At 37.0% G+C, this 72,089-nt stretch overlaps 1 protein-coding gene across 1 annotated transcript; it reads left to right on the plus strand.

Annotated features, from left to right (window-relative positions):
- The first annotated feature begins 7,372 nt into the window (after nucleotides 1-7,372).
- Nucleotides 7,373-42,472, plus strand: LOC149203848 (uncharacterized). Its single transcript, XM_089402005.1, has 3 exons — nucleotides 7,373-8,040; nucleotides 8,522-8,594; nucleotides 39,812-42,472. The coding sequence occupies exons 1-3, from the start codon at nucleotides 7,373-7,375 to the stop codon at nucleotides 42,470-42,472; spliced, it is 3,402 nt and encodes a 1,133-aa protein (XP_089258131.1).
- The last annotated feature ends 29,617 nt before the right edge of the window (nucleotides 42,473-72,089 follow it).

The following is a 72,089-nucleotide window of genomic DNA, read 5'->3' on the forward strand; positions in this document are numbered from 1 at the left end:
TGTTTGATGTGGTAAGAAAGCATGGCAATAAGTTTCAAGGACTAAAGTGGTTACCTCCCAAGAGGGGAATTCAGCTTGAGATATCGCTGGAACAGGATGTTCCACTTCCAAACATTGGCATGTATCACATGTAGATTATGGAGGGCATGGAAATCAAGAAGAAAGCTCAAGAATTACTAAAAAAGAAAATCATACACCCATCTACTTCACCATGTGGTTCACCCATTGTTTTGGTGCCAAAGAAGGATGGGACATGGTGCATGTGTGTGGATTTTCATGCACTGAATAAAATAATGGTAAAGAATTGTTATCCACTCCCAAGAATTGATGATTTGCTTGATCAATTGAGGTATGCCAATTATTTCACTAAGTTGGACTTACAAAGTGGCTATTATCAAGTTAGAATACTTGAAGAGGACATTTGGAAAACCACATTTAAAACTAGACAAGGAATGTTTGGGTGGCTTGTTATGCCTTTCGGTCTTACAAATGCTCCAGCTACTTTCATGAGAGTTATGAATGATGTATTGAGACCATTTCTAAATGATTTTTTCATTGTTTACTTAGATGATATTCTCATATTCAGCAAATCCAAAGATGAACATGTCATGCATGTGAACAAAGTACTTGATGTCTTGAGAAAAGAATAGTTGTTTTTAAAGATGTCAAAGTGTGAATTTGGCAAGAATTCTTTAGTGTATTTGGGACACATTGTTGGAGGAGGTGAGATGAATATAGACCACTCTAAGGTTGAGGTCATTGTGAATTGGCCCAAGCCTAATACAGTTATAGAGGTAAGAAGATTTGTAGGGGCAACACAATATTGGAGGAAATTTATTGCTAATTTTTCTTCTATTGTAGCTCCACTACATGCATTGACTAGTGTCAAGAAAGCCTTCCATTGGGGAGATGTACAAAAAAAAAAACATTTGATGCTTTAAGACAAAAGATCAGTTCAACACTTGTATTGGCTCTTTTGGATCTTAGACAACCATTTGAGATTCAAATGAATGCTAGTGATTATGCCATGGGAGCAGTTCTTATGCACCATGGTAACCCCATTTCATTTCATTCTAAAATTTTTAATGGTGTTGTGACTAACTATCCCACTTATAAAAAAATAACATTACTCATTGGTACAAAGTGTTAAGAAATGAAAACACTACTTTATGGGGAAGGAGACCATTATCCATACCGACCATCCACCATTGTAGTACTTACAGTGACAGTCAAAGTTATAGCAATCACGATACTTCAGATGGATGGGTTTTCTACAACAGTTTAATTTTGTTATCAAGTAAAAAAGGGGAATCTGCAATAGGGTAGCTAATATGATTTCTAGGACTATTGTAAATTCATCGATTATACTCAAGCACAATTCTATTTTACACGAAAGTTACCTTGAGCAATATGCATATGGTAATGAATTTCAAGATCTGTATGCAAGCTTGAGGCAAGGAAACGAAGTTGAAGAGTTATATTACCATGTACATAATAGTTTTTTGTATCACTTGGGTAAGTTAGGTATTCCAGAGGGAGAAAGAAACAATATCATAAGGGAGGCGCACACATCATTGATTGCTAGACATTTTCATGTAGGAAAGACAATAGCGAGTCTCCAAAGGTATTGTTATTGGCCATGCATGTTTGAAATTGTATCTTGTTTCATTAGAGGATTTTCTTTGTGTGAAATAAGTAAGCCTAGCAATAGTAAACTAGGATTGTATACTCCACTTTTGGTACCTTCATGTCCATGGGAGAGTATCTCAATGGATTTTGTAGGAGATCTTCCATTGTCAGGGAAAGGTCATCATTACTTGTATGTAGTTGTAGACAAGTTCAACAAGATGTGTATTCTAACACCATGTAAAAAGAAAATTACAGTTGAACAAACAACTCATATTTTCTTTCAAAATATTTGGGTTCATTTTGGTCTTCCTACTTCCATTCTAATTGATCGAGATTCTCGATTTGTTGGGAATTTTTGGTCAAATGTGTGGGACATGATGGACACTAAGTTGAAGAAGAGTACAACCTTTCATCCACAAACAGATGGAAAAACCAAGGTGGTTAACAAGAAAATCATTCATCTTCTAAGAGGATATTATAGCAAACATCCCAGGTTGTGGGATGAATAGTGGCATTACATATGACATGCATACAACAGGGCAAAGCATTTTTCCAAAAACACATCACCATTTGAGGCATGTTTTGGGTACTTGCCGAGATCACCATTGGAATTCATCTTTGAGAAATATTTCGCCATCAATGTTCATAGCGACATCGATAAGGAAAAGATGCTCATTGAGAAAATTCAGTTGATACATCACATAGTGCAAGAACAACTTGAAAAGAGTGAAAGAAGCTACAAGGAAAGGCATGAAAAACACCATGTTGATCATAAATTTCAAGTTGGAGACAAATTTTGGTTATAGATTAGCAAAGAGAGACTTCAAGGGGAAGGTAAAAAGTTGAAGCCAATCCATTATGGTCCTTTTAAAATTCTGGAAACTATTGGTAATAATGCATTTAAACTAGATTTGCCTCCTTATATGCAAATATGCTCTGTTGTTATAGTTGAGAATTTGAGATTATTTGAGCCTCCTTTGATTGATGATCAAGGAGAGCATGTTTAGCTTCCATCAATAGATTATTTCTCGCCAGAATATCTTGATGAACTTGATCATAATCTCATACTTGACAGAAGAGCTATAACTTCAAAGAGAGGGAATTTCGAATACGTTTGAGTGGGACTCAAGCGACAAAATCCTTCTAAGCCAAATGGATATAGATTGAGAGGGTGAGGGAGTTATACCCTCACCTGCTGAAGAATTGGTAGTATATTTTCAGTTCCAGAAGGCTTCTAGTGGGGAGGAATGATCAAGTGATTAGTATTTAGCTCAAAAATCAAAGTTCTTAGAATTACTCAAAACCTAAACGACCACATCCACCTCGATGATACGACCCCAACGCAACTTGTTTCACTCAAAATGGAGTTCGTATTAGGAAGATACTGTGTTTTGTCTACTTTTCCAAACAGAAGAATCTTTAAAAAAAAGTACAGTAACTACACAATAAATAGTTCGTACTGCTGACATGGTAGGTGACTAGACAAGCCAAAGTGTTGGTCAATAGCTAATGGGATCTCACCAAGTGGTGCATTGAGGTTGTTCTGTAGTGCATTGAGTTGGCCTGATTTCACTGGTTGGAGAAAAGCCCAATGAGGAGGAGACATGTGGCAAGCCCGAAGGCCGCCACGTGTCCCTCCCCAAAGGTCGGGCATCATTGGCATGTAGTGGTAAAATTTATGGCAGGTCGGTGGAGTCGAACTGCGACCTTGCCCACATAGATCCAATGTCGTACTGTTCTACCACACCAATGGTTCTTAACATTCAATGGTCATAAATTCTATTTAAGTATAAATGGTTTGCAGTTGGTGGAGGAGAGGGCTAGCCCTACAGGACAACCCCCTCCCATGTGACCACTACTACATAATCGTCGAGTAACGGTTAACCAAAAATGTGAAAAATTAAGCGCTAATCACGACTAACATTAATTAAACATGAGCTTATCTAGTGATTAACCTACGGTTGAGTTGCCGGAAAATTTGGTGGTCCGACAAATTTGAAAATTCCTCCATTTTTGGCAGGATTATCTGGAGTTCTCCAGTTTTAGCAGAGTTTTCATAAGGGAAACTGGGTTTTCCATAACCTTTGCGATTTTCGACCAAATTAGGCTTAGAAAAAGTCATTCCTAGATGATTTTTATGTTTTGAGAACATTGAAGAAAGTTTCAACAAAAGTAGAGCATTGTAAACAACACGTTTTTCCATTTTGAGCTAATACAGATGCCCAAGCCATGGAAGCTCGACCAAGGAGATGTAACCAAAGAGGGATGAACTCCTTCATCAAAACACAGTGTTAAGTGTTCATTTTGATGGTTTTTTGTAATTTTGTTTGTTGTTGTTCATCAATTTACTTACACGCTATTTTTCTCATGAATTTGATATAAAACTTAACAAAAATCTACGTGTTCATTGATAAGCACCATAAAGGAAACCTATGCACATGAAGAAAATACTAAGCAGTTGTTTTAAATTTTGAAGTGGAAATTAGCACAGAAAAACTAACGTTCAAAAATAGATCATTATTGGTCTCCATGGCTTCTAAACAAGCTTGGATCCTTTGTATCTCCTCTTGGAGTTCTACATTAGCTACGAGCCTTCCTCCATGACCTTGTTCCCTTCTTTCTCGCATTGCCCTCTCTCTTTTCAATATAAAACACCGCCAACACAAAATGTATCTCTATCACAACCATAAGTCTGTCACAAACCCTCTCTAATAACAAAATTTTATCATAATGAGGTAGCCGTAAGACAAATTGTGTTCCATACACTAAAGAAATACACTATTGGAGGTTGTTACACAATAATTTGTCACCATTGGTCACCGTCCCTATCGCCCCGTTCCCGTACATTGGAGGACGCATTCCGGGACCTGTGAGCAGTGACATAACCCAAAAACACTTGCATTATGTTCCCCTGAGTATGTACTTCATGTTCCCTAAAGACACCTTCTGTAAATTATCCCTGAAAAGTGCTCTTTTTCCATTGGCGCAGGTCCACAGTGTCCTACCTGTGCCAATCACTGAGATCTTCAAAAGGGGGTGCGACCATTGGCGCTCTATCACAGAACAACACCCGCGCCAACCCAGTTTGGTAATGATTTTTGACAAACGCACGCCCATATGTTTTTCCCTTCAGATAAAAAAGTCTTTTGAGGGTAAAATCCATCGGATAGAGGTCGAGAGTCATCATCTATCCTTGACATCTATCCTTTCAGAGATAATGCCAATCCACAATGGGTGTCCTGGTTCATTAAATCTTCCTCCCTTCTCCATCTATAAATGTCCGTCCTCATGCATTAGACAAGCTAGTTTTGGAGTAATGCTAGTTGTGATTATGCTTGTCGTGAGTGATAGTGAAGCATAGAGAGGTTATGCTGCTGGAGAGGAGGTATATTGCAAGACACACATAGCTGCTCGCCCAGCCAGAGGAGAGGTTCAACGTCAGAACCTTGGTTGTAACTTTTCCCGTCTATTATTCATTAATGAACGACTGCTGTTATGGTTCCAATCTCATTGTCTACTATAATGATGTTTGATTTATTTCCTTTCTGACTGAAATATAGTTGTACCTTGGTGGATTTTATGCTTGTATCTGTTTCTTCCTTTGCATGTGCAGGTGTCCGTTCGCGAGGATCGCAAGGATTGTGACCTGCTGGAGCAAGGGGGCGGGAATCTGAACTCTGCTTCGACATTAGCGTTGGACTCCAGGTTGGTCTTCTTAATTCACCTTTAATGTACAACTAGGAACTTGCGTAGCAACGTGAATTGATTGTTGCTAGTTCTGTTTTAGGCTAGTGGGATCACCTCTTTCCGCAGAGGGGATTTACCTATCTAATAATTTGGCGACTCCACTGGGGAGAAGCTATTTGGAGTTTGTATTGCATGTTAATTTTCTCTTGTTTGCTTGAGTAAATGAGCTTTCTGGGTCAGTTTTGAGATTGTTATTTACTGTTTGATCCATCTGAACACTGTCGGCCCGACCTGGGGTCATGTTATTTATTTTTTAGGCCGCCAAGCTTTGTTGCCGCGTTTTTTACTCTGACAGTCGCGCCAGTTGGCGCATGTTGCCCAACAGTAACCTGCGCCAATATTTTGGTAGTGCAAGTTGCAGGCTGACAGCCGCGCCAGCTCTGTGAATTTTGCCTGTGTGCTTGTTGGAAGCTCTTTCGACTCGGATTTTTGTCTTTTTATATCTTTTGCAGCTTCTGGGAGTGTGTTGAAACTCTGTTTGACTGGTTGTGCCTTTATCCTTCAGTTGTTTACTTATTTCTATCGACTTTGTATTCCAGCACTAGAACATCTAGTGACTTTGCATGTCGAGCCTTCTGTGGGAAGTGCTGGTTCTTTGATTTTCCAGTCAACCTTTTGGTTGTTTTTCGCACATATCTAGTGGTTGTTAAAGCTTGATATTCTGTGCTTCGAGCAGTTCACTTCTAGCTTGATTGGATTTTATTTGACTTCATTTGAACTTAGATCACATGGTTCATTAAAAGTCTTTGTGTTTCTCCTTGCTTGGATAGTTCATCTTGGTGTTTCAGAATTGGTTCTATTTCATTGAGTGAACTTGGTTTGTTTATACTTGTGAATATCTCTTAAGATTTGTTTAAATGCATCATGCCATCTTAAAAGAAAGAAAAACAAAAGATCTTTTGCATCATATTAGTTAGCATTTATTGTTATTTGTTGCTTTTAAAAAGAAAAAGAAAAAATTTTCATTTCTTGTTATTAGCTGCATTAGGATCTTTGTTGTTTGCTGAGTGATCATTTCGTTTGTGTAAAGATCTCAACCCTCCTGTAGATAGAATTCATTGAATGAAATGACATAATTTTGGCATGTAGTTTGCATTTAGGAAGTTTTGAGAGATCACATACGGTAGGACCAAAAAACTGAAACATAATTGAAGATAAACTTTAAAATAAACTGAATGAACATAATAATGCATTGGAACCTAACGCAAACATTCTAGAGGTCTAGGTTAGAGACGTGTTCCGGCGTCTTTAAACCTGGTAGCTTACCGTCGAGTGGTTGGGTGATTCCTCCACGGTGAAACAATAGGTGCCAATACGGATTGTGCTCCCACGTACCGTCGCGTATACATTGGGAGACCCCTATAGGATTAAAACCTTTTATCCATAGGAAGCCGAGTCTGCCGCCTTACAAGCCGTAATGCACTGAACACAGCATTCGGGAAGATTGACTGCCGTACGGGAAGTCCTTGGTTTTCATCTGATTGCCAAGGTGTATAAGCAGTTTTACGGATTGTTTGGTAAACCTCTTGCCTAGTTCTCCAGAGCAGTCACTTTTGATCCTTTTTGGACTCTCTAAAAGAAAAGGTGCCAGTGAGCTTCTTGTCACTTCGTGCTCATTAAATATTCGAAGGAGACTAGAGTCATCTTTTTGTCCTTTTCTCGACTCTTAAAATATGAAAAGGTCAAGTTCAGTGTCTTAAAATTTTTTTTCCACGATAACATACTACCCGGTTAGATTTTGTTTGCGTTAGTCTGAGTAGGGTCTTGTCTCGTTAGATTGCCTAGGGTTTTGTAAAGTCCCATCCTGGCAGAATTACCAATTTCGTCTTCCGAGATACCGGTTGTGAGTGAAACTCTTTCTATTGTTCCAAGTATACAACCGCTCAATTCTTGTGCTCCGGGCGACGAGACTTATCAGTTTCATTGGAACCCTATTTGGGAACCTTCTGAAAACAGTATCCATTTTTGGGAATACACTTCTCCATTTCCTGCCGACATGGAAGACACATCCCCTACTACGACTGATGAATCCGGTATGCCAGGTGGTGAAAATCCCACCGCAATGGTCTCTACACCTGTCAGTGGCACTCCTACTGCTGAGAGGCTACCTCCAGGTTACAGAGCAATAAGCCATGTTATGTCTTCTCCCTTTCCGACCTCTATTTGGTCACAACTCAGTTTTTCCAACACGGGGCTTTTGACTCCACCAAATTATAGTACATCTGTTACCTCAGTCACAACCCCTCCAATGGTATCTGTGGCCTCGTCGACTCCTATGTTTAGTCAATCTTTATTCGGTGGTTTTGATCCTACATCGAATACCCCACCTGAAGGCCAATACGATCAGTATTTGCCACCTCATGGGTATTTGACGGGTCAACCGAATGTTGAGGTTTCAGTTCCATTGTCAATCGATTGGAGTTCCACCATTTTTCATGGTGGTCAAGCTTCGTATGCACAACTCGACAAACCACCTCAGCAAAACCTACAAGGACAATCCTTCCAAGGAAATCCTTTTGCCTCTGGTGGTCCGTTTTTCATCTCTCAACCTACTGGTAACCCAGGTCAACCTTCTATGCAACAAGCCCAACCTGGTATCCAGCAAGGTTCCCCTACTGGACACACTGGTCAATCCTTTGTTAATCTAAATCAACCCAATGTCCAGTATGGTCCAATATCTGGACAAGTTACTCAACCACTTGGTCAGCCTACTGTCCAGTATACTCAACCTTCTGGCCAAGCCGGTTAGCCTCAACCACAGTTAGGCCAACCAACTGCCTAGCCCTCTCAGCCATCTAGTTTGTTAGGACAACCTTCAGCTGCGCAACAACAGCTCCAATCCCAGCAGGTAGGCCAACCTCAGTATCAGCAGGTACAACCTTCTGGACAGGTAGGCCAACCTCAGTATCAACAAGGTTATCCTTCTGGCCAGATAGCCCAACCTACAGGACAGCCTACTGGCGCTGCTCAATCCGGTCCGTGGCCCCAATCGGGACCCCAAAACCCATCTGGTCTTCAAATGCAAGCTGGAGCTCAATCACAAACTTTTTATCAAACCCAGCCTGGTGCTCAAACTCAATTTGGAGTCCCACCACCGTATGGTTACCAGCAACCTGAAGGGCAACCTTTGTTTGCCCCATACCAGAATTACCAACAACTACAGGCGAATCCTTCGCAGATGTATCAACAGCCATATGGCGCATCTGCAGCATCGTTTGGTAATCCTTATGCTGGGGGGAAAAATACAAATCCCTACGGCCAATACGCTATGGGGCCAAATTCGTTCGGACAAAGTCCATGGGGGCAACCACCACCTGGTTGGAACCTTGGTGCTCCATCCTACCAGCAGCCCCAGATGTCTTTCAATCCTCAATTACCATTCTTAGCGACTTTAGAATTACCGGATGTGTCCAAATTGACCAATGATCCTATTCTTCATAATCCTTATTGGCCTCCGGTTCCAACCAAAATTCCTGGTGACTGTCCGAAATTCGATGGTAAAGCTAATGAAGATCCACAAGCCTATGTCATGACTTATCACTTGTGGTGTTCATCCAATTCATGGCTTGATGATTCAATTCGGCTTTGCCTTTCTCAAAGGACTCTCACTGGCTCTGCCGCTAAGTGGTATATCGAACTTAATCGCGGGTCCTTTCAGGATTTCAATTCTTTGGCTATGGCATTTCTTACTCATTTCCAGTTACCCATTCGATATGAAACGGGTACACACCTCCTCACTTCCTTAAGACAAACGACGGCTACGCATATCTCTGATCATATCCATGAATGGAGACGGCGTAGACGTATGATCAAATTTTGGATTCCCGACCAGCTTCTTACCGATTGGTTTACGACTTCGTTCGTTCCTCCAATAGCTCGGGATATTGCCATGGGAGCGTGTGTCACTGAAGAGCAAGCTATTGCGCGTGCTCAGTACCTCGATTTAGTCTATTATCAATCAGGTACATTATATGATTACTTTCCTGATGCCCCAAGACCAGGAACATCTAAAGCCCCGCCAACACCAACTGTTGACGGTATTATCGGTTCGGTTAGTTCATCCTCAAAGAAGAATCCCGCGAACCCTGGGAAGCAAAAATCGACTGCTTCAAATGAACAACCTTCCCAGGCACCACCCGTTTCAAATGTCACTTCTGAGGTTAATGCCGTCCAATCCAATACGGCAAACAAGGCCTCGAAAGAAAAGAAGAAAGGGAAAGTGAAAAATAAACCAGAGCAACCCAAACAGGAAGCCACTAAACCTCCAACCGAGGACGACGTTAAACGCAAACCCAAGTATCCTTGTCTTATCGGTGATGAGGATCACTATACCAAGGACTACCCGAGGCGGTCCGAAGTTAGTCGTTTGTTGAAGGGCGCCCCTGTGACTCCTGCGGTGGTCAAAGAGCCCTTTCCCACTCAACAAACTCAAAAAACTCAAATGGTGGCTGATCCTTCTCAGTCTCCCTCTTCCTTTGGTTCTCAAGTGTTTATGGCTGGTACGGTACCTATCAATATCAGTACTCGAACGAAAGATTATCCTCCATCTGCCGGGAAGGAGCCGGAGATTCCCTCTAGTGCTCCTCCGTTCAGTTCAGGTCCACTCCACATTGAGAGACCTACCACTGAGACGCCTCTTCGACCCCCTCCAAAAGGAGTACTCCGGAAATCCTCTTACAACCCGAATGCTCGTGCTGCACAACACTACAATATCGTTGAGGACTTAGCACAGACTCCGTCGGCTATGTCCGCTTTAGAAGTTCTCCAGAGTTGCCCTTCTCAGAGGAAGTCCTTGCTATCTGCCATTGGTGGCATAGACCCGGCTGATTCGGATTTAATCACTTTTGACTTAGAACGCCATACTCAGAGACTGCCTCCCCAAATCGCCTTCCTAATACAGGTTATCATTGATTCCAAGACCATTCATCGTACAGTAATTGATGAAGGTGCCTCAACTTGCATCATGTCTGTTGCCTGTTGGAAAGCTATTAGATCTCCAACGTTGAGCCAGTCTCCTACTACCTTGGAAGCTTTTGATGGAAGAGCGTCCCGTCCTTACGGTATACTCCCACGTTTACCCATCTCTTTGGAAGGAAATATGGTCGAGATGGAAGTCGAAGTCGTTGATGCTACTCTAACCTACAACCTCCTTCTCGGACGTAGCTGGATATACGCGATGCAAGCTGTCGCTTCATCTTTCTTTCGTATCATTCGTTTCCATCATCAAGGGAAGATCGTTACCATTGACCAGCTATCCTTCTTTGCTTCTTCTTCCGAAGGTACTATCCCGTTTGTGGAGCATACCTCCAAATTATCTGAGAGTCTGGGAGCTGGATTTTTCAAAGATCCCGCTCTTATGGGTGTTTTTCCGCTCCCTCCTCCAAATATCGCCTCTGTCAATATGATCACTACTGGTTCTGACTTGCGGATCATACCTCCCACAGACCAAGTAGATTCCTGGGGCGACCAGATGCCGTTGAGTCCTGCCAAGCTTAATTATGTTGAAATCATTGCTGCCTCGGCTCCCTCTTCTACGCTCACTCCATCCTCAGGGCTTCTAGACGAGGCTTCTTCGGATTCCTTAAGAGAAACATTCCTCTCCGACGAAGCCATTCTTGAGACCATGTCTCTAGAGGAACCTCCTTGGCATGATTCTCACCATCGTTCCTCATTTCTACCTGCCCAGCAGAATTTTCTGACTTGTCTCGAGCGGTTTGCTCCTTGTCTCCCATCACAAATCCTTCAAACGCCTATTCAGATTGATCAGGTATTTTCTGAAGGGAATATGGCGAACATTACGTAGACCCAACCCATCGACATCTCTGTCAAACCAGGGATTGTCAAGCATCTTCAAATTGGAGTCACTTGTACTCCAGAGGAGATTCAACTTTATTCCAACATTTTTCGCGAATTTCGTGATGTCTTCGCATGGTCCTATGAAGAAATGCCCGGCATTGATCCTAGTATAGTGGTGCATGAGATAATCACGTACCCAGGTGCTAAGCCTGTTCGTCAACGTTTACGCCCTGTACACCCCCGAAAGGCTGCAGCGATTAAAGCCGAAGTAGAGAAGCTTCTTAACGCCGGTTTTATTTATCCTATTCCTCTCACAGATTGGGTTTCTAATATTGTACCTATAACCAAAAAACAGGGTACAATCCGGGTTTGTGTCGATTACCGAGATATAAACAGAGCCTGTCCTAAAGATAATTTTCCCACACCATTCATTGATCAAATTATTGACGAGTGTGCTGGAAGTGAAATGTATTCTTTTATGGACGGTTTCTCTGGTTATAACCAGATCAATATTGCTCCCGCTGATCAACACAAAACTGCCTTTATTTGCCCATGGGGCACTTTTGCCTATAAGAAGCTCCCTTTCGGTCTAAAAAATGTTGGTGCTACCTTCCAGCGTGCAATGTCTTATGCGTTTCATGACATTCGACACATTGTACAGCCTTACCTGGATGATCTCCCTGCTCATTCAGCTAAATGTCAGGACCACCCTAAACACCTTTGCGAAATCTTTCTTTGCTGTCGATACTACCGAATTAGGCTTAATCCTCACAAATGTGTCTTCTGCGTTGAATCTGGCCGACTTCTCGGGTTTGTTGTTTCCCGAGAGGGAATCCGTTTGGATCCCCTTAAAGTCGAGGCCATAGTGAATCTTCCTCCCCCTGCTTCTTTACAGCAATTGCAAAGATTGCAGGGTAAAGCAAATTTTTTACATCACTTCGTTCCAAACTATGCCGAGGTAGCCAAAGGTTTTACATGGTTATTAAAACGCGATGTCCCTTTTCATTGGGATACCCTTGCTCAGGAATCTTTTGAGCGTCTCAAGGGTCTCCTTGTCTCTGCTCCATTACTCCGTCCTCCGAATTATTATCGTGATTACACGTTGTATTTGGATGCCGCCGATATCACTATCGGCATGGTTCTTGTTCAAGCTGACGATGATGGCATTGAACATGTTATTTATTATCTCAGCCGCAACCTTTTAGATATGGAAACTCGATATGCTTATATCGAGAAGTTGGCTTTAGCCGTGGTTTGTGCTGTCCAACGTTTCCGTCATTATATCCTGCTGCGAACAACTACCGTGATTTCTGATTGCAACCCCATGATGTATATATTGTCACGCCAGTTGCTGGGGGGCAAATACTCGAAGTGGATTGTTATCCTCCAAGAGTTTGACTTGGAATTTACCACTGCCAAGTCTAAGAAATCCCTTGTGTTTGCTGAGTTAATTTGCTCTTTGCCATCTTCTTCCTCGACCTCGCATGTAGAGGATCAAATTCCGGATGAGACCCTGTTCCTCATTAGCACCCTCGATCCATGGTACGGAGATATAATCACATATCTGCAAACATCCTCTTTTCGCCCGGGTGTGTCTAAAGACGCTCGGCGAAGGATTCGTCATCAATCTCAACCATACGGTATCATTGGAGATACATTATATGGTCTCGGCGCCGACTCTGTTCTCCGCCGTTGTCTTACTCTCGAGGAAGCTGAGCGGGTTTTGAATGACTGCCACTCTGGTGCCTGTGGCGGACATATGTCTGGATATGCTACTGCCCAAAAAATCCTTCATGCTGGCTACTTTTGGCCCTCTATCTTCAAGGATTTCATCCTTGCCGTCTGCTCTTGTCATGAGTGCCAGATATACCAGCGCAAAATGCGAGCGCCTCCTACTCCATTGCACCCTGTTGTCACCGTCGGCCCTTTTGCAAAATGGGGCATTGATTATATGACCTGTAACCCTCGCTCGGTCGGGGGGGCATGGGTTTATCATCGTTGCCGTCGATTACTTTACTAAATGGGCCAAGGCAATGGCTACATTAACTGAAGACGGTCACACAGCGGCGCAATTTTTATTCAATCATGTTATTTCGCGATTCGGCGTCCCTCAAGCCATCGTCACCGATCACGGAAAGCATTTTCGTAATCATATGATGTCGGAATTAACAACCCCGCTAGGCTTGCAACACGATAGTTCGACTCCATACTACCCTCAGTCCAATGGTCAAGTTGAAGCTGTTAATAAGATCTTGGTTACAATGCTTCAACGTATCGTTGGCGTGCATAAGTCTAACTGGCATTTGATGTTGTTCCCTGCCTTGTGGGCTTACCGAACCTCCGTGAAGGATGCCACTGGTTTCACTCCATTTCAACTAGTTTATGGACTAGAGGCTACCCTTCCAATTGAATGTGAAATCCCTTCATTGAAATTAGCTGTCGAGCTACTTCCCAACACCACTCCGTTAGAAGAACGCCTTCTTTATTTAGAACGGCTAGATGAGACTCGTTGCCTGGCCTCTTTGGCCATCGAAACACAAAAGAAGCGAGTCAAGAATCACTTCGATCAGACCGTCCGTCCACGTTCTTTCGTTGAGGGAGACTTAGTCCTGCTCTATGATCAGGCAAAAGATAAGCTAGGAGCAGGAAAGCTCGAGTATATGTGGCTAGGCCCTTACATTGTCAAGAAAGTTCTGCAGAAAGGGGCCTACGAGCTGATTGATTATGAAGGAAACCCTCTTGGGAAGCCCCGAAATGGGCTTTATTTGAAAAAGTACTATGCGTAATGCTAGTACATTTTATTGTGTACATACATGTACTTTAGTGTGTTATGTGTGTGTGTCAGTTTTCAAGACATAGCTACCACTTATTGTGTTTTTCGCTTCTTGTGCAGATGTTGGATTCACCTTATGTTGGTTTCGCTGATGGTGCCTGCCGCAGTACTCGCGATTTGTCCTCTGCGGCATGGGTGATCTACGATCCTCATGGCGAGCTAATAGATTGTCAGGGTGTGTGTTTAGGTCGTACTACTAACAATGTCGCCGAATACTGAGCTGTAATCGAACTACTTGCTAAAGCAATTAATTTCAGCATTCGCGCATTGATAGTGAACCTGGACTCTCAACTTGTTGTCCACCAGCTCAACGGGCAATATTCCGTCAGAAACCATCATATTCTAAGGTTGTATCTACGTGTAAGATTGTTAGAAAGGAATTTTGATTTTATCACATATCAACATGTTCCAAGACAATTAAACACATTATCTGATGCATTGGCCAATCATGTATTAGATAGACATTTGCATAATTTGTAATCAAAACAGTATATAAGCAAGCACATGAAAACACAATAATGAACCATAGGCGTATGTATATATATACGTGTGTGTCATAATGTTTGCGCCACGTGCATTACATAACCCAAAAAATAATACATGTCCAAGTCCCATACGGCCGCTGACAACATGTCTCTCAAAAATGTACAAAAATGAAACCTAGGCGTCTAAGCACGGTGATGCTCATGATAGCATGTCACCGCTCGCACCACACGTCTCAGCAGACGATGGACGCGAGTAGATACTCCCACCGTGTGCCTCTGATACGCTCTGGGCATGTCTGCCAATCTGCCATAATCTGGGATCCCTCGAGTAAGTGCCTCGAGGTTCTGTACTAGGTCATCATCCGCATCACCCTCTACCTGAGGGTCGGCAGCAGGTGCCCTCCGTGCTATATGAGACAAGTCAGCTGGTCGTTCTGCACCAACGTCTGCATACATATATATATTTGTTGTCAGAGACTGGCATGTATTACCAAAAAAAACTTAAATACATAAAAACATCAAAAACATAGAGAGTTCTTACCTAGCTCCTCGTCCCAGTCTTCCCCTGCAGGCAATGGGAGGTCTGGATCTCCAGTGAAATCAGTGCCCGCATAGGGCCAGTCCTCTACGACGATCATCTGGTGATGGAGCCAGATGAAGAACTCGGGCCTCCAGGCCATCTGCTGGCCCCCTCCTCCTCTGGGCATGAGTGGTGCCCATCGAGCCAACCTTGGCTCCCATGGCAATGGATCTGCCACTAGACCTCCCTGGATCCGGAATATCGGTAGTCGCTCCAGAAAAAATGATACTATGATGGATCCATATCCAAACTGTTTGTTGCCATCACGCTTACACTTGGTAAGCTGCCTTTTGATGTTTGTTGTCACTGCCGTGGCCCAATCAAACAATGTAGGATTCAGACACTCAGTTGCCAGCAGCAAGTGATTCTTGCTGGCCTCGTGGGGTGCCTGTACCCCAGCCGTCCGGGTGATAGTGAATAGTACCACTCGTAGCACCAGGTCCGGAATAGTGACAATATCCACCTTGGCACTGTTGGATCCAGTCTGTGCCCCAGGACAAACTCTTGCCATCACCTCTCCCATCTTTTCCCCGGAAGGCCTGCTTCCAGTCAAGATGGGTCGTGCACCCCGCCGTGATAGTCCAGTAATAAAGTAGACATCGGAGACATCCAACTCCAATGTCTGGTCCTTCAGGCGGAATACCTGATCTTCCGTGTCCCAAGCATCCACAATAAATCTCAGTAACTCAGGTTGTGCACGTAAATATGAGGTAAGGAAGAATTTCTTCAAGCCGCAATCTCTCAAAGCATCCATGCATGCATCATCCTCCAATGCCATGGCATCTATGGCCTCATGTTCCCTTTCTCTCCATTCTATAGCCATTCTGACCAATCCCTGCAACCAAAAATCCGAAGATGTCATCATTAGATCATTGATGAAACCAAAATCAGAGAAAAATTGCAAAACAAACGGTGGGATTTCTTGGAAAATCAATTCGCGCGGTTGGCGCGACTGTTTTCAGAACAGTCGCGAAAATGTCGCGCCTCCTTTTAGGAAAATAGCCCATTGGCGCGAACCCGCGCGGGAAACTCGCGCCAATGGGCGCAACCCTAGTTTTTGCAATCCCCCTTGCAGAGGATCATTCTGTGGATGGAAAACTGAATAAATGGAATGAAAATAGAGCTAAGGATGAGGCCTCTTACCTGCTTCAGACGGCGGCTCGAATGGTCTCCTGGATTGATCGCAATCAGCACTTGAACTTTGCACCCAAAACCCTCCAATGGTAAACTCACAAGGTAAAAAGTGAAAAGTAATTTTTTTTTTTTACCATTTCACTATTTATAACATTTTTGACCTAAAAATACATTAAAAATGATATTTTTTGAGTATTTTTGAATATATTTATGTCAAAGTGGGTTTTATGCTGTTCTTTGCATGATGACAGGGGTTGGTGCAACTCAAGCAACAAAACGAGCTCATTTTCCTACTTTTTCAGGCTCAGTAAAATAAATGAAAAGGTTACTCTAAGGTCTGCTTTCAGCTCTTTTTCTGACCGTTTAAAAAGGAAAAGATGGCCGAGTTACTCCTCTTGACTCGTTAAACGTTAATAAGGGGCGGTCGTTTTAAGTTCTTTTTGTCGACCGTTAAAACATAAAAAGATTACCGGGTTTTGTCGTTTCAAACTCGTTAATGGTCACGAAACGACGTGATTTTGACCGCTTTTTTACTTTTTCAGGTCGGAATCACTATTTATGAAAAGTACTCCTCGATCGTAATGGTCGGGCGGTTCTTTCGAGCATTGTTTTATACTTTTTCGGGCTCGAGAGACACAACTTTACGAAAAAGGACACCCCTGGAGTTTCCTTTTCTGCTGTCTTTTCAAACTCTCTAAACATGAAAAGACGCCGAGTTCTTCCTTTGTCAGACTCGTTAAAACCTGATGACATCGGATTTTGTCGAAATGACACACCACAAGCATATTCTATCCCCATCAAGCTTGTTAAAAATAATCGGGGTACTCGCCAGAAATGGTGGGGGAAAAGAAAATTTTGGAACCATAATTATTGTCGTGTCGGCAGTATGTCGCTCTTGAACATGGCACTTGTCTGCTTTCATGTCTGGATGGGGATATCTCATCTCATTTTTTCACTGGTCTCCGTGGATTTGGGTAATCCTATTTGACCTCTCATCTGCTCATTGCCTCGTCACCATGACCTCTGATCCATTGATGTCAAATACTGCCAATTCCACTGTCGTGCCGCCGATATGTTCAAGAGAAGTTGACCTCTGAAAAGAAACAACCTCCATCTGATAGTTCACATGATCTTGATTCACAACATTATCTCTCTGTCTCACGTCGATGATGTGGGAAACATTATGGCCCACCTTCGATCAAGGTCACTTCCTGTCGACTTCAGCTCATTATCCAGGAAGCTGATCTAGAGACTCCCTTCCGGTGCCTTGGAGCCTGCATGCCTCAATGGTAGGTTCTTCGTGTTCGATGTGAGGTTTTCATCATTGGCCTCCGATCGAATGATTCTACGGGTGTTCGACGCCAGCTCATTAATTCGCATGCCGTAGATTGTACCTATAGTACCTTGAGGGCCATTGTAATTATTGGTGGTACCTCTCGCGTCTGTTAACAGTTTCCATTATTGACTGGTAATCAGACGATGTTCATGCATGTTCGACTTCAGCTCATATATTCGCATGCTTGAACTTGTACTCTTGTTCGGTTCGAGATGGAGTGCAAGACCCTGGATTGTGTCTGTTGTAATCCAGGCGTGATTCTTGATACATGACTCATTCACTGGATGGCTGCGACCATACCTGAGTCAATTCATTGATCCTAACAAGATGGCTGCGTCCATACTATGGATCTAGATTATTTATGTACTCTCTTATGGATGGCTGCGACCATACCATGTACATCATGTAATTGAACTATCAGTCGTTCCTCTCAATGCAGATCTTCAGCGGCAGCTATATGTGTTCTTGTAAAGCATTTCACCCCTCTCTCCCTCTCGGGCCTCATGCTTTAGGGGGCATCTGTTACACAGTAATTTGTCACCATTGGTCACCGTCCCTATCGCCCTGTTCCCGTACATTGGAGGACGCATTCCGGGACCTGTGAGCAGTGACATAACCCAAAAACACTTGCATTATGTTCCCCTGAGTATGTACTTAATGTTCCCTGAAGACACCTTCTGTAAATTATCCCTGAAAAGTGCTCTTTTTCCATTGGCGCAGGTCCACAGTGTCCTACCTGCGCCAATCACTGAGATCTTCAAAAGGGGGTGTGACCATTGGCGCTCTGTCACAGAACAACACCCGCGCCAACCCAGTTTGGTAATGATTTTTGACAAACGCACGCCCATATGTTTTTTCCCTTCAGATCACGAAGTCTTTTGAGGGTAAAATCCATCGGATAGAGGTCGAGAGTCATCATCTATCCTTGACATCTATCCTTTCAGAGATAATGCCAATCGACAATGGGTGTCCTGGTTCATTGAATCTTCCTCCCTTCTCCATCTATAAATGTCTGTCCTCATGCATTAGACAAGCTAGTTTTGGAGTAATGCTAGTTGTGATTATGCTTGTCGTGAGTGATAGTGAAGCATAGAGAGGTTATGCTGCCGGAGAGGAGGTATATTGCAAGACACACATAGCTGCTCGCCCAGCTAGAGGAGAGGTTCAACGTCAGAACCTCGGTTGTAACTTTTCCTGTCTATTATTCATTAATGAACGACTGTTGTTATGGTTCCAATCTCATTGTCTACTATAATGATGTTTGATTTATTTCCTTTCTGACTGAAATATAGTTGTACCTTGGTGGATTTTATGCTTGTATCTGTTTCTTCCTTTGCATGTGCAGGTGTCCGTTCGCGAGGATCGCAAGGATTGTGACCTGCTGGAGCAAGGGAGCGGGAATCTCAACTCTGCTTCGACATTAGCGTTGGACTCCAGGTTGGTCTTCTTAATTCACCTTTAATGTACAACTAGGAACTTGCGTAGCAGCGTGAATTGATTGTGGCTAGTTCTGTTTTAGGCTAGTGGGATCACCTCTGTCCGTAGAGGGGATTTACCTATCCAACAGAGGTGCTACAAAATATTTTAATAGCGCGCTGGGAAATATTTTTGTAGCACCCCTAGGAACTTTTTCCTTGTCATTGGGCAAGAAGAATGACCTATGCTTGTTACAGGCTTGACTCCCCACCTTTGAACATGTCTGTATGCTTAGTAATGGCCTCCATTATCTCTTCTACCAATGCTTATGCTTGGCTCCAGCAAAATCATGACAGTTTCCAAACCACCAACAAACTTCCCATCTTTTGAGATTCCCTAGCTCACCACACCATCTGTACTCATCCACAATCCCCTCCTACATTTTCCACATATAACATCACAACATCTGATCACTGACACTCTTGAATCAAGGTACAACGTGTTGATGCCTATAAAAATAGAGATGTTGCAAAAACATATAGTTTGAGTCATACAAAAAATTCCCATAATGACCCCCCATCTTAGAAATCAGGAAGTTATAAGCTCATAACACTACAAGCCTTATCCACATGGGTTCTAGAATAAAATCAAATGTATGTGCAATTTGAAACATAGAGAAATGCTGCTTAACCAGCTCGCAAGTTGAATGGCTGTAGTCCGTAGGTTCTTTTGCTTCTGTCATCCATAGGATTTCGGGCCGGAAAGTGATTTTCTGTTAAACCACTTGGTTGGACCCGAAATCCTTTAGACTGAAGGGCCCTATTCTCTTTCGGGTACAGTCTTTTGTTTTCATTTGTTCTTGTGACTCGGGCCGAAATCGTGGTGAGCCATCAGATTAAAGAGGCATTGACCAAAGGTGCATCCTATGGTTTTTGAGCCGGAAAGAGCTCGACCAATAAACTTTTGGGTGGACACGAAATCCTTTAGAGTGAAGTACTCTAATCTTTTTCAGGTCCGTATTATCATTATTTATTGCGCTAGTGGTCAGGCTGAAATCATGGTTGACTGTTGGTTCAATTTGACTTTGATCGACGGTGCTAGACCTCCATGCAGCTCTCCTAATAGGAGGCATGTTGACCAGCAGATGGAAATGAGGTGGCGACGATGGGGTTTATGCTTTTAGGTTTGGACTTGGACAAATGAAGCGAAGAATTTTGGCACAATTTTGTATGTTTTGGAAGGGCTGGTTGTCTTCGCAGTTTGTACGTATTTGAGATTTTAGTAAAAGCACATTATGGTGCATTGTGAACAGAAAGGATCTCACTTCTCGAGTGATAGACTTCTTGGTTTCTGCTTAAAATAGTTGTAACTCCGTGAATATATGTTTGATCTTGTGTCCTGTGGACCCTGTTGGTGGTTTACCAGCATCGGGTTTGTCTGATGTTCATCTTTGCACTCGTAAATACTTGTAACATATGTAATGCACTCATATAGCTAACAGAAGGTTCCACTCTTACTTGACCAAAAAATAAACATAGAGATAACAACGCAGAATATCACAATGTAGATCTATGGAGTAAAATGTTATTTGTCACTTGTATTTATTTACATGTATAGGTTGAAGGCAAGAGAAGCATCCCCTTCATCACAAGCGATGCTCTTTTTGTGCACATCCTTAGAAATTGTTTGAATTCGTCTTCTCTCTAATTGAGGGAAGTCGAAAAAGCACAAGGAAAAATGACTCTACTTTTCCTAGACTCGACAACTTATTCAGATTTGGTATTTACATTGTTTGAAATCTCACTTATGGAGACAAAATTGACTTCTCCATCCCAACATGTGGCTATTCTACCATGGAAAATTTTTGGGGCCAATATTTGCAGGTGGGCTAATTTTCCATGATTTTTCCAAAAAAAAAAAAGATTCGCCAATTTCCATTTTTTATAAAAATGATTCGCCCAAATTTTATAATATAAAATTATTTTACCTTAAAAACCGCTAACATTATATATAGAGTATATATAAAATCATTATAAATTTGAATTTTTTTACAAATACATCAACACACGTTTTATAGTTTGCATATTAGGGATTAGTGAGATTCACCAATTTTTTAAACTTCAAGAAAATTTTCCATCCTTAAAATTTTCCTTGCAGTCCACCACATTATCAATCCCCCTTTGTTTTCCACCACAAACTTGGTCTAATTATCCCGCATCAGTTTTCTATTGACGATAAAAAATCTATAAAACGAGTTATGTGTGGGAGAATAGGTGGTTTCATGAGTGCTCTAACAGTGTGTTATTCCTCTTAACAGGTATGTGTTGAACATTTCATTGTGTAGAGCTTTTACTATCCTAAGATTTTATATTGTAAATTTTATTTGGTAGGTAGGAAATTAGGACATGGTATTTTTGGGAGAACATGGAGTGCATAGGGAAATTAATGTTGAACTATTAATGTTAACTTGTTATTATTAATATATTTCATTGTGCGGAGTTTTGACTATGCGGAAGATGAGGCAAGCATGTTGATTCACCAAATAGATTCTTACATTAGTCGCAAAGGAAAATCACTAACATTTTACTTTAACATAGGGTATAGGCAACAAATTAAATACAACAATACAGGTAAACACCATGCATGGAAATTAATTGTTATATTCAAATTTAGCTAAAATTTCTTGTTCTAATGTTGAAAAGTTTGGAAAAGGATTGACATTGTTCACAATTGGGATATAGAATCTATTCTAAATTGATATTCTTTATCCTTGATATCATTCATTTCAAAACATGTAAAAAAATTAAGCATCTAATAACACATGGCATTGATTCTTTTCTTTATTTTTTAAAGGCATTAAACTTAAATATTCATAGTCCAACATTATTTGTTATTATTATTATTATTATGTATGTTATCTACGAGTCCAACTATGTTAAGTGTCTAATACATATGTTTAATATTTATATACCAATGTCACAATACTACTCACTAATTTTGGTTGTGTGTTTTGTGGAAGCATTCGCGAGGTGTTCATCATGCAATATTTTTAGCATAAATATTATGCCATTGTGTTTTACGACATTGTTCTAGTAATTGCACACCGTGAGGGTCTATCATTTAGAACGAAAGTGCAAATGTGTAGCATTAGTGACATGTTAATAATGCATTATTAGTTCTATGTGCAAGTACTAACAACATTTATACAACATACAATACAGTCTTATGGAAATGATGTATAAATTCGAATATTATATGATTTGATCATACTAAAAACATTTGGACAAAATATGTTATTATGATATAGTTCTTATTTTTCAAGTACTTCTATGTTGTGGAATTATAAACTAATATTTTTCTTAATTATGTATATTTTATCTAACTCATATCGTCATAATAACAAAAATGAATACAATCATAACATGTATTATTAAGGATGATCATAACTCTTCTAAGATGCATGCTTCTATTTTATTTATTTTCATTGATTATATTTGAATTACACAACGTAAATATTTTTTTTTGTGCCCCCATTACCTTTGGGAAATACATATTTAATATACTATAACTAAAATATTTTTCTTTTCAATTTCTAGGAAACACATGACATTTAGAGATGGACAACAATTACAAGGACAAAAGTACTTCGAATATTTCTATAAAACTTTCGTATTTTCTAAAACTAAAACTTATCTAGAATTTTGGTACAATAATAATGAGTTTGCTTTAGCTTATTCTGATTTCATTAAATAATTCTTAGTTTTAATTATAATTTCCTTTTAAGTAGTGTTTTAAGTGCAATATTTGTGAACAATAAAAAATTATCGAATTCAAATGATGTCATGGTAGGCATGGACGATAGTATGGAGATAACAGTGAGGAGTACCATAGAAATAGACATTGCAATAGACAAAACAAAACCAATGGAAACCAACAAAGAAATAAATGAAAATAGATACTTTTGTACAAGCTCAATTAAATTTGTATCTGATTTTTCCTTTCCCCCCATTTTTTTACCTGTATTTTTCTTTATATTCTTTACTCTCTTTTTTCATTAAAAAAACAAAAACACTATTTTAGTTCAATGCTCATGATTAGGAAAAAACAGGTAGAGTCTACCACATTGTTGGTCGAAGATATCAATAACAATGTAACTGGGAAGAATTTTCATGGCATTGTCTTGGTCACATATCGAACATTTTTGGACAAAGAAAATAAGTCAAAAGCAATATTCTATGCAGACTTAACAGATAAGAAAGCATAAATGAAGATAACATTAGTTGTTCCAACATCATTAATCGAATAGCATGAGTTAAAGCTTATTGAAAATGTCAGTGTTTCTATTAAAGATTTCAAAAATTATTCCAAAGGATAAATACGATAGTGGTGATTGTGAGAAAAATATTTGTCTAAATATTTTTAGCAATGTAGAAAACATGTGTCCTGTTTGTGTAGAGTATCGGTTTTTTCCAACCATGATAAGTACAAATATGTCATGCAATGACGATGCCTTTCCAATAGGCACAATTGCAGTTATTGCAATTTCAATAATGCAAACAACAATGCAATATGTTCTTGAAATCAAAGATGATAATGGAGAATAGGATAGGGCTACAGTAAGCCTTGCTTTATTGTTATGAAGTTATTGTCAATCTGCTTGTTTCCCCCCACCAGAAAACCCAATTTTCATTGAAATAAAAATAAGTTACTTATACATAGGTTTGTATATCCCAATGTTCGGGGAAAGAACGTTCTTCATCTATTGTGTGGTTTTCATGTATTGTTTTCAAATTTCGCATATGTAAAAGGTTAAACTACATCATAAATTTGTTTCGGCATGTGTTTCAATTCAAAGAGAATTTCAACAAAACACTTTTTCGTTGATCTTGCTAAAAAATATAGTTAAAATACAAGAAAGAGGTTTTTGTACTTCACAGACGTCATTCATATGTGCACTGAACACAGGAAATAAAGATGACAGTCTACGAAACATTATTTCCTCGCCAAATAGAATATACATGGAAAGTTATATCATATTGTTTAAATAGACATGGATATAGAACAAAAACAAGAAATACATTTGATTTGGTGTTACTAAGTGTATGTTTTCTATATTAATTTTACAACATTTTGAAGGACATCTAATATCTTTTAGCATATATAGGAACCCATTTAAAATTGTATGCCCATGATGCAACACTCCAATTATAGCTACAAGAACTATGAACAAAACTATTCTTTATTGCAATGCCTACAAGCAAGACTCTCACCTTCTTTATTTTCATCGGCTCAATTGCATCATACATGCAAGTGATAGGACTGAAAATAGTGTATTATGAGGGTCGTTGAATTAGAAAGAGTATTACCTACACTAAGACAAATTTCTTACGACCAATACTATGTAGACAAAATAGATGCTATTGAAATCTTGAGCAACTTCAAGACACATGGCACATTTATGATAGACCATCAAAATTTAGTTTTACGTATACAATGAAAGGTTTATTTCTTTACTTTGTTAAGCAATTCAGAAAAGGAACAACGTTGACTCATTGTATTGCTAGCTAGCATCCTAAAAACTCTTTCATTTTACTCGACATTTGCGATATGATTTCACATTATCAATCAATATCCTGTACTCATGCAAACAAGATTAGTAATCTACTCATGAGAGAAATAAGATTATTTTTTCTACCAATGAAAATTATACTATGACATTATACATAAATGTAATCCAATGAAAACAAAATTGTTCCAACTGTATGTTTTGCATTGTGCTATGTCATTTTTTATATCTTTTCCCATTGTTGTTTCTTACATTGATTTCTTGATTTATCAAATTTGCAATTTATATAAATAATTAGGAAATATAATTTCATTACGTTGCAACTTTTGGTGACATTATTTTACAATAATGACTTTCTTTTTTTACGAATTCAATTATTTTTTCTATTTAAACAACTATTCCATACCAGGTTTAAATGGATATTTAAATAAGTTATTGCCATCCAAAGTTGAAATAAGTTTCTAAATCGATATAACTTATAAAACATATTTCATTTATACATAGATTTGTAATCCATAATAGTCCTATATGTTTCTTTGCATTAAGTCTATCGAGAATATTACAATACATAACCTTTATCATATATTGAATTTGAAAATCTATTAAGCAAATAGAAAAAAATTGGTAGTGATTTCTCTACTAATTAACCAAGGTTTAGGAAATCAACACTTGTACTGATGATGCTATCAAAATCAAGAATTGATTCATCTGTTCATGATTTAAAATAAATCTTCTAAAAATGTTCTTATTGTATCTAGGTAATCTTCCATATGCCTAAGCATTTGCTAGATTTCTAGTATTTTATGCATTAGTATTAAAATATCTTGGCTAAGAATTAAGTTATCTTGGTTGAGCATTAAAATATCTTTTCTCCCTGCATGTACATCTTCCTCTATTCTCTTGCCATTTTTACTTTGAGCCATTTATTTTCTATTAGTAACAAATACAAAAAACAATAGCCAAATTATAAATAAATATCATAAAAAACTTAACAGTTTCAGAAAAATGAAGCAAGTCGATTTCCTATAACCTACTAACCAATCTAGAACCAAATGAACATCGAGAAATTTCTTTCACAGAAAACAAGAATATATATAATGCTTAAGAGACAATAATTCATCTAAATCATGAATTGACATTTATGTTCTGAAACGACATCTAACTACTATCAATTTCAATGGTATCCAATAACCAGTAATTGTTATCAATGTGGATAGTACTGATTTTCCTAACGTTTAATCATAAAAGACTGTTGTAAAATTTGTCACTTTAAATCATATACATTTTACTTAAATTCCGATCTGACATAGTGCAATTGACATGATTACATTTTATTAGTTTTGAGATACTATTTTATTAAAATCATAAACCGCATTATATTTTCATTAACTAAAGCTCTTTTGTTGATACATAAAATCCTTTTTCGTAATATTCACTAAAATAGGATGCATACAATAGATTTACTATGTTGACTTGCCTTGATATTAGCCAACTTTTACCTTGCAAAATTAATTTCAAAACATAGATGGCAATTCATAACTTGAATGCCTTCTTTCCTGTGTCACATTATGCAAAAAGTAAATTAACTCTATTCACTGAAATAAGTGAATTAGGTAGTTGAACATGGGATTTCCATGATTGTGCCCCATTGATGTCGCATTGCCACGTCCAATTACCCAAACACAATATACAATAATCATGCAATAAAATGTGTTATAAACACTAATGCTACACTACACAAATAACGACTATAATATGTGATATAAAATTTGATAAATTAAAATTGATGCTGGACATTAATTTTCAAATTTTATGTAGCCAAACTCCACACTTAAACATCAGTTCCGAGAGAAAAACTATAAAATCCTTAAATGCCAAATGTGGGTGTTCTAAGAATCAAAGCTTGAAATCTTCCTTCCTACAAAAGACAACCTTCGTACTTCCACACATCTACTTCATTTTAGTAAAATAACCATAAACAAAGCTTTTGTTCAATGATTCAATTTTCTTTAGATTGCGCACAACCTTTACTCAACTGGCTACATATATTTGACAATACAAAGATACATATTATTTATAATTAAAATATTGCAAAAGAAAATATAGATTATTTAATACAAAAATATTAGCAATAAAATGCATTATTTATAATTAAAATATTACCAATAATTTAGTATTGGTCCACCTTTGGAATTGGTGTTATTGCAAACAAAAAATGTGGATTATTTAATACTAAAATATTAGAAATAAAAGCCTTTAATGCGAGGTACTAAGATACGTGCAATGAAAGCTTCCAGGGTCCCTTCAAAAAAAATATACAAAATTCTTTAGTACAAACTGCACAAATTTGCACAATGAAAGCTTGAAATCTTCCTCATTACAATGCACTTATTCCACACTTTCACACATATGGGTAATTTAATAAAAATAACCACAAACAAGGCTTCTAGCCAATGTTCTGATCATTCATGCCATTATAGATTCTTTACATTCTAGAGCGATCCAACATTTGATCAACTGAGTGGTGATATTTTGGAATATGGAAATATGCATTATTTATAACTAAAATATTGTGAAAAACAAATATGGATTATTCAATACTAAAATACTAGCACTAAAAGCATTATTTATAGCTAAATCATTAGCAATAATATCGTTATAATCATTTTATTCAAAGTTTTTGAAGCTTGAAATATTTAAATATTTAGGAACTTGACTTCAACTTGATATTTCCAAGCTCGCTTCACATTAGTGGTCCCTACATAGAATAGTCCTTGGAATTCACATTTCCATTTTACGGAAGTTCATTGTATGGAACTCCTAATTCTTGCAATGATTAACCATTAATACATATTAAGTATATTAACTATAATTATTAATTATATTATTTTGTTATTATATTAATGGACTATGCATTTGGTAAAAGAAATGGATTGAATGAATTTATAAGTGTAATCGGGGCGACCGTAAAATAGTCTCAACACTTACAGTAAGGGCACTCATGTTTTAGCCTATACGAACAACGTTAATTCATATGTGAGTAGGGTCAAAAAAATGATAGGATGTATCATAGCTACTCATAGTGGTGGAATATATCTTAGATCACCTGTGGAGGAAGCGTGTCCATTGATATGATATACGGAGGATGCTGTTTAGATGTCGTTATGTGAAGCAAGAATAGGTCGAGATAGAAATATGGACAAAATGTTGACACCATTTAATTAAGTATAGAGGCAGGGAGATAGACATTATTTATGACTAAATTATTAGAAACAATCATATAAATCTAGTGCTTTTTTTAATGTTATTTCAAACAACAAATATGCATTATTTAATACTAAAATATTAGTAATAAAAGTCTCTAGTACGAAGTGTGGAGATCCACGCATTGAAAGATTCCTTCGCACAATGGATTTATCCACACTTCCGCACATATGCTAATTTGAAACATATTAAAAAATACAAGCATATCCATTATTTATAATTAAAATACTATTAATAATATAAGCTTAAGCTTGCAATGCGAAGTGTGGACATCTACACAATGAAAGTTTCAAAGCTTTCTCTGTATAATGAATCAATTAAATAACAATAGTGTGCATTATTTACAAATAAAATATTATCATTATTATATAAGTATGGATTTGATTTTGATAAATAAATATTAGCAATGAAAGCCTTCAATGCCAAATGCAAAAATTCACACAACGAAACCTTCCTCCACACATCCCATAAACAATGCTTTTGTTCAATGAAATGCATTGTTCAAACAGAGAGATAACCTTTGGATGAAGAAAGGAGAATGAAAATACAACTTCCACTGGATTTAAGGAAGAGGTCTTAGCCAAAGCATGAAAATGATAGGGGTCATTAAAGTTTTAGTCATTAGCAGTGGATGTGATGGTAGAGTGACAGGTCTAGGTGATGGCAAGTCTAAGGGGTGTTGTTCTGCACATTTCAGGCATATATAATTAAGAAAATTTAGGCTTTGACCATAATTAAGACAATTCAAGTTGTCAAATTAACTGAGTGTCCACAATGGAAAATACAGAAGGCATACAAAATTAATAAGTTGCATACTTGACAACCGTTAATATGGTGAGGATGGGTAGAGCTGGCAAACTATTGGCAAAGTGGCATAAGCGTTCACTTTGAAAGGCATAGCACGAATAAAAATTTGCATGTATAAAGCAAAATTTAGACATAGGGAAGAGCTCACTAAATTGAAGCATTAGGTGAACCAAAACACTCAAGATTATTCAAGAAACCGTGAGCTCTAATACCATGTTAAACACAAAGAAAAATAATGGAGAAAAAATTAAGATAAGTGTTTATTACATTTATTATTCACAATAATGTGCATTTATACATTTCCTTGTGACCATTGGTCTTCACATACAAGTAGTCTCTTGGACTCCGATCACTATTCACATTCCACACCAACCCTTAGCAGATTAGGTGCCCAACAATATTTATGAGAAGACTTTGACATCCTCAATATTATGCCATTTTGTTTAGAGATGAAATCGGTAGTGTGTGAGAAAGACATTGACCTCCTCTATACGGTTTGGAGACAGAATACTTATTAATTTAAATTGAATTAAAAGGTTAAATTTCATGAAAAATATATGGTTGTTGCTTCATTTTAAATATTTTATATGAAATAATTTTTTTAAAATTATATTGTATTTAATTTTTCATTAAAATTAAATAATTTTATTTTTTCATTAGAATTAAAAATTTATTTTTAAAACTTCTTGAGTTTTGTTAACTGTGCCTTTTTATATATATCTGGTTTCTATTATATCATTTAAAGTAGATACTTATATAGTAGTAATGTGTTTTAATATTTTCTTAATATTTTATTTTTGATTATAAATTTTAATATTATTATTAGCATGATAGAAAATTATATATTTAAAAATTTTATAAATATTTGTAATTTTGTTTTTAATTATTATTATTTTTTTAATTTAGAAAATATAGTTTTAATTATAAATAATTTGTAATAATATCAACATAGATTCATTTTTAATTTTGGATTCACAGGATTTATCTAGGGTTGAGAGGGATCAAATGTTTCAATATACAAACATTTTGTTTAGTGCAAAACTTGATGAAAAGTTTAAACCTGAAGATATTTGATTCCTCTAGGTTTTTCATATATTTGGAGTTAATACTCATCTATGCTAGTTTTCAAAATTGTACAAAATATTTTACTCTCACTTGTTTTATACTAGACAACGTAGATCCATCTTACCTCAGAATCTGACAAGTGTTGAAAGGGATCAAATCTTTGAACATAGAAACCTCTTTTGATGCAAAAGTAGAGAAAAGGTTTTCACCTCCAGAGATTTTATTCCTCTCATTTAGGATTTAAGATGGATCTATGTTGGTTTTCAAAATTACATTAATAAAAATTTTTAGCCACGAGAAAAAAATATAGTTTCACTCGTTTTATATAATATATATGTAGTTTACATTGAGATATGTTATCATTAGCCACATTTAAATATTAATATATTCCCATAATGTTTGGAAGAAGAAAATATATATCCATAGGATATAATATATTTCTCTAAATACAGACTTTGTTATTAATATTTTTTAAATGTTACATATCAAGTCCACAATGAACATTGAAGGAATTACAAAGTTCCCTCATCACTTGAATTAAAAAGCACCTATTAATGGAATAAGAACTCTCACTCCTTCTCTCTATGTACATTAGATGATAAAATCTTTTACTCAATATGCATATTGAAATATTTATTTATAACCGACATTGACCTTTTTGTTGTTGTTAAATTTATTTATGTATTATATATCAACTCATTATTAAGAATGAAATAAATTATAAATATCCCTTACCACTGAAAGTGAAAATCAAAGATTTTTTTATATTAAAATTACTTTATTTTTCTTTATATAAAGTTGATATAAAATTATGATATTTAATATGGACATTGAAATGTTTTATTTATGGTTTACACTACAATGCTCTCTATCTGGGTATAAAACAGGTGGTGCAATAAAAATTTCAAGAGATCATCATGATTAGAGATTATCTTCTCATTCTCTATAATTTTAAATAAAACACTCCCTAATGATCTAAATCTAGCTCATATCATCAAATGGATCCTCAATTTACTTTATCTCATCCTAAAAAATCTTGGCTCCACTCTCCCCAAAGGAGAATTGGTTTTTTGAGGTGAGACCCAAAGGGCCTCTCTACCCTAATGATTCATATGAATGTCACTAAGCAAAATTTTAACATTTCAAAAAACATTAGAATGGAGGTCCCCTTCTAAGAATCCACAAATCTCTCCATGAGGTGCATATGTGCCTTATATTGCATGTGCCACCTCCCAAAATCTTTAGACTAAGGTGCAGTAGGCAAACATGATCTAGGAGAAGTGGAAATTCTTGTGAATTCATTTACTCATTCTTAGTTATGATGGGAAAGAGAGTAATGCTAGTGATGAATTTAGGGTTGGATTCAATTAGGGGAAAAATCTTGGAGAAAGAAAGGAAGTGGGATGGTACACTCTAGCATAGAAATGTGCTATTCATGTTTTCTTGTGTAGGGAAAGGTATATATGACGTTGACAGATTTGAGTGGACACTGAGGGGAAAATTTCTTTCCTCGAAGAATAATATGGACTATAAAGCCATCCTCCAAAATTGTGTTCCTCCAAACTCTGCAATTGTCGAGATATTCTTGGTGCAATTAATGGTCTTTGGTATTCATATTAGATCAATTGTTATAGAGGCAATCCTCCTACTCTCATCCACCCAACTCTTTTTTTCTTTGCTCGTTTGCCTCTTTTCTATTCCCCAAATTCCGGGTCCTATGTTTTAAGGTTGCTAATTGTGGTTATTTCTACCTCTTAGTATGTTTGGGATCTCCATTTAATATATTATCATCCCCTAGTGAGTTTTCTCTACTTCTATATAGGTCCTTCACACATCGAGAGGCTCTCTCTAGTGGGTATGTCCTCTCAGCTAGTCCTAGTTGCATCTATCACAAGACATTTTAGCTTTAGAGTTGATTTGGCCTCTCTGAACATCTTATTTTTATTCCATGGTTTACTACCTCATAGATATGTGATCTCCAAAATGTCCCCATTGAACCTCAACAACAACACCCATAGGGATAAGACAATTTGGAATACCAAAACCTGTGTTCTCTCTGCTTATTTCCTTCAACTATCAGTTGCTTCCCAACAAGTTAGGGCCTCATGTGCAACACCAATGACACCCATCTCAACACAATCCATTAGCAAATTTCCACCAATATGGAAGAAATGATTGTTTTCAAACCTTCATTTACATCTTGAAGATTGAAGTGAAGTTAAAATTTGAAGTCAAATGAACCTACAAGAATCACCTATACATAACTAGATATAATCTCGTAGATGAAGTGTAAATATTTCTTATGTTTCATCATTTTTGGCACTAGTATAAGTGATATAAGTAGACTGGTAGCATATAATGTCTAAATATGATGTACTCAAAAAGTAAAGATTGTGTGAAGAAAGAAATAGTAGCTCTCAGAAACACTCTCTAAATAATTTTTCCATGTACTAAATTTGAGTTTTATGCTTGGGTCTTTTTTAATACAAAGTTATGGTAGGTTCTTGTTAAGAAAATATTATTTTTTCATGCAATTTGTCAAACTTCATGTTAAGTAGTGAAGGAATTACATCCCCCCTCATACCAAAAAGTAAATTAATGTTTTCTTTCTTTCAATTACTTTGTCTCTTTATATGAAATTGAAGTAAAATTAACCTGGAAATTGAAATATGCTTTTGATGGCTCACTGATATATACATAGTTCCCATTGAAATATTTTTTATGATTCACATTCTCCACACTAAAATAATATTTGGAAGAAAAAGACATTTCTCTCTTTCTCTCTTTATATATATATATATATATATATATATATATCTATATATATATATATATAAAGTAAAGAATTATTCATTGTGTGTACGCTCTTGTTTATATATATATATATATATATATATATATATATATATAAACAAGAGCTCACTCACAATGAATATTATTCTTTAAAATGTTACATGTCAACTCTATATTAAACAATAGGAGAATCACAAGTATCCCCAATACCTTGAATTAGAAAGAAACTATTAATAGAATAAGAACTCTTTCTCTTTGACATGTGTATTAAAATGTTTGATTTAAATTACATTAAAGATGTTTTTATTAAAAAAAATATTATATATCAACTCGATATTAATAAAGTTGATATAAAAATATGTTATTTAACATGGCACTTGAAATATTCTATTTATTGTTGATATTAATTTTTTTATTAATTTATTTTTGTTTTAAATATTATAACTCTATTTAACATTCAATGAGATATACATCATATATTGTCAATGATATTATTTTTATATGTCATTCGTCAACTCCATATTAAATTGTGAAAGAATTGCATACCTATCATATAAAAAAAGTATTTTAAAACTTTTTTGCTTTAAATTAATTTACCTCTATGTACAAAGTTGACCTTAAAATTAAGGTAGAAATTGAAGGATATTATTTATGGCTTACAACTTTTTTTTCTATTACTATTTTTAATTTGTTAATATAAGTATTATTATTATTTTTGAATATAACATTATAGGACAACATCTTCTTCATACTAAGTTGGAAAGTGTCTTTCGACATAATTCAAAATGGTGTATGAAAATAGATCCATCTTAAGATTGAACTTATCAAGCTCTAAGAGGGATCAAATCTCTAGAAGTGCAAAACTCTTATAGAGTGAAAAAATAAAGAAATATTTGTACCTCTAGAGCTTGATCCCTCTAGAGGCGTAATGCTAGTTATATATAACCAACATAAATCCATCCTAACCCAAATTTATCAAAAACTAAGATGGGTATATATTCCATGTGAGCTTTTGATAATTTTGACCAAATATGGATTTATGCTGGTTCATTACACACACATACACCATATGTTTACAAAGTATAAAAAGAATTCTACATCTCATTGATTTTGAGCTACACACCAATAAAATGTTTCAACAAACTCTTTTTTCTTAAACTATTTTATATAATTACACCAATGTCCATTCTTATTTTGGAATATACCTTCCAAATTTTGATTTCATTGTGAATAGTTATTATGTGGATGGTGGGGATGTAACTTCTATGAAATAGTCTAGAATATTATTAATAATAAAGATCGAGCTTTATCTCAAAAGTAGATGTTTAGTTTTTACCTTTTTAATTAAAATGTTTAATAAAAAATGTTATATGAACAAGTGTCATTTCTTTGACATATGGTATTGATAAGACATGGTATTGACTTATGGAATTATAATAAAACCTATTTATAAGTTGAGTATAAATCTATAGAAAATAATCTCACCCTTTTTTGAAAGTATAAATTTCACATCTTTTATAATAAAACTCACTTATATTAAAAAAAAAATTTATTAATAATTTATTAGTATAAATTTTATTTGATATATTTTAATGTGAAATAGAGAGCTCCTCCCCACAATAAATTCAGCTTAATTTTAAAGAATGCTTCTTATTTTTATTAAATAATTAAATTTATGAAATAAAACTATATAACTCTGAAAGATTTCAACGAGAATTTTAAAGAAACAGGTGGCCATCTCGAAATCAGGTAATTTACATATTTTTTCAACCTCGACAATGCGACGTTCCACTTTTCAGAAATTTTGAGTGTCTTGATGACGAGTTCACATTGTTTTAACTATTCGACTTTTCATTTCAAAACATTGAAATTGTTTTCTGAAAAATGGATCATTATTTCCAGCCACCTTACTGTCACGATGAACTCATTTTTATTTTATTTTCTGAAAAATGGATCATTATTTCCAGCAAGAAAAAAGGGGCTTCACTCATCGGGTGGTCTCATTAATAGAAACCCGAGAAGGATGCGATCATCTGCTATATACGATCATCTGCTTGAATAAATGGACATTTGGAAGGTTAACAAAGAAAATATAACAAAGTTTTCATGTGGTTTCAGGAAAAAGTGATTCAAGTTTCATGTGGTTTCAAAGTTGTAGCGAATATTCAAGTCAAATGCAATTATGAGTTTGGAACTTTGCTATATTTGCAGCAAAACGGTGGGGCGTTTAACGAACGGTGGGCTAAAAGTTGTTTGATTTTACCTCGTTGGTGGGCTTGAAAGACACCTTTTGAGTAGTGATATCTACTCGTAGATGCATTCAAATGAGACCGCCTTTTACAAAAGTATGGATGGAGTACAAAGTCCTGAGAGCAACTTTGAATAGACAAGAAGAGAGAGGTCCATTCAATGTAAGAAGACATGATGGGATGGTGGGGTGATGATTTTTAAATGATTCTTCAACTTTATAGACGATCGGATTGGGGGTAGTTAATGAATGTCGGTAAATTGGTAATGGAGTATGTTATTAGAAAATAGTAACGGTGATATTAAAATTTTGGTAATCTTTTTTTAAGGTATTGTTCATTTATAATTCTAGGTTTCTCTCTTTCTTTCTAAAATTTTGTAGTAAATATATTTAAAATACCGTTTTCTATCTTTTACAATCTCACTTAGTAATGACTTGTCAAACATCAAATAGTTTTTTTTTTATGACAAAAATAAACAAAATTCAAGAAATCAAACATCTCTCTTTTATATATCTCATATATGTAAGAGGTTCACACCAACCAAGGATTGATCCTAAGCTATTTTAATGGTGGTGGCCTATCTCAACTACTAAGACACTATTTAGCACTTAGTGAATTATCTAGTAAGAAGACTCTCTAGTAAGGCTCCTTCTATCTTAGATAGCATATGTGCAATATTAAAAGTTCCAATATTTCATAGATCATTACTTTGGCATAGCCCAATATGGTCAACAATACAACCTACTTTGAATGTATTTCATGATGGCTTATATTGCAAATGGATCAAATGTTTGTTAGTCATATAATTTTTTTGTATTCCTATTAACGAGGATCATTCTTCATTTTATGAAGACCATTTTGTATAGAAAAAAATGTTACATCTATAGGGGTACTTGTTTTTACTATCCATGCATAATCATATGTTAGATTCAATTTGAGTATGTTCATGTAGTACAAAGAAAATAAACCTAGCAACATATCTCTTAATTTGTACCCATTTTTAGTAGTTCCTTTTAGGCCTTTGGATTTTGTCCATTTAGACTTCATTAGTGGTATATCTATCAATCAATTGAAGCATGATTGCATCTTAATGGCAATATATTCAATGCAACAAAATTATGGATGCCCCTAAAGTTGTATAACTTTCTTCAATATGTATCCAACATGTTTGAATGATATTTGATTACCATTAACCATTTGGAAACTTTATAAATAATTTTTGGAACCATTATAAAATTTATAGAAAGCTAACTTTTGTTCTCTATCATATTTCACATATAAACAAATTTCCAAACTAATGTAATTAAAACTTTGGTTAAGTCTCTTTACATCTACCACTGGAAAACAAGTAGTGGGATCATTCATTTCATATTTCGTATTGAAACTTCAATATACTCATTTATCTTCTTATAGGACACTCTCCAATAGAAGCATATTTTCGATTTTAGACACTTGGTCCTTACGAAATTTGAATTCCTCTCCGACGTCCATCCACATCCCACTAGTAGAGCGAGTAATACAAAGTTTCTTCTTATGTGTAGAACTCAGTTGAGATATATAAGAAGTTTGAAGACATTCTTCAATAGAAAAAAGCAAAGTATAAGGAACTTCATGATTAACGTTGAGTTGTCCACAAATTCTTGTTATCCACTAAGTTTGGATTCAATTGTATAAAAAATTCTTCAAAAATAATTAAGGTCACAAGCTCAACCCTATTTAGTATTATTGTTACACCATCATAAAATGAATGGGTCTTAATGCCTTTAATTTTAACACCTACCTCATCTTGGCATCCATGATGTGGTGAATATCATTCACTTCAGTACTAAAATATAACGCTCTATTGTACTCCTCACATGGTCAACAACTTGTATTTTCGATGTGCCCAAATATGAGTTTATACTTGACTCTTGGTATTCTAGCATTTACTCTCTTATGATATGTTCCTTAATCACATTGCTAGTTATGGTGCATGGATTTTATGTGTTCCTTAGGTTCAAAACTTATGTCAGTTACCTTTCATGGTTCATTGCTTAAGTGCATCTCCTATATACATTTATGAGACCTTAATTCTCTCTCTCATGTTAAGTTCCTCTAATTATACTTTGTGCCACATAAGTGTGTCATTAGTTATGGTCTATTGCTTAAGTGTTTCAGTAGTTATGATCTACCACTTAAGTAAGTTTCTTATGTATGATGGATCATTTAAGGGAACTTCTTATGATGCATGAGTGGGTTACTTATTTGTGTTGTTTATGGTGCATCACTTATTTATGTCTCCTAGGAGTGTTTCTTATATACATCACACATGTTAGTTATTACATATGTTTGGGATTTTCTCGAATCATGAGGAAGTGATTTCATAATTATATGTTTATCCATATTTCTATCTGTTTAATTTACATTATGATGAGAGTAGTAATTACCCCTATTATTTAAAAATTCTAGTAGTGGTGTAATTGTAATTCACTAGCTTAATAAGCAATATGCCATGTGTTTCAATACCACATTAGAAACATGACACAAAATATTAGAAAGGGAGTACACTCAATTGAAATGGGATTCCCTACCCTTTTTCCTTCTCAATTTGTGTTGTAACTTGCACCCTTGGGATGCAAATTGATAGGGGAATGTGAAATGAGACATTAGGATAAGGTTGTAAAAAGGGATGTAATTTAATTAGAATGCATGGACACAAAATCTTATATAAATAATGTTGCAAGGATGAAATTATGGACTTATAAGCACTTAAAAAATGACATATATAGGCATATGGACACAATAGGTAAAAAAGAAAGTACTTAAATTTAATGTATCCTTAGACTAGCATTAAAACGAAATGAGAAAAATTGATCATGTGAAGATTCAAATGAAATATAAATCAAGGCACCATCAAATACATCCTTTTTGTAACATTAAATATTGAATAAAAGTTGGGAAAAAATAGATGTAGGAGATGCAAATTTGGAAAATAGAGTCTTGTTATGTAATATTGATTGAAGTTGTAAATCAGCTCACTCAAATGAATGTATTCTAGTGATGTTGTAGAGATAAGGAATTGGAATAATGAATAAAAATGAATTCCAAGAAGAGGTGGTTTTGATAAACATTTTTTCAATACCAAATCACAAGTCACCATAACTCAATGATTCATGAATTTCTCTACATTCCATTGGAGATTTCATCCGAATAAATTTGATAAATATTTTTTTTGAACATTGAAATTCATACTATTAGGGTTAATTCTTGTTATATTTATGGAATTATTAAGTTATTGTGTACTACACATGCATGAAAAATATAAATATATAGAAAATAGAGAACAAATACAATAATCACTCACAAAACTACAATAACACAAGATATGACTTGGGAAACCCTTTTGAGAGAAAACATAGCTAGAAGGTGAGGTTTCTCTACTCTCTTTCTCTGAACAGAAATAGATGCAAGTACAAAGGAGTGAGGTTTGTGGCCCATCAGCTAGTACATAACACAAACTCTCTCTCTTTCTAGACATCTGCTGTGCGTGGCCATAGCCCATTGAACCTGCAAATAATGCCATGCTCTGCATACTTTTGGGTTTACTCATATAGCGTTGGATGCACTATTTCAATGGAGGGGGTTTCCTGTAGTTTGTCCACCAGAAAAGGTTTGGGAGCCTGAACTGGGGGAACTGTTTTCTCCTGCTTTTGTGCATGGACAACATCTTTGTATGAAAATTCCTTGGTTGAGGATGACTATCCTACAGCTCCCCCTCTCAAATGAAGTGCAAAGATAATGGAGGCATTTCTCTTAATGCTGTAAAAAGAAAGGGGGTAGAGATCCTCAAGTTGTTTACCTTCGTGGAGAAGTCGATGAGCTGCAGAGGGTATCCCTAGCTTGAGTTCCAGAGTATGCTTGAGGTTCTGCACTAGATCCGATGATCTCACCCACTATAGCAGGGTTTTGCCAGAGATGAGCCTGATTTGGATCTGAAATGAGGCAGAGAAGTCAGAGATTCGCTTTCCTCTGCAGATTTGAGAGGAGAGGAGGTAGGGGCTTTGAAGTGCTGTCTTTCCCTGAACTTGCCGCAGGGGCTTGTGAGGAGATAATGGGAGCATCCTGGCGTCATTGATTTTGTTATTGCTTTCCGCCACAAAGATCTTCCAGTTACTCCAACCAGGCAGATCTAGGGAGTGGAGGGAGTTCTGATGATTAAAAGCAGAGCATTCTTCCAGAATAAAATATGTCCTTCCAAGAACCACCGCTTGAGGAGAACTAGGAATAAAATCTTCTTGTTCACCCTTGGCTGTGGCGTCTACAATGTGGAGGGGGTGGCAGGAGCGAGAAACAACATCCGAGGGCCGAGAACTGGCAGCCCCAAAGTCCCGAGCGTAGCATAAAGAGTGCAAAGGGCGCTTAGAGGAGATTGGAAATCAAGTTGTTCAATATTGACGGAGGAAACCCGCAATCCATGACTAAAACACACATCACCATCATTCGCAAGGCTGATCAGGAGCCCAAAAGCGGCTGAAGGAAGGGAGGCGGCGGCAGGTCTGCTAGGGTTCATCATCGGAGCTCCAAGTTTTTCCAGTGTCTCTCCTAATTTTGGCTTTATTATGTAAAAAAAGAATTAATTTCTTTTATAGAAATATATTTTTAAAATGTAAATTTGAAAAAAAGCTTTCACTTTGACAAATTTGATTCTTCTTAATAAATAATAATTCCAAAATTGAAATAATTCTATATTGATTCTAAAAATAAAACACAACATATTTTTCTATAATAATCATTGATAAAAAAATGAAATACACCGTACACTACACAATTATCTGCAGTAGGTAACAAATGAAGTAATTGCTTTAAATAAGTGTATATTTGTTACCGTGTTTAAAAATCAGCCACGAATGAAGTAGTTGCTTCAAATAAGTGTATGTTTGTTACTATGTTTAAAATTCATCAATGGTTAAAATATCTATGTGTGTCACTGAGGCGTCCAGTCAACTGCAATCCAAATTTAGTATCCATTTCCTGTGTCGACCTTCCATATAATGGAATAAAAAATTTATTCTACACTTAAATGATATATACGGTTGAAACCTCTTCTGCCCACACTGATTGCGCCTGAGCAGACTGGGTTTGTGGAGGGTAGGCAAATCCTGGATGGAATTGTGGTCTCCCAGGAGGTGATACACTCTTTGAAACAGAGGAAGAGACCAGGGATGCTCATGAAGCTGGATTTATCTAAAGCATATGATCGTTTAAATTGGGATTATCTAAGAGCAGTTCTCGAAGCTTTTGGGTTTGACCACAGGTGGATAGCATGGATCATTAACTTGGTATCCACTCCGAATTTCTCGATCTTGATTAATGGGATACCTTCAGATCCGTTTAATGCCACAAGGGGTATCAGACAGGGGGACCCTATCTCGCCGTTTCTGTTCATCCTGGCTATGGAAGGATTAAGCAGGAAATTTAAGAAGGAGGTCAGGGCAGGAAGAATCAAAGGCATTCGCTTATGGGGAGCCAACCTCATCATAACCCATCAGCAGTTTGTTGATGACTTGATGCTGTTTGGAGAAGCATCGCTCAGAGAGGTAAGGGGATTCAAGCATGTCTTAGAAGTTTTTATGAACGCTTCAGGTATGGCAGTGAACAATGACAAATCTTGTACTTTTATTTTTAACGTACCTGAAGCTGTCAAGGCCCATTTAACTCGAGTGCTCGGCTTCCGACATGGCGAATTACCTACCAGGTATTTAGGCATTCAGTTAGATATTAATTCTATGCGTATAAAGAATTGGCAAACTCTAGTAGATAGGATTCGAAAAAGATTGCAAAATTGGTCGTTTAGAACTTTGAATTTAGCAAGTCGGATTGTCCTTTTAAAATCAGTTTTGTTATCCATTCCTATCTACCCGTTATCCATTCTGCCGGCTCCTAAGGGCGTTCTCTGTAAACTAAAGGAAATCTTCGGTAAATTTCTCTGGGAGGGACCGAATCTGAAAAGAAAATGGACATTGGTCTCATGGCAACAAGTCATTAGGAGGAAGGAGGAGGGAGGCCTTGGTCTCAGGGATTTGGAGTTGGTCAATAAGGTTTTAGGGGCGAAGTTATGGTGGCGATGGGTGCAGGGGGGTATGGATATTTGGAAACGAATCTGGACTCACAAATACAATATGCCTTGCTCAGTAGCAGGCCGCCTCCGGGTGGAAGAAACTCCACGAGGATCACACATCTGGGAACTTGCAAGAAATAACAAAACTCTGGTTCGGGACCTTGCTTTCTGGGAAATCCGTGAAGGCAATTTAGCGAGGTTCTGGACGGAAGGTTGGCAACAACGGGAGAAGCTGGAGAGACATCCAATTCTGCATGACCTTCAAGTTGGGGCGCAGCAAGAGGGACTGCAATATGTTAAGGATTATTGGCGCCAGGCAGGGCTGAATGAAGTATGGCGAGCTTGGAAGAGGCCTCCTGAATGGAATGCGAGAATAACCCCGGAGATTCAACAAATGTATATCAAGGAATTAGATTCGAGAAAAATTAGGATACGCCCAGGCACTGATATCCTACGCTGGGGGAAAACACCGCAAGGTATGTTCACAGTCAAAGAGGCATATTACTGGTTAACAAAGGAGGATCCACTGGCAGACCCAACGCCTTGGAAAAAGCTCTGGGATGCTAAATGGTGGCCTAAAGTTACCCTTTTTGCATGGTTGGTGTGTCGAGGTCGGATTTTGACGTGGGATAATCTACAGAAACGAGGCATGATTGGTCCCTCCTGGTGTTTTTTGTGTCACAAGGAATTCGAGACCCAGGAACACTTGTTGAATCGCTGTCTGTATATCCAAACTCTGTGGGAAGAAATTCGGACTCTCTTCGGGTATTTGCATAGGGACCCCGATAGTCTTAAGGGTACCATCTTACAATGGGGAGCGGGGCATTTTCATAGTAAACTTGTCAGGCGGCTTTGGAGTCTATCGCTGGGTTTTGTAATTTGGGAGGTGTGGAAAGAACGAAATCGTCGTATTTTCAAGGACCGCAGTTGCTGTGAGGCAGGAATATGGGAGGTGGTATGCCGGTCGCTGAAGGAAACAGTCCTCTCTGAATCATGGGGCGAAGAGGATTGGAAATTAAGTGTGGAAGAGCAGCGAATACTAACCAAATTGAACATCGATTTTACGATGTTATATCCCAACACGGATAGGCGTCATCACCCTAGTATGCAGAGCCCTAATTTTTTTCGCCTCCCAGGAGATAATCAAATCAAACTGTCCTTCGATGGTGCATCAAAGGGCAATCCTGGGGAGGCAGGATGGGGTGGGATTTTTCGCGATAGTGGAGGGAGTTCGCGATGGGCATATGCGGAATGGGGTGGGGAGATGTCCAACAATGAGGCGGAGCTATGGGGGGCCTATCATGGCATCCGCATTGCTGTAAGGAATGGCTACCGTAACCTGGTTATAGAAGGCGATTCCCAGGTCGTCATTGACATGCTCAGGAAACTACAGAGGGGTAAAACATGGGACCACGTGGCCAAGAGCTGGAGGGTAGCGGCCATCATCCAGGATATTGAAGGTCAGATGCGGCAGATTGATTATATAACACTCACCCATGTCCTACGGCGTGGCAACAGGGCAGCAGATTATCTTGCCAATTGGGCAAGCGGCGAATCGAATCGTGTGTTGGACGGTAGCTGGGGAGTGTTACAGGCGGATCCACGGTGGGCTGAGTTGGCAGCCATCCTGCGACAGGATCATGATGAGGCGATCGGGTGCGACAGGACAGCTTAGCTCTCTTTCCATAATGATTTGGAGGCGTAAGAAATGGTATAATAATGCCCACAGCGGTGGGCTCATGTACGATGCAGTTAGAGTTTTCATTCTGCAGAGCGATTTAATGACGACATGGGACGAATTGCCCATCCCAAGGTTGAGGGTACTGTGGTGGGAGTGTGGTGGCATCGGGAGGCCGCAGAACTTATCACATCAACACTATCGTTCTGCGACGTGTAGTAATGCGCAGGCTTGGGAGCTACCTCACAATCACGACGGAAGGTGGTCGAATGGCGATATAAGGTTGCATGGAATGGTTTTATTCCTGCATGCTTGTCGCAGAATAGGGCTTTCTGGAAGGTGGTTGAATGGCGATATAAGGTTGCTCCTGCGTGCCTGTAGCAGATTAAGGATTTCTTCCTTATAGATCTGCATAGTACGTTTTTAGGTAGAATAGTAGGTTCTTAATTCTCTTTCGACAAACTGAACACTTCCTTTTGATGGGGATAATATTTTTTTGGAGGCCACCTGGTTTCCCTTCTGGGCAGGTGGGGTCATGTAACTGTATCTGTACATAGTTTTCGTATTTTTATCTTAATAGAATCATACCTCAGCTTACAAAAAAAAAAGATATATAAGAATGAAATAATGAATGGTCTCAATGAGGATAATGATCCATTACAAATTTTGTATATCATTTTTCCAAATTTTCTTCACTTTTTTATTAATCATTTTTAATAGCTTCCCATGCAATTTCTTTTAAGGAAAAAACAAATTTCCATAAACGTAAAGTATTTATTTTTGTTATATGGATATCCATCTTTGGTTTAATACCCATTTAAGAGTATCATAAGGATTTTTCCCAGTGCACTCTTGTGCATGGGTAAACATTAAGATTACATCATTTCTTCTTAAATGAAATGCTTTAGCTTTTATGTTTTTCTATGTTTTTATTGGGAATAAATCTCCCAATTTTATGGGTAATCAAAGATATCATTTAGTGGGCATCATATAACGGGTTAAAAGACATTCTAAATAGGTCAAAAGAGACTCACATTTATTCATTTCTCTTATAAATAGGTCAAAAGAGACTCACATTTATTCATTTTCAATTGTGAATGGAAATTTATATTTAATAATTTTATAGCCCAAATTCATTTACTTATGAGAAGGAAACATGAAAGCCCAAGCATGTATAGGATGATGTTTCTTTTGAACCTATTATAATCCTTTAATGAAGTCCCCATAAATGAATTTCCATTTTTCCTCCATTCTGAGTTATTAGTGTTATAAAGAAAAAAAATTAAAAAAAAATTGAATTTAAATATTTTTTCTTCTATTAAATAATATTATAAAAATAATTTTTTTATTATTTCATGTGTTGTAACAGACTATAGCATTTATTTCATGATTAATTTGGATTGAGTGTGCATTATTTGGTTGTGCTTTTGTAATTTTAACCAAAGTCTTGGGAAAATGCTTAATATTTTCATTTTTGCATAAATTCAAAAATAGTTTTCCAATTCTCACTAAATGTTATTTCTAATTTCTGATTAGATGCATTCATTTCAAGACCAATTCGGCTGAATGTACATTATTTGGTTGTGTTCTTGTAATTTTAGCCAAAGTTTTGGTAAAATGCTTAATATTTTTATTTTTGCATCAATTCAAAAATAATTTTCAACTTCTCAGTAAATGTTATTCCTAATTTGTGATTAGCTAAGGAAGCAATGATTAGACATAATTCCCTCGATGGTGGAGGGCATTTTTTTTTTCTAAAGCACGACAATTGATTATAAAATTAAAATAAAGGTAATTTTGTGAGTGGCCATTGAGTTGGTGAGTGCTTTGACATTGTCACTATTATGTTAGTGATATTATCAATGATGCAAGAATTGATGCAGTTGCAGGACACTATTATGTTAGTTCTATGTTCAACGATGTGACAGGTGATGTTGTTGCAGTTGTTTTCATAGGTCCAAGGGGGCTAAACAAATGTCGAATTGATATTATTATTTTTCCTTGTGTGGAGGACAGAGTATGTGCGGGAGAGTTGACGTCCTTTGGATAGTGAGTGTTTTGATACTAATGAACAATGCGGTAATTGGTATTGTTTCTGTAGAAATTTTGAATAATAAACACATATTCAATGGAGATTATCCTGATCATGCACTATTGCGGAATAGATGCACAATACATAAGCTCCTCTATGTTGATCAACAATTTAGCAGCATCAAAAATAATGAAACATCAATCGCATGCACACATTAACACAGTATGTATCCCGAGGAAAGCTTACAGCTGAAAACCCCACACTATCTATATATTAATGATTGAGAACATATAACATTACATAGTACAATACTCCTCACAAGTATCCAGCACTATCTCCACCTGTTACCCACAATACAACTCAGATCTGATCTCCAAATCTCCTCCCCTGCTTGCATGCCTCCACTGCACAATCCTGCAAGAGAATGAATGAGAATGGCTAAACGAAACTCGTTTTTACCTTGGCTAATCCAAAATCACGTGAGAACAAGCTACAATTGCCTTGATATTGTCCCACACTGCGCAATCCTCATTGGCATAACTCAATCCCTACATGTGCAAAATCTCATGCACAACTTATAGTCACAACTCACCCTTTCACTTAGTTCTAACACCTGCCTCTGTTGAATTGTCCATGCACTGAGTTAACTGATGTATTCTTTATTTTATTTATGAGTTAATAATTAGTGAATTAATTAATAATCAATTCACACAACACATCACTAGTGTATTCTTCAGTTAGACTAAATACAACTAGTTCAACTAAGTCAAACTGAACACAACTCCATCAACTCCACATCCAACTCCATAGAACTCACATGCATGAGTTCTAACTGAAGTCCTCCATGCAATAGCTCAACTAACACATAAGAAACCACGTGATTCCTTTTTTCAGCTGCATGTGCCACTTCCGTAGCTCGAACTGAAGTGCTCCAAGAGAATAAGATAATGTTTAGAGTCCAAATATTACTAAGGGCTAATAATATTTGACTGTTTCTATTTTTAGCTTGGCAGTCTAAAAATAGACTCTGATCACTCCACTGTGACCCAAAAATAGAAGTCCATCTATTTTTCCCAACATGACCAATCATCCATAAACAACATCCTACAACTCATAGACCATGATCCATATGTCTAAAAATAGACATAGTCTAAAACTAGAAGTTTGCACCAAAAATAGCCCGCGGGACCACTTAGTGAAGGCGACTCCTTTCCACTAAGCTCCATCATCTTGTTGCATTTTGAACAGTTTCTTTGTGTAAAATATTCAATGTGTAGGAGAACTAGGGTCTTTTGTATAGACAAGGGTGCTAAATAAATTGTGTTTTCAACATGTGTGAAGAAAATTTGTTGTGAGGTAAAATGGATGTGTGGAAGGCTTTGCCTTTTTTAATTATTACTTAGGAATGTTTTTTGAAACTACAGAAGTAGTTGTATGAAGGTGGTTATGTGAAGCTAACTGTTGATGTAGCTGCAAGACACTGTTATGTTAGTGCTTTTTTCAATGATGCGAGAATTCATGCAGTCGAAGGTTATTCGCATAGGCTTTGGTGGGTGTTATTATGCTTCCTTGTGAAGACGACAAAGTATGTGCAGAAAATTTGGGGTGATTTGCATAGTGAGAGTTAGGGTCATTGTGTAGAACACGTATTGCACAGTGGAAGGAGTATGTACGGGAGAACTGAGCTATTTTTCATAGATGAGGGTGGTAAATAAACTGCGTTTTGAAACCATGTGAAGAAAAAGTGGTGTGTGGTAAAGCGAATGTGCAGAAGGCTTTACCTTTTTTTAATTATTATTTAGGAGTGCTTTTCACAACTCATTTTTATTTTATTTTCTGAAACATGGATCATTATTTCCAGCAAGAAAAAAGGGGCTTCACTCATCGGGTGGTCTCATTAATAGATACCTGAGAAGGATGCGATCATTTGCTATATACGATCATCTGCTTGAATAAATGGACATTTGGAAGGTTAACAAAGAAAATATAACAAAGTTTTCATGTGGTTTCAGGACAAAGTGATTCAAGTTTCATGTGGTTTCAAAGTTGTAGTGAATATTCAAGTCAAATGCAATTATGAGTTTGGAACTTTGCTATATTTGCAGCAAAACGGTGGGGCGTTTAACGAACGGTGGGCTAAAAGTTGTTTGATTTTACCTCGTTGGTGGGCTTGAAAGACACCTTTTGAGTAGTGATATCTACTGGTAGATGCATTCAAATGAGACCGCCTTTTACAAAAGTATGGATGGAGTACAAAGTCCTGAGAGCAACTTTGAATAGACAAGAAGAGAGAGGTCCATTCAATGTAAGAAGACATGATGGGATGGTGGGGTGATGATTTTTAAATGATTCTTCAACTTTATAGACGATCGGATTGGGGGTTGTTAATGAATCTCGGTAAATTGGTAATGGAGTATGTTATTAGAAAATAATAACGGTGATATTAAAATTTTGGTAATCTTTTTTTAAGGTATTGTTCATTTATAATTCTAGGTTTCTCTCTTTCTTTCTAAAATTTTGTAGTAAATATATTTAAAATACGTTTTTCTACCTTTTACAATCTCACTTAGTAATGACTTGTCAAACATCAAATAGTCTTTTTTTTATGACAAAAATAAACAAAATTCAAGAAATCAAACATCTCTCTTTTATATCTCTCATATATGTAAGAGGTTCACACCAACCAAGGATTGATCCTAAGCTATTTTAATGGTGGTGGCCTATCTCAATTACTAAGACACTATTTAGCACTTAGTGAATTATCTAGTAAGAAGACTCCCTAGTAAGGCTCTTTCTATCTTAGATAGAATATGTGCAATATTAAAAGTTCCAATATTTCATAGATCATTACTTTGGCATAACCCAATATGGTCAACAATACAACCTACTTTGAATGTATTCCATGATGGCTTATATTGCAAATGGATCAAATGTTTGTTAGTCATATAATTTTTTTGTATTCCTATTAATGAGGATCATTCTTCATTTGATGAAGACCATTTTGTATAGAAAAAAATGTTACATCTATAGGGGTACTTGTTTTTACTATCCATGCATAATCATATGTTAGATTCAATTTGAGTATGTTCATGTAGTACAAAGAAAATAAACCTAGTGACATATATCTTAATTTGTACCCATTTTTAGTAGTTCCTTTTAGGCCTTTGGATTTTGTCGATTTAGAATTCATTAGTGGTATATCTATCAATCAATTGAAGCATGATTGCATCTTAATGGCAATATATTCAATGCAACAAAATTGTGGATGTCCCTAAAGTTGTATAACTTTCTTCAATACGTATCCAACATGTTTGAATGATATTTGATTACCATTAACCATTTGGAAACTTTATAAATAATTTTTGGAACCATTATAAAATTTATAGAAAGCTAACTTTTGTTCTCTATCATATTTCACATATAAACAAATTTCCAAACTTATGTAATTAAAACTTTGCTTAAGTCCCTTTACATCTACCACTGGAAAACAAGTAGTGGGATCATTCATTTCATATTTCGTATTGAAACTTCAATATACTCATTTATCTTCTTATAGGACACTCTCCTATAGAAGCATATTTTCAACTTTTGACACTTGGTCCTTAAGAAATTTGAATTCCTCCCTGACGTCCATCCACATCCCACTAGTAGAGCGAGTAATACAAAGTTTCTTCTTATGTGTAGAACTCAGTTGAGATATATAAGAAGTTTCAAGACATTCTTCAATAGAAAAAGGAAAAGTATAAGGAACTTCATTATTAATGTTGAGTTGTCAACAAATTCTTGTTATCCACTAAGTTTGGATTCAATTGTATAAACAATTCTTCAAAAATAATTAAGGTCGCAAGCTCAACCATATTTAGTATTATTGTTACAACATCATAAAATGAATGGGTCTTAATGCCTTTAGTTTTAACACCCACCTCATCTTGGCATCCATGATGTGGTGAATATCATTCACTTAAATACTAAAATATAACGCTCTATTGTACTCCTCACATGGTCAACAAGTTGTATTTTCGATGTGCCCAAATATGAGTTCATACTTGACTCTTGGTATTCTAGCATTTACTCTCTTATGATATGTTCCTTAATCACATTTCTAGTTATGGTGCATGGATTTTATGTGTTCCTTAGGTTCAAAACTTATGTCAGTTACCTTTCATGGTTCATTGCTTAAGTGTTTCAGTAGTTATGATCTACCACTTAAGTAAGTTTCTTATGTATGATGGATCATTTAAGGGAACTTCTTATGATGCATGAGTGGGTTACTTATTTGTGTTGTATATGGTGCATCACTTATTTATGTCTCCTAGGAGTGTTTCTTATATACATCACACGTTAGTTATTACATATGTTTGGGATTTTCTTGAATCATGAGGAAGTGATTTCATAATTATATGTTTATCCATATTTCTAACTGTTTAATTTACATTATGATGAGAGTAGTAATTACCCCTATTATTTAAAAATTCTAGTAGTGGTGTAATTGTAATTCACTAGCTTAATAAGCAATATGCCATGTGTTTCAATACCACATTAGAAACATGACACAAAATATTAGAAAGGGACTACACTCAATTGAAATCGGATTCCCTACCCTTTTTTCTTCTCAATTTGTGTTGTAACTTGCACCCTTGGGATGCAAATTGATAGGGGAATGTGAAATGGGACATTAGGATAAGGTTGTAAAAAGGGATGTAATTTAATTAGAATGCATGGACACAAAATGTTATATAAATAATGTTGCGAGGATGAAATTATGGACTTATAAGCACTGGTTGAAGGGAAAGTACCCCTAGAGTCCTTTGGGCTGAGACTCTACCAGACTGAAAATTGCTTATACAAAGAAACACACACACACAGCCATCTTTTTTACTTTTAAGCAAATCCTAATGTTTTAGGGTACATACCTAAGGTCCTACGTCCGAGAAGACCGTTAGGGTGCAAACCCTTCTTGGAGTTCCCTTCTTCTTTCTCTGACCTGCAAGACAAACAAATCAAAGAAATCAACAGTACATGTATAGAAGTTTATGTATAAATCATCTTTATGCTATAAAGTTAGTTATAAATAATCTTTAAGTAACTACTTTCATAAGTATTCAACACAAGAATCTCATAAGCATAAAGAAAGATTATTCGGGAACAAAGACGTGTTTCTTTATATATAAAGGCAAATAAAGTACATATATCGGAAAGATATCACCTGAACACCTTCAGCAGGCTCCAAGCAAGCTTCCTCCCGGATTCGTTCCAGCCTCCAGCCTTCAACAAGAGCTCCTTCCAAGTCTTACTCAATGATGGTGTCAAGGATGAATGATCACCAATACACATGGAAACAAGGGTTTCCTATGCAAAATGGGGGAAGTGCAGGATGCACCAAGGACTTCAGACCTGGTCTAAGGGAAAAATCTCAGCATAATAATCTTGCTCTCCTTTCTCTCTCCTCTTGGCCTTCCCTTTGATGTCTTTTTATACCCTCTCCAAAGTAGTTTTTTAGTTAGGAGTTGGTTGGGAACAGTTGGGCCACGGGCACTAACAGGTGATCCAGCAGGTAAACCCGCGATCACCGCCCGAAAAAGAGGAAATTATATTTTTTTTAAGTGTTTTAATAGATACACGCGGTTTGGGTATGACAGACCCGCGTGTACACGCGTTTAACACAGGGCAAAGTCGCGTACAGGGAATAAAACACTGTTTTTTAAATTTTTGGACCAGGTCTGGAAGGAGGGGTTGCCCTAGGCCATAAGTTCAGCATCACAAACCATAAGAGTGAGATTTGGAGCTATAACAGATGCCCCCTAATGTATGAGGTCAGAAGGGGAACATGATGGCCGAAATACATTAAGTAAGTACAAGGAAAAGAACTCTGCCGAAAAACCGAGGAGGACTTCACCGGAATTCAGCCTGCCAAGCCACCGAAAAGAGATCAGAAAGAAACACTGTCTGAGGCGGGCATACCCATGCTCAGAAAAAGTAAAGCATGTCCGCATATCAAGTACAAGCGGATCCACTAAGTATATAAGTATAAATGACTGTAAAAATACATAATGGATCATCTGATCATAATGAGTAAGTACATGTCTGAATATCACATATAAAACTGTCAATGATGCTGAAAGATGCAACGGATCACTGAAATCAAAGACTGATCCCATAAGGTACCAACTGAACATGATGGAATAGGATGGTACTACACTGCAAACTCAGGTGCCAGCATATAGAATGTCGCCATGACTGACTGCAACATATAAGGTGGAATGGTATCAACTAGCAGCAACAGGAGCAACTGTCAAGTGAACCAATGAATGCTGATACAACCTGAGGTCTTCACCGACCGCCGTGGTACATTTCTACACCATGGGAATAAATGATCTGAAGTCGACCATGTGAGAAATCGTTTGATTACCGGTCATTGATGTATACCGTTAACAAACGCGAGACTACTCACCGATAATGATAATGAGCGTCAAGGTACCCAGTACAATCTAACAAGTGTGAATAAATGAGCTGAAGTCGAACACCTGTAAGAATCTATCAATCAGGAGACAATGATGGTTTCCCACTGTCGATAGCGAGGAATCTGCCACTAATGACTGCAAACCCCAAGGTACTGCCAAATGGACTCTAGATCTTTGCCCCAGAGCAATGAGTCGGAGTCGATAGGGAAAGATCCGCTAGAAGGAAGGCATTAAGGCATCCTCCATCAATCTAGCGCGAGTGTAACCCGTAGGCCAATAATGTGGAAGGAATCGGACGAAAAAGATGTAGTAACCCAACCGAAAGTACGTTTCCGGCGTACACAAGATGTGGCTAGCGCACGGCAGAAACCCTCTGAACCAACCAATAATGAAAGCCGACACAGAGGCGAGGTATCCACCAATAGGGTCAAATGGAAACCAAGGTACTGCACGAATCCCAATGTGTGATAATGTATGCTGATGTCGAACACAAGGGAAACCACTCAGTCAAAGACCCATGATACTGATCGATGCTGAGCACAAGGTGACCTATCAATAATGAAAATAGGGCCAGGGTGCGGTCTCTAGGTCTGCCCTCAGAGCAATGTGTCGTCGTCGATAAGGACAAGACCCGCCAGCAAGAAGTCAATGGGGACCTTCTCAAACCGGCACGAGTGAAGGACCAATATAACTGATGTGATGATAGACATGACACTGACAACCAGGGATGGCCGACTGAAAAATGAGTCAAGAGACACCGCAGCAAGGCCGACTCAGGCTAACTTCCCTTGAACAAAAGCACGACTCAATGTGACTATGTGGCAGCATATAATGAATCTGTATAAGTTCGTCATGCAGGAGGCACGAACGAACCCTCCATATGATTGGAAGAGATAACCAATCGGGGGAGAACTGACTCGATAACAAGGTTATGGCTTACCTAAGTCAAACTAAATCCCACCCATGCGGAGGAGACTTTGTTTCGAGTGCTTTGTTCAAGGGCGACACGACTGACTCTAGCTGCCAACAATAAATGGAAATAATGTCCCTGTTCCCGCTCTTTTTGGAATATTTAATTTTTTTGTCTTTTTCTGATAAGCCGGAAAAAGAATAAAAGAATGCTATGGTACAGTGGAAAGAACGAGTGTCGGTGAAACAGATGCTCTAGTTCCTGGGAAAGGAACGTTCCTATGCTCAATGCAGGGAGGTGAAAAACTGGTCAGTGACACTCAGAGGTATGTCCCTTCCACGGATCTGGGTATGTCAAGCTGCAGAGGTCAAGGGTATGCAAGGTTGATTTTTTGCAGACGTCATGGTCAAAAGTGGGCTTAAACACGAGTCCAAGTGAAGCCGGTTATAGGCCAAAAGGTGCAAATGGTCAACATGCAATGCAGAAGTACAACTCGACACACATAGGAGCCTCTAGGGTATAAGGCCAGAACGAAGCGCAGAAGCAAAGAGGAATGAGTCTTCAACGCATAAGTCATGGCGGGACTACAGAGGACTCCCGAGCCTATGGATGAAAAATCAGCATGAGTGCCAAGTGACAACAAGGTACTAACTAGGGCACCCATGATAAGGTAGGCTCTACCACACAAGTCATGACACTTCTAAGCATTGAGAAGGTTCCGCACCATAACTTGGTGGGGTCGATCCTAAGGCCAAATGGGAAAGGAAACTGATAAGTGGACAATGCAGGCGGAAGAACCTAACCTATATGCCAGTTTCGAGAACCAATACCTGTCAGAACGGACCAACCATAAACTTCCAAAGGAGAAATCTTCCAAGTTCTGTAAACATAAATAGGAACACTAGACACGAAGTTAATACATCCCACATATAAACTCCATATAAAATCTTTGTGTTATAAGATACAAAACTTGAAAATGCGTACCTCATATATACAATATGGTACAGGGAACCACACAGCCTTGCGGCTTACGTATAATAGTTCTGCTGAACAAACCCCTTGCAGGGCTCAGGCCAAGGGCTCCTTTGGTAGTCATAACTCATGGCTTCAAAGAGTTCCTCCTGTGAAGGCAAAACAAGATCTGAGAAATCATGAGAACTACAAGGATCAAAAGAGGGAATTAAAGGGTCCCATGTCCCTATAGGAAGAATCTCTCGGTCAACTGCCGGGACCAAGTCCCAAGAAGGAGAATAATAAGTCAAAGGATCCTTCGTAGAAGCAATTGAACATTGAGGATTCAATGCCACATAATTGACCCGTGGCGGGGTAGAGTCTACCTGAACACTTGGAACAAACCAAGGGGCATTCTGCAGTAAAGTCGAGTTAGGGTGGTGATTATTAGATGCAAGCTGATCAATAGTGACAATATTCCCGTTATGAGGAAAGCACATTACTCGAAAGAGTGAAGACACCACAGCATTCATAGCATAGACATAATCACGCCCAAGTAGCATATTAAAGTCTAAAAGGCTATCAACCACCATCATATCGATTAAGACAGTCTTCCCACCTAAAGTGATAGGCACTTGAGGAAGAACACCCATAGATTCACCAGGTCTTCTATCATAGGCTAACAACTGACTCTGAGCTGTCAACAACTTTGGAGAACCCAAAGCTTTCCAAGTCAAAGAGGATATAATACTTGTAGAGGATCCTTCATCCACCATACATCGATAGACATTTGTGGAATTAACCCTGACCTTTATTTGGAAAGGTGCAGCGGAAGGAAGACGAGGCTCAACAAGACTATCCCAATCAAAGGAAACACTCTTAGAACTTGGAGGGGGAACATTCGAAGAAACCGGAATGCCCCCTATACTAGAAGACTCTGTACTAGAGATCAAACAGACTCTTTTGTTAGGCACTTCACCCCCCAAAAGAGGAGTGTAATCGGCCAGCGATTGCACTGGCTCTACCACATTTTCAACCAACGGTTGATGGGATTGATGAGAAACCATATCAGATGTAGGAGTAGAAGTACTTTCAGACTTGGACCATATCCTTTGAACCTCTGGAATACCAGGGCATAAATGAGTAAGATGGTCTCCCTTGCATATCTTACAAGGGAACTTAGGTTTAAAACTTCTACGTCCAGGTTTCTTATCAACCTCCATTCCGCCAACATGACTAGCAGTGGTTTGCGGAGAGTCCTGAACATGACTTGCAGAGGTCGGTGACCCTTTGCTAGTATGACTCGCAGTGACCAGACTCGTGCCCCCAGCATGACTTGCAGCGGCTGAAGACTCATCTTCAACATGACTCGCAGAGGTTGAAGATGAATTGCTAGTATGACTTGCAGTGACTAGACTCGTGTCCCCAGCATAACTAGCAGCGGCTGAAGACTCATCTCCAACATGACTCGCAGAGGTTGAAGATGAAAGGATAGAATTATTCTTCTTCTTTGACTTCCTTTTTCTCCTCTTTTTAGATTTCTTGTTACAAGAAGGAGGGGAAGAAGGAATCCCAGATTTCTCTTTGAGAGAAGATGAACAATTAGCACCCATATGATGCCCCTGAAATAAAGCATTTAATGGAGAAGCTTCAAGAGCATTCGGAATATTCGGAGTGGACCACAGCCAAACGGGTAGTCCAACATTCAACCCAGGAATATTCAAAGTGGCCATCAAGGGAGTACCAACGTTTCCACAGAAAGGAAAAGCACAAGGATCCCCTTTTGGAAGGGTACCTTGGTTGGTTTCCACAGGAATATTAGCCATATGTAAGTAATCCAAAAACCCTTTCCCTTGCGGGAATATAGAAATAACTCTTCAAAGAATATGGATAAGCAATCAAAACCTTTGCCCTCGAGGAGGCAACTCCACAACTTCTGAAAGAACAACCAAAAGCCTTTCAAGATCGGTAGAGTGGCAAGCCAGTCACTCAGAACACAAAGTCCAAACGTGACTAGACAAAAATACCTAAAGCCAACTATATACAAGGAGCAAAGAGCACTCACTATAAAGTCCCTAAAGAAACAGCCAGTCAAACAACTTTCAAGTATTTCCGCTCCGGGTGGTGAGGACCGGACACCAAAATACAAGAAAGTGGAGTCAAAGGGCCTTCCGAAGATAGTCTGGGATGATGAGGGCCCAGTCCTATCAGCGAAGGTATCAGAGGAAGTTACGCTGACCTCCTAACAACAGCCTGCGCCGGTGCAAGCCCCCAAGCTTCGCAAGGGTGCCCTCCAGAAGTACTGTCGAGAGTGATACAACGTCGACCTCAGGTGCCACGGGATTCCCCTCCGCAGCCACCTATGCAGATCCCTAGGAGAGGCAACTATGGGTACCAACTCGTCGCAGAAGCCAGGCGGAACAGTCGTGAGGTAAGTTCGGACAAGTAGGAGAGGGGGTATCTCTCTTCCCTGTCTTCACAGACCCTCGTGCTTAACTCCCAGATCCGGAGTCTTCCTGGTCTCCCTGACGCTATTGGATTTACTCTCTTTAATCAGACTCTTATGTTTGACGTTTTGTGTGGCCTTGGAGAGTTAACTCTCCACTCGCCTAATCCAAGGCCCTAAAATCCTAAACTTGTTGGTGTAATAACTAAAACAAAAAGTTCTAGTGGATTTTAATTAAGCGCTTGATTTTATTAGGCTGTTCTTTAAGTCAAAGGTAATGGAGGTGAAACTTGTGGTGTTTTATGGACGCAAAAGAAATTAATAAAACCTAGCTACATGCACATGCACTTTTGTTTTCGATGAATAGCAATTTCTATGAGGTTCAGAAGGCACTTGTAATATAAACAAAAATTTTCCTTTTTCTTTTCAGACTCCACACTCACAAAAACTAACAAAACTAAATATGCCTAAAAAGAGATGCAAATCTTTCCCTAATGCAAGAACTAAATGTGGATGCACAATTCAAAGACTACTCTAAAAACAAAGAAGGAAAGTTGCTGCTTTACCAAATTTTGTCTTGCCACTGAAATGCTTAGATAGAAGATGATTTGTTACTAATCATTTCGTCCAAACAATAAAAACAAGCTTTAAGATAAAAAACAAAGCACTTTCACTTCGAAAAAAAAGGAAATCAGATGAGAAGCAAGTTTAAGAAAGCGAAACTCAAAAACTTTCAAAAGATTTTCTTTCAATCAAACCAAAAAGTCTTTTTCAAAGGAAAAACTCTCAAAAATACTGACACCAATGATTGATAAACAAACAACCAAACACTTTTGTGAATTGACACCAATGAAATGATGAGAACTCAACAAAAATAAAATGTGTTCGAAGTCGCTTTTGACAATCAAAAGCAGCAATGAAAGTCCAAGAAATCAAAAGACAAGTTTCAAGGAAATGGTAACAAACAACTTTCCCGAAACGAAGGAGCAAATGGTCATAAAAATGATTTCGTTAAGCAAACACAAATGTCATGAAAACAAAATGGACACAAAGATTTTAAGACAATCTTCCCACTCTGCCGAAACAGAGCAATCAAGATTCTTAAACAGAAACCTTGTGTGTCAAAAATCAATGACGCTTGCAATCAACGAAAAACAAGACTAGTACTCCTAGAGAGAGTTCGAAACAAGATGCCCCCTGTTAAACAGAGAACTGTCACTGGAAATTGACTGCTTTAAACTGACCCAAACCACCAGACAGACATTCAGCCAAAAGAAAAATTATAAATCTTGAAAATTATGTGATATACGCGCCTGCAATTATTTGCAGAATGCGTGTACACGCGACTGTAACTAAGGAAACCTGCGTATACGCGGGTTTACTTAGTGCAACTTGCGTATATACGCTTCTGTAATCCAGAAAAAGTGCGTATATGAAGTGTTTCAAGAAAAATAAAAAAAACACAAACTGAAAAACTGGAACAGCTTGGAGTTCAAGAAAATATCAAACAGTCAGAACCAACAAACAGAGGCACTGAGCCTAGATTGGCTTGAGGACTACCCAAACTAGGAACAACAAGAATGTTGTCCCCAGCGGAGTCGCCAATTCTGGTTGAAGGGAAAGTACCCCTAGAGTCCTTTGGGCTGAGACTCTACCAGACTGAAAATTGCTTATACAAAGAAACACACACACACAGCCATCTTTTTTACTTTTAAGCAAATCCTAATGTTTTAGGGTACATACCTAAGGTCCTACGTCCGAGAAGACCGTTAGGGTGCAAACCCTTCTTGGAGTTCCCTTCTTCTTTCTCTGACCTGCAAGACAAACAAATCAAAGAAATCAACAGTACATGTATAGAAGTTTATGTATAAATCATCTTTATGCTATAAAGTTAGTTATAAATAATCTTTAAGTAACTACTTTCATAAGTATTCAACACAAGAATCTCATAAGCATAAAGAAAGATTATTCGGGAACAAAGACGTGTTTCTTTATATATAAAGGCAAATAAAGTACATATATCGGAAAGATATCACCTGAACACCTTCAGCAGGCTCCAAGCAAGCTTCCTCCCGGATTCGTTCCAGCCTCCAGCCTTCAACAAGAGCTCCTTCCAAGTCTTACTCAATGATGGTGTCAAGGATGAATGATCACCAATACACATGGAAACAAGGGTTTCCTATGCAAAATGGGGGAAGTGCAGGATGCACCAAGGACTTCAGACCTGGTCTAAGGGAAAAATCTCAGCATAATAATCTTGCTCTCCTTTCTCTCTCCTCTTGGCCTTCCCTTTGATGTCTTTTTATACCCTCTCCAAAGTAGTTTTTTAGTTAGGAGTTGGTTGGGAACAGTTGGGCCACGGGCACTAACAGGTGATCCAGCAGGTAAACCCGCGATCACCGCCCGAAAAAGAGGAAATTATATTTTTTTTAAGTGTTTTAATAGATACACGCGGTTTGGGTATGACAGACCCGCGTGTACACGCGTTTAACACAGGGCAAAGTCGCGTACAGGGAATAAAACACTGTTTTTTAAATTTTTGGACCAGGTCTGGAAGGAGGGGTTGCCCTAGGCCATAAGTTCAGCATCACAAACCATAAGAGTGAGATTTGGAGCTATAACAAGCACTTAAAAAATGACATATATAGGCAAATGGACACAATAGGTAAAAAAAAAGGTACTTAAATTTAATGTATCCTTAGACTAGCATTAAAACGAAATGAGAAAAATTGATCATGTGAAGATTCAAATGAAATTTAAATCAAGGCACCATCAAATACATCCTTTTTGTGACATTAAATATTGAATAAAAGTTGGGAAAAAATAGATGCAGGAGATGCAAATTTGGAAAATAGAGTGTTGTTATGTAATATTGATTGAAGTTGTAAATCAGCTCACTCAAATGATTGTATTCTAGTGATGTTGGAGAGATAAGGAATTGGAATAATGAAAAAAAATGAATTCCAAGAAGAGGTGGTTTTGATAAACATTTTTTCAATACCAAATCACAAGTCACCATAACTCAATGATTCGTGAATTTCTCTACATTCCATTGGATATTTCATCCGAATAAATTTGATAAATATTTTTTTTGAACACTGAAATTCATACTATTAGGGTTAATTCTTGTTATATTTATGGAATTATTAAGTTATTGTGTACTACATATGCATGAATATATAGAAAATAGAGAACAAATACAATAATCACTCACAAAACTACAATAACACAAGATGTGAGTTGGAAACCCTTTTGAGAGAAAACATAGCTAGAAGGTGAGGTTTCTCTACTCTCTTTCTTTGAACAGAAATAGATGCAAGTACAAAGGAGTGAGGTTTGTGGCCCATCGGCTAGTACATAACACAAACTCTCTCTCTTTCTCTCAAAAACTATCCTTAAATGTGGAACAAAATGCAATAAAAAATAATCAAACTAGTTTTCCTCCTAGTGGACCTATTATAGCATAGTCTGATAGCCAATTAGGGTTTAAATTTGATGTATGCAACCCTAAATATGAGTTGCAAGTTCACCCTTCTAGAGTCTTCTTCATAATTTTCACATAGCTAGCACCTTTTTCATGAGTAATGGGTGTTGAAGTGGCATCCTCTCAAATTATGGTGGACAATTTTGATAGCTGAACATCTATGACTAACAACCTTCTTATACAATCTATGATTGAGGAAATTCTTGCATCATTGGAAAGTTATTTTTATGTATATTGTGGAACCTCGGTCCATAATAAGGTTGGGACCACAAAAAGTGGTCATTTAAGGTTTCAAAATGGCTCATGAAGTTTTTCACCAAAAAAATTCTAAAGTGGGACCACTAGTAAAAATGATCCTGGAAGTTGATTCCTCCAAATTTTCCACTCTGAAAGCATCAATATGGATGAAAAATAATATATTTATCCAATCCAAATCACTCGACATATATTTTTCATTCATTGTTAATATACGAATTCATGTTATCTATATAATATAAAGCATAACTAACTCCCATAAGGTAAGGAAGATATAGTCAAATTTAATCATCATAGGCACTTAATCTATAGTTGACATAGTTGAAACCACTGTTGGTTCGCTTTACCAATTGACTCCCTATTTTCCCTTCTATTATCAACATCATTCCATTAGTTATTCCAAAATATCTAGTTGTAGCTAAAGTTATTGTTGTATCTAGTCAAATGTGCAATAGTTTATATGTAAAATTCATCTCTTTTTTATAAAAATAGATATTTATTTCTATTCTTATTTAATTAAAGTAATATACAATACTATGTATTCCAATTTGTTATAAACATTATGACATTGAGATATGATTTAGAGTAAATATTCGGGAGGTGTTGGCAAGGCAGTGTTAAATAACATTCCATTAAAAAATAGCTCAATTAATAAAATTAATAATAGAAATATGCATCCTAGATCGTGGTGGGAGCTATAGGACAACCCCATAAAGACAATTTTAATGGTGAGTATGCCAAGGTACAACACCACCACACCAGAAACGCTCGAGGTGATGGGTGCAGTGGCCTTATGCATCCATTATATGACTGCCATAGAGAAAGGTGGCAGAGTTACAAAGGGAATTTTTCCGGGTGGTACCGCTTGCAGTGGGAAAGAATTTGGTAGTTTCTATGACTTGGTACATGTGGTTCAGTGTGTGAGGCAAGGAGACTCTGGTATTAGGTTGGTGCAACATCTCCAAGAGTGATGGAGGTTCCATCAACTCCAAACACAGGAAATCAGGTACGTAAATTGTTTTCTCCCCCCCCCCGTCATGCTCCCCTGTCTTTCGTTTAGTTTGTGGGTTCTCCATGGGGGCACCTGGTTGACGTGCATGGGAAATTGGGGCTGGGGGAATGGTTTGGTCGTGGTAGCCTGTAAGAAGAAATCGAATCGCAAGGGAACCCCTCCAATTTCAATCTGCTACGATATTTTCCTCTCTTGCAGAGGGTTAATTTGGCTATGGGGTAGGGGTGTCAAGCTTGGGTAATGGCACTGCATTTGGTTCGGAGGTTAGAGGATTGGGTGTTGGGATAGTGTTGATATTTGTCTTAATGCTGAAGCCTACTACCTTATGGTTGGGCGGCTTTTGGTCGGGGATACCTGAGGCTTGGGCCAAATGGTATGCAGTACTACTGTTATGAGGAGGTGTCGTCGGGAGGTTGGGATCTTGCATGGAACTGGGGTTGGATATGCCAGAATTGGAAGAACGGGGGAAGGTTGCTTGGTTAATGGGTCTTTGATGGGATGGTTCCTAGGGTTGGGCAACCAAAACCTAGGTCGGAATGGCTGCAAGGTCATTATAGATGGGGTGAGCCACTAGAGGGTCTACAAGGTGTTGAGAGGTTGTTGCTTTACTTGGGCTTGGGGAATGGTCCCAAAAGGGCTAGAACTGGGTGCGAGAGGCTTTGAACTTGCGAACTGGGTCGCCATGCTACAAGACCTATTTCTGGATGGTTGTTGAGGTGTTGCACCCATCTCCTAGATTGCAGTATATGCAAAATAGCTATTATGGGGGTGTGCAAGTTGGGGCATAGGAATTTTCATGTGGGTGCGGGAATGGGTCATATTGGGCTTGGTATTGTGTACACTGCTTGTTATGCAATAGGTCAGGGGGCCACAAGACTACATGCACAAAGGGGATGGTGGACTTCGGTGGGTGACAGAGTGTGTGGGTGATGCAACGACACAATATAATTGATTGCCAAATTTGTTTCTTGACACCATGAAAGGTACATAGAGAAGTAAACCTCCTCCAGGAGTTTCAAGGCCTAGCTCACATCAGATCATTAAGCATCAGGACAATGTGGCTATGGCTTGTACTACAGAGACCAAAGGGGATGGTGGACTTCGGTGGGTGGCAGAGTGTATGGGTGATGAAACAAGACAGTATAATTGATTGCCAAATTGGTTTCTTGACACCATGACAGGTACATAGAGTGGTAAACCTCCTCCAGGGGTTTCGAGGCCAATCCCGTCACTGGTTCAAGGATCGGCCAGCTCACATTAGATCATTAAGCATCGGGACAATGTGGCTATGGCTCATACTACAGAGACCATGGGCTAAGGTAAGAGGTCACTAGGGACTGAGCAGGGAAATTAGCTTAGCTCCTCGGGAGGAAAATGCGGTAAAAGGCCTGTCGCAAACCTCATCAATGAATTGAAAACAACTTATTGGAAGGGGATGAGCGAGGATATTAGGTAATTGATAGAGGAATGGGAGGCTGACCTCAACCAGTAGGTGAACATGACTGAGATAGAGATGGAAGATTGGAGAATCCCAGTGCCGGACCCTCAACATACCCGTGGTCAAGTGACTGAGTTTAAGTAGACCCTTTACCTGTATTGGCTAATAAAAAGTCCCTTGGGCAAGGACATGGAGCAGATTTTGGTGAGCATGGCAATAACGGTTCAGGATTTTCCAATCTACAAACAAGATTTTCAGAAGTTGTAATTTCAAATGCAAAAACAAGAAGGACACCTTGGTTGCATTAAGAAACACCTTCCCACTCGGCTGTCACAGATAGAGCTACGAGGCTCTAATGTGAAAGATCTGATTCTGGTTAATTCTGCCTCTATTGAGCACAAAGATTAGAATGTTGGTTTCATGTTATTTTGTTGATTACTTATGCGGGTAGCTTTTAATTTTCAATATGTAGCTATATATGAATATAAGAAACTAGAGTATGGGTGTGGACATGAGAATCAAACTTATATAGCTTGGGTAGAAAGTCTCCAAATTTTTTGCTACTGGATGGCTTATCATATGATTAGGTAGCCAACAAACTTGGTTTTGTGATGGGCAAGTTGAGGCCACCTAACCTTATTTATGTGGTATTAGTTTCCTTATTATTAATAAGAAAGAAAGATCTACCAAGCCTACAAATAAAAATAGAAATGTGCGTGAAATATGCACTATATTTACCAATTTTATTTGATAAATGATAATTTTATGAGGAAGATTTTACCATAGTTAACAACTTAAAAGGTCTTGAAAAGAACCTAGGAATTACTATAATGAGCTCATGTAATAGAAAGTTGTTAAGCCCATAAAAATGAAATATGCTTCTATATATACATAGTGTATGAATATTAAAACATTTCCAAATATCTATTTTACATCTACATTATAAAAATTAACTCTCTTGTGAAAAGTTCTCTTCTTTTCCATTCAGAAATTGGTTGAATAGTTTATTTGAGTATTTATCTACATCTACAATACATAAATTAATTTTTTTACGGATTCCTTCTCACGTATGCAATGTGGACAGTATAATCAAATATTAAGAAAGTGATAATGCTAAAATATCGAAAATGTTTTAATAACACTATGAGTATTTCTCTACATCCATAAGACATAAGTTAATTGTTTTAGCTATTATTTCTAGCTTATGCATGGTTGGGTGGAGTATATTCAAATATTTGAGAAACCAATAATGCTGAGATATATTTACTCAAACAATCTTTTTACCGTGGTCAATTAAAAGAGCATAGTGAATAAGTAAAATTCTTATTATTTAAAAAAAAAACAAGCTTTCAAAAATTTATTTGTTATAATATTGGGATTCGAGGTTAAGTAGATTAAAAAAAATTAATTAAATATTCTTTATTATTATAGACTATGTATTTTATTACAATTAAAGTGATTAACAAAATTTTAGCAATAAAGTACTACAATATTTAATTTACTCATTACATAATTCTAATAATAAAAAATTATATATATTAAATGTTTAATATTGAATGTGAAAAATATTTAGATTTGAAAAGATATTTATATTTATGAAGATTTGATCTTTTTCTACACTTATAGAATCACAATTAAGATAAAGTTCCATTAATAATGTTATTTTCAAATTCAATATATGATAATGCCAATATTAATTATGCTATAATATCTTTATTTTTATCTTTTTAATATTAAAAGAATAAAATATTTTACTACTTTTATATACATAAATAACAATTATTTTAAAATAAATATTTGGAGATTATAATTATTAGATATGTGCAATGTATGTATACTATATTAAGATAGTAATATAAATACAAAATTGATAGACAGTAATATAAATACAAAATTAATAGATGTTGACAATTTTTTATTCATAACTACTATTAAAATATTTAATAAAAATTTAATCCTATCCTCTATTTAATAGTTATTGACAATATAATTAAAATTTTAAAAACCCTATTTCAAAACAGAAATATCCATTAATATAATTTTTTTTAATTTATTATTTTATATGCATAAATAATAATCATTTCAAAAATGAGGGTCTGCGGATTTTATATATATACACACTAATATCTGAAAGGCAAAAGCTATTAATTGGTAGCTTGACGATGGGTAGACATAAAGCGTTGGGTATAAAATTATATCAGCCCATACGTGAACCTCTCTCCTTTTCTCAATTATTCCTTCATGGAAACCTCACTTACTTTGAGCTAGTAATACAAAGAGGGAATCCGACGTGAAGTGATGTAGATGGAGGAATATCATCAAAGCAAATTTATTCATGTTACTAGCATGAAAATACATGGTTGATTATTATCCATTGAAATATTTATGTTTATTCGGTACCTCTTTGTTTATCTTATATTGAAAGATTCGTGTATACCCTTGTTCCTTCTCGTTTACTTTATATTCTCCTTTTTCGAGTAGAATGGAAAAAGGGATGAGTGAGTTCATAAAGGTTGAGCATCCCCGCATTTTATATATATACACACTAATGTTTGACATTTAACAGACTTCCGAAAGGCAAAAGCTATTAATTGATAGCTTGACGATGGGTAGACGTAAAGCGTTGGGTATAAAAATATATCATCCCATACGTGAACCTCTCTCCTTTTCTCAATTATTCCTTCATGGAAAACTCACTTACTTTGAGCTAGTAATACAAAGAGCGAATCCGAAGTGAAGTGATGTAAATGGAGGAATATCTTAAAAGCAAATTTATTGATGTTACTAGCATGAAAATACATGGTTGATTATTATCCATTGAAATATCTATGTTTATTCGGTACGTCTTTGTTTATCTTATATTGAAATATTCGTGTATACTCTTGTTCCTTCTCGTTTACTTTATATTCTCCTTGTTCCAATACAATGGAATGCAATGGAAAAAGCGATGAGTGAGTTCATAAAGGTTGAGCATCCCCAATCTATAGATTATTATAGACTAAACTAAAAAAATTATTATAGACTAAATTAAAAAAAAAAAGGAATTCATGCTTCGATTTAGCCAAAGGTTAGGGTTGCGTGCCGTTATGTGTTGTAGTACGTTTCATAGAGACTGAGATCGTTACTCCCAACCACCTCATTGTTCAAAGAGAAATCACTTGAATAGAAACTTTTTATGTAGGATAAGGTGAAGCATTGATGTGTGTTTCGAGACTTTATTGAAAGAAATAGAGAAGCTTCAAGTTTACTTCTCACCTATTAACAAGCTAAAATGGAACATTCAGGAGAGCAATTTGAAGTTCACTTTTCAAGAAGTTTAAATATAACTTTCAGGAGAGCATTTTCAAGTTCACTTCTCCATTATTAAGAAGCTTTAATGAAATATTTGAGAGATGCTTGCTTGTGACAATAAGGTTTCTTTCATCTACTCTCTCATTTTTTCCATATTAAACATTATTTTTATGAGAATTTTTTTTTATTTTATTAAGTTTTATGGGAGATTTGAATTTTGGATCTCATGTTTATATAATACTTTTAACATCTTTTCCAAACTAAACATTTAGTTTATAAGAAGTTTCTTTTTTTTTTGGATTGATCCATAAGAAAGTTGAACCTCGAATATTAGGGTTTGCATAATACTTCATAACATGAATTGCCAATGGAACTATTCCCAGAGACTTCTAGGAAATTATATTATGTTCATATAATAAATTATTTTTTTTGGTGATTACTGAAGTTTTCTTTCAAAACAATAAGTGGAACTTATAACCTTTATTTTTATTATAGATTTTAAAATCTTCTATGTCAAATAATTAATATAAATGTATCTAGCTTTTTATTTTGTATATGTATATTTTGTTGAGCAATTTATATTGATTTCCTTTGTAGTAATGCATGGAACATGTTGGGTATTTGTATGAATATTTTTATGTATTGTACATTGGGTGTGGGTAGGACGTACGGTTGGAATTTCAAAACAGAGTTTTCATACTTTCTTGACCGGTTTCTTAATATCAAGTAAAAATCTTGACGGTTTTATAAAATTTTAAACTGCATTTGACAAGTAAATAGGCAAATTGCTCGTCAAATTCCATCCCTGCTAGGAGGAGAGAGGGAGTGTGAAGCTCCCTTGTTTGGAGGGAGCAAGAGTAACACTCCCGGAAAAATTGGGCGGTCTTTTGTGTTTTTGTTGTGTTCTGTACAAGATTTTTACTTTTAACATTTTTATGATGGACCGTGGGTGATTTAGCACATAGTTTTGTAATTTTAATTAAAGAACTACAATTATATTCTAGTTTAAAATAAATGAATTAGCTTTCTATAAATGCCACATAACATATATTATATTATAATATTGTAAAAAAAATATATAATATATTTTTTTTAAATTTTCCCAATTTAAATTTCTAAATAAAATATCTATATTAACTATGTATTTTTAATTATATACTTTTATTTTAATAAAAATGTGTTTTAAAAAATTATCTATACAAAATTGAAATATGCAAATTTATATTTTCATAATTATTACAGAACGTTATTAAAATCCATAATCTAGAAAATTTTATTGAATAATAATCCTTATTTTAACACATTATCAAAAATTTCATCTATTATATATAATCCAAACAAAAAATTTACATTATTATCATGTCCATGCCCGCATTAAACCAGAAAAAGGCCGAAAACTATGAAAACTGAAACCACAAAACAATTGTGCAAAAGATAAACACCGAAGAAGAACTGTGACACATAAGCTTACATAACGTTGCGTTGTCAAATAACTGCAAACTTTTGTAACGTTGCGTTGTCAAATAACTGCAAACTTTTGTATCTTTCTATAGAACAATCAATGAATTCCTTCGAGTGTAAATTTTTTTATGATTTTAAATAAGCATCAAATATCTATTAAAATTTTACTTTGTCATCCCAAAAGTCATTCTAACTAGGTCAAAAAAGCCTCACATTTTTTTGCAGATAGAAAGTTATGTCAATGTTTGTTTCAACATTATTAATATTAATTAGTGTGGATTTATTCTAATTTTAGGTTTATTTTTTTTTCTCTATAAAAACTAAGTTTATTAAAAGAAAGTATAATACAACGAGAAGTTACAGCCAAGAGAAGCAAGAGCATAGGCAGTCAGAAAGGATAGGCTTTCCACCTGGGCTCCTAGAAGAGGAGAGAAGAGAGTAGAGCTGAGCAGGAAGTAACTGGAAGAACAGGGGAGCAAAAGCAAAGCATAGGATTCTACCCAACATGGGAAGAGTCAACTATGCGGCATTTTTTCCCTTTCTTTTTACCAACTTTGACCCATTCAAGAGGGCACTGCTGAGCTGGCAAGATTTGCAAACTGAGTTGGGCTGACTGAGAGGTTTCCTTGTCTGAATCCGAGGTAGAGGATTCATGATTTCTTTTCTGAGAGATTGGCTGGACGAACAAATTTTCAGGCTCAGCCGAGGGTGGATCCTATGCCATCTTTGCAGCCACTCCTTCCTCACTCTCCTCCTCTTCATCCGAGCTGAAATCAAAATCATCCATTGGGGGAGGGTCATGAGGCTTCCACCTTTTGGATTTCTGCTTAGGATTGGCTTTCTTCTTTTGGGCAGGCAACAAGGGACAAGAGCTCTAAAGGTGCCTTCTGTAATGGCAGTTGCGGCAGCGGAAGGCTGTGTTCTCGTAATCTAGGTTCTGCGTCCAATGAAAGTCTCCAATTTTGAGATTGATCTTGTCAGGGAGACCTTTGCTCATATCTATTTCTGCACAGATTCTGGCAAAGGTGTATAGGCCCTTTTCCCCTCTATAAATGTCTGTGTCTAGAAAGTGGCCTAGAGAGTTGCCGATCCCTTGGAATACAGCAAAGTTGCATAGATGCGTCGGGAGATTAGGAAGTCTGACCCAGATTGGGAGCTTGGTGATGATTGCTGTAGATGGGTCGAAGTCTGGGAACCAGGGGGTGAGGAATAAACCTGCTGAGCCCCAAAACCATGGCCCTGCTTTTAAAGCTTTTTGGTAGTCCTCCTCAAAAGAAAACACTGTAATGAAAAATCCCTTTGAGCATAACAGATCTGACAATTGTTGGTCCAGTTAGAGTGAATCCACTGGTAGAGGTCTGCTGTGCATGGCCATAGCCCATTGAACCTGCAAATAATGCCATGCTCTACATACTTTTGGGTTTTCCCATCTAGCGTTGGATGCACTATTTCAATGGAGGGGGTTTCCTCCAGTTTTTCCACCAGAAAAGGTTTGGGAGCCTGAACTGGTGGAACTGTTTTCTTCTGCTTCTGTGCATGGACAGCATCTTTGTATGAAAATGCCTTGGCTGAGGATGACTGTCCTACAGCTCTCCCTCTCAAACGAAGGGCAAAGATAATGGAGGCATTTCTTTTAATGTTGTAAAAAGAAAGGGGGTAGAGATCCTCAAGTTGTTTACCTTCGTGGAGAAGTCGATGAGCTGTAGAGGGTATCCCCAGCTTGAGTTCAAGAGTATGCTTGAGGTTCTGCACTAGATCCGATGAGCTCACCCACTGTAGCAGGGTTTTGCCAGAGATGAGCCTTATTTGAATATGAAATGAGGCAGAGAAGTCAGAGATTTGCTTTCCTCTGCAGATTTGAGACGAGAGGAGGCAGGGGCTTTGAAGGGTTGTCTTTCCCTGAACTTGCCACAGGGGCTTGTGAGGAGATAATGGGAGCATCCTGGCGTCATTGAGTTCGTTATTGCTTTCCACCCCAAAGAGCTTCCAGTTACTCCAACCAAGCAGATCCAGGGAGCGGAGGGAGTTCTGATGATTAAAAGCAGAGCATTCTTCCAGAATAAAATATGTCCTTCCAAGAACCACCGCTTGAGGAGAACCAGGAATAAAATCTGCTTGTTCACCCTTGGCCGTTGCGTCTACAATCTGAAGGGGGTGGCAGGAGCAGGAAACAGCATCCGAGGGCCGAGAACTGGCAGCCCCAAAGTCCCGAGCGTAGCATAAAAGAGTGCAGGGGGTGCTCAGAGGAGATTGGAAAGCAAGCTGTTCAATATTGACGGAGGAAACCCGCAATCCATGACTAAAACACACATCACCATCATTCGCAAGGTCGTTCAGGAGCCCGAAAGTGGCCGAAGGAAGGGAGGCAGCGGCAAGTCTGCTAGGGTTCATCGTCGGAGCTCCAAGTTTTTCCAGTATCTCTCCTAATTTTGGATTTATTATGTACAAAGAAGAATTAATTTTTTTTATAAAAATATATTTTTAAAATGTAAATTTGAAAAAAAACTTTCACTTTGACAAATTTGATTCTTCTTAATAAATAATAATTCCAAAATTGAAATAATTCTATATTGATTCTAAAAATAAAACACAACATATTTTTTTATAATAATCATTGATAAAAAAAAATGAAATGCACCGTACACTATACAATTATCTGCAGTGGGTAACGAATGTAGTAATTGCTTTAAATAAGTGTATATTGGTTACCGTGTTTAAAAATCAGCCACGAATGAAGTAGTTGCTTCAAATAAGTGTATATTTGTTACTATGTTTAAAATTCATCAATGGTTAAAATATCTATGTGTGTCACTGAGGCTTCAAGTCAACTGCAATCAAAATTTAGTATCCATTTCCTGTGACGACCTTCCATATAACGGAATAAAAAATTTATTCTACACTTAAATGATATATAAGAATGAAATAATGAATGGTCTCAACGAGGATAATGATCCATTACAAATTTTGTATATCATTTTTCCAAATTTTCTTCACTTTTTTATTAATAATTTTTAATAGCTTCCCATGCAATTTCTTTTAAGGAAAAAACAAATTTCCATAAACGTAAAGTATTTATTTTTGTTATATGGATACCCATCTTTGGTTTAATATCCATTTAAGAGTATCATAAGGATTTTTCCCAGGGCACTCTTGTGCATGGGTAAACATTAAGATTACATCATTTCTTCTTAAATGAAATGCCGAGGAAGCATTTATTATAAAGCTTTTATGTTTTTCTAAGTTTTTATTGGGAATAAATCTCCCAATTTTATGGGTAATCAAAGATATCATTTAGTGGGCATCATATAACGTGTTAAAAGACATTCTTATAAATAGGTCAAAAGAGGCTCACATTTATTCATTTTCAATTGTGAATGGAAATTTATATTTAATAATTTTATAGCCCAAATTCATTTACCTATGAGAAGGAAACATGAAAGCCCAAGCATGTATAAGATGATGTTTCTTTTGAACCTATTATAATCCTTTAATTAAGTCCCCATAAATTAATTTCCATTTTTCCTCCATTCTGAGTTATTAGTGTTATAAGAAAAAAAAAATAAAAAATTTTGAATTTAAATATTTTTTCTTCTATTAAATAATATTATAAAGATATTTTTTTTTATTATTTCATGTGTTGTGAGGGACTATAGCATTTATTTCATGATTAATTTGGGTTGAGTGTGCATTATTTGGTTGTGTTTTTGTAATTTTAATCAAAGTTTTGGGAAAATGCTTAATATTTTTATTTTTGTGTAAATTCAAAACTAGTTTTCAAATTCTCACTAAATGTTATTTCTAATTTCTGATTAGATGCATTCATTTGAAGACCAATTTGGCTAAATGTACATTATTTGGTTGTGTTCTTGTAATTTTAGCCAAAGTTTTGGTAAAATGCTTAATATTTTTATTTTTGCATCAATTCAAAAATAATTTTCAATTTCTCAATAAATGTTATTCCTAATTTGTGATTAGCTAAGGAAGCACTGATTAGACATAATTCCCTCGGTGGTGGAGGGCATTTTTTTTTTTTTTTCTAAAGCACGACAATTGATTTCAAATTAAAATAAAGGTAATTTTGTGAGTGGCCATTGAGTTGGTGAGTGCTTTGACATTGTCACTGTTATGTTAGCAATATTATCAATGATGCAAGAATTGATGCAGTTGCAGGACACTATTATGTTAGTTCTATGTTCAACGATGTGACAGGTGATGTTGTTGCTGTTGTTTTCATAGGTCCAAGGGGGCTAAACAAATGTCGAATTAATATTATTATTTTTCCTTTTGTGGAGGACAGAGTATGTGCGGGAGAGTTGACGTCCTTGGGATAGTGAGTGTTTTGATACTAATGAACAATGTGGTAATTGGTATGGTTTATGTAGAAATTTTGAATAATAAACACATATTCAACGGAGATTATCCTGATCATGCACTATTGCGGAATACATGCACAATACATAATATCCTCTATGTTGATCAACAATTTAGCAGCATCAAAAACAATGAAACATCAATCGCATGCACACATTAAGACAATATGTATCCCGAGGAAATCTTACAGCTGAAAACCCCACACTATCTGTATATTAATGATTGAGAACATGTAACATTACATAGTACAATACTCCTCATAAGTATCCAGCACTATCTCCACCTGTTACCCACAATACAACTCAGATCTTATCTCCAAATCTCCTCCGCTGCTTGCCTGCCTCCATTGCACAATCCTACAAGAGAATGAATGAGAATGGTTGAACCAAACTCGTTTTTACCTTGGCCAATCCAAAATCACATGAGCACAAGCTACAATTGCCTTGATATTGGCCCACACTACGCAATCCTCATTGGCATAACTCAATCCCTGCATGTGCAAAATCTCATGCACAACTGATAGTCACAACTCACCCTTTCACTTAGTTCTAACACCTGTCTCTGTTGAACTGTTCATGCACTGAGTTAACTGATGTATTCTTTAGTTTATTTATGAGTTAATAATTAGTGAATTAATTAATAATCAATTCACACAACTCATCACTAGTGTATTCTTTAGTTATACTAAATAAAACTAGTTCAACTAAGTCAAACTAAACACAACTCCATCAACTCCACATCCAACTCCACAGAACTCACATGCATGAGTTCTAACTGAAGTCTTCCATGCAATAGCTCAACTAACACATAACAAACCATGTGATTCCTTTTTTCAGCTACATGTGCCACTTCCATAGCTCGAACTGAAGTGCTCCAAGAGAATAAGATAATGTTTAGAGTCCAAATATTACTAAGGGCTAATAATATTTGATTGTTTCTATTTTTAGCCTGGCAGTCTAAAAATAGACTCTGATCACTCCGCTGTGAACCAAAAATAGAAGTCCATCTATTTTTCCCAACATGACCAATCATCCATAAACAGCATCCTGCAACTCATAGACCATGATCCATATGTCTAAAAATAGACATAGTCTAAAAATAGAAGTTTGTGCCAAAAATAGCCTGCGGGACCACTTAGTGAAGGCGACTCATTTCCACTAAGCTCCATCATCTTGTTGCATTTTCAACAGTTTCTTTGTGTAAAATATTCAATGTGTAGGAGAACTAGGGTCCTTTGTATAGACAAGGGTGCTAAATAAATTGTGTTTTCAAAATGTGTGAAGAAAACTTGTTGTGAGGTAAAATGAATGTGTGGAAGGCTTTGTCTTTTTTAATTATTACTTAGGAATGTTTTTTGCAACTACAGAAGTAGTTGTATGAAGGTGGTTATGTGAAGTTAACTGTTGATGTAGCTGCAAGACACTGTTATGTTAGTGCTTTTCTCAATGATGCGAGAATTCATGCAGTCGAAGGTTATTCGCATAGGCTTTGGGGGTGTTATT

Source organism: Pinus tabuliformis, chromosome 2_1, assembly GCF_031772625.1.
Source record: "Pinus tabuliformis cultivar Carrire ecotype Pingquan chromosome 2_1, CPIR1, whole genome shotgun sequence".
Lineage (NCBI taxonomy): Eukaryota > Viridiplantae > Streptophyta > Pinopsida > Pinales > Pinaceae > Pinus > Pinus tabuliformis.

Excerpts from the sequence above, each read along its gene's own strand:
- LOC149203848 (XM_089402005.1), top strand. The coding sequence starts at position 7,373 with ATGGAAGACACATCCCCTACTACGACTGATGAATCCGGTATGCCAGGT. Across the intron at positions 8,041-8,521 it reads CTAAATCAACCCAATGTCCA|AATTACCAACAACTACAGGC; the intron begins GTATGGTCCAAT and ends GCCCCATACCAG. Across the intron at positions 8,595-39,811 it reads CGCATCTGCAGCATCGTTTG|ACTGGGTTTGTGGAGGGTAG; the intron begins GTAATCCTTATG and ends GCGCCTGAGCAG.